The following is a 72,089-nucleotide window of genomic DNA, read 5'->3' as shown; positions in this document are numbered from 1 at the left end:
AGTAGTCTTATGGGAGAAAGCATATGCTATAGTTATGGCAGCACGAGTCACTTTTGGGGGAAATATGAAGTGTTTTTGTGGTTGAAGTGCATTTTGCACCAAAGGTTAACTGATGTGCTCAGATGCGTGTTTCAAAAGCACACTGTGTGAAGTGTTTTGAAGAAGTGGACATGGTATCGAGACAAGTGTGAAAATGATGAAACTGTAATTGTCTACTTCAGTTCAGTAAGTTTCCTTTTCTCAGTAAGTTTCCTTTTCTCAGTAAGTTTCCTTTTCTCAGTAAGTTTCCTTTTCTCAGTAAGTTTCCTTTTCTCAATACACCCCGCCCAGCTGTGCGTGTATGTATGTGTGTGTGTGTGTGCGTGCGTGTGTGCGTGTGCGTGCGTGTGTGTCTGTGTTTTTGACTTAGTTGTCCTTAGTGCCACTGTCACATACAGTACCAGTCAAAAGTTTGGACACACCTTGCCTTTTTCTGGATTTTTTGATCAATGTTTTATTTCCACTGTTTGTAATCAAGCAATTCCTATGTGTCAAAGTGCAGATTCTCATATTTCAACATCAGATGAGCCTCAAACCATCCTGCTGCTGCCAGATATGCTGTAGATACTACAAGGGACATTTCTCCTGACTCATTTTCCTGTTGTTCAGGAGAGACAACCCCTGACGTATCTACTGTGTATCTAGTAGCAGCAGGGTTGTTTGAGGCTGGTTTGATACCTCAGACCCTTGATGACTTAAAGCCATTTAGCCAACAAATGTGTTCTATACTGTATCAGCATAATTTACAGCCAAATCTAGTCCCACCTCCCAATTCCCATAGAGATCCATTCAAATGCAAAGAGTTATAGTATTGCTTATAGGACAACCTGAGAACAAGATATCCAGACTCTGGTGATGTTGATAGGTCACAGACATCAGGAAGTCATGCTATGCAATGGATATATGCAACTAAATACTATTTTATTTGACATTATGTGAAAGTGTCTCAAACATTGAAATGGGGGGCTAAGTATAAAAAGTTCTGTAATTACTACATGGTGCAACCAAAATGTATAAAAACATGGTTTAATAAAATGTGAGAATCTGCACTTTGACCGTGGAAATAAAACATTAATTAAAGGGCAAGGTGTGTCCAAACTTTTGACTGGTACTATAGTTTGGCCAGTTTACAAGCACCCCCTCCCCAGTCTCATCTGCAACTAGTGACACATTGGACAATAGTGTATCTGGGAGCATGAACTCTAGGATTCATGCAAACATGCACAAACATATTTCAATACACTGAAGAGCAAAGTTTAAAAAAGGTATCCTTGTGTAATCATACCACGCTATTCTACTGACAATATCTCATTGAAGACATTTATTATCCATTCAAGAAGAAAAAAACTCAACCAGGAAGTGGTGGTAGGTATTATATCAGCCACGTGTCATAACCAACTTGTACTAAAAGCCACTTCAATACCTTTCAATCCACTCTGTTTTGATTTCATCCAGCAGAGGACAGTATAAGCTGTCCAACGGTGTATGGCATAGGTGATTTTAGGTCAGTTAGGATCACTAAGACAACCGTATAACAAGGACTGAGATCCCTCCCACAAAGCTTTATGCTGCCAACTGTAACGTATGCAGTATCATATTCAGTCCAGTCCATAAGTATTTGGACAGTGACACATTTTTATTGTTTTTGCTCTGTACTTCTAATTTTAACTTTAATTTGCAAACAGTTGAAATAAAACAATCACATGTCAACAGCAGAATATTCTTGAAATTATGTATCAAGTGAACAAAATAACTTAGAGTTTGACTGAAAGCAAGAGAGCATTTCAGCAGTGTGTCATTGAGCATACTCTGCGGTCAGCACTCCAGCAGAGTTTCTCATCATCTTTGCCATTTAATTTCTCAAAACAAAAATGCAAATAAAGAACCAGGTACTGTATGAACAGCCTCAGAGCAGTGAGGGATACACATCCCAGGTTATACACATGACCAGTTACTGACCACCAGTTACTGAGACCACAATGATTTCCTCATACAGCATGAAGCCAGTACAACAACATGCAATAGATATATAAAGTGTGATAATTATATAGGCGGTAAATCTTTGACCATTGAGGGACTCACCAGTCTTTCAATGAAGAGCCAGGCTCATCTGATCTTCACCTGTTTTTCAAGCCTCCCAACAAGTTTTTCTCTTTAATAGTCTGCTTCAGTTCAGTAAGTTTCCTTTTCTCAATACATCCCGCCCAGCTGTGCGTGTATGTGTGTCTGCGTGCGGGTTTGTGTCTGTGTGCTTGCGTGTGTGTCTGTGTGCTTGTGTGTGTGTTTGTGTGTGTTTGTTTGTGTTTGTGTGTGTGTCTATGTGTGTGTGTGTGTGTGTTTGTGTGTGCAAGTGTCTGTGTGTGTGTTTGTGTGTTTTTTTGTGTTTGTGTGTGTGTGTGTGTGTGTTTCTGTGAGTGTCTGTGTGTGTGTTTGTGTGTTTGTTGTGTGTGTGTGTGTGTGCATCACCTCCATCACTCCTCCCCTGATCCGTTCCACATATTTTGTTCAGCAAAAGCAGCATCTGAGGCAGTGCACAGAAGTGTGTTTGTGACAGAGAGAGAGATGCCAGTATACCGTTGTCTCTCTTCACTGAATCAAAGATTTAATAAGGCAGTCCTCACTATTATCTCAGGTTTAACCTGTAATTGAGCTTTAATCCCTGAACCTGTAGGCTTGGATGAGGCATGCATGAAGATGCTTTGCAGATGCTTTGTTGTCTAATCTCTTGCAAGTGTTTTATATAATTTTTTTTACATATGTAAGTGTGAAATATGCACTGTAGAAAGAGAAATCGATTTGAAGTTACTATAAAAACCATTCTTCCAGTGGTACCAAAATAAAACAAAATTAGTCATTTTAAAGTGTACGATGAAGTAAGGAGTAGTTCTGAAAAAAATCCACCTGAGGCAACATCCTCGTATCGAAATACCAGCAAGACCACCAAACCCCGGCAAAACAAATGATGACTCATAACAACACTATGAGTTATTTCAATAACTGCACATTATCTGGCAATGAGCAGATAAACATCTACAGCAGGATGTAGGTAGAGGAAGAAGACGTGGAAGAGCAAGAACAGTTGTGTCTGATGAAATCAGAGCCACAGTCATTGATCATGTGATAAATCATGGTCTGTCCCTGAGGGAAGCAGGTTGAGGGTTCAACCAAACTTGCCTAGAACTTGCCTGTGATTTGAGTAGTCTCCAGAAAAAGCAGATGTATCAGTGCACATTTGTGTTTGACTCACTGCAGGACCCAGCAGTTACCTCACACAGTCACACAGGGGGAAGGTGAATAATGTTTACGTCTCAACAGGAGGATACAATAATTGGGATGGTCATTGTCAACAACAGCATCAGGCTAAGAGAAATACGCAACAACATAATCGCAGACAACAACATATTTCCAAACATTGACAGTGTAAGCACTACAACCATTTCAAGAGTGCTACAGAAACATCAGATCAGGATGAAACAGTTGTAAACTGTCCCCTTTGACAGGAACTCTGAGGGTGTCAAGGAACTCAGGTACCAATATGAAGTTTATGAAGGTATATGTGAAGGTTAAGGACCACCTCCTACATGAAGAAATGTCACTTCTAGATGCAATGGCTGCTGGGTGTATGGACATAACAGTGGAACACATCCAGGGCTGGATAAGGCACGCAAAGAGATGTTTTCCTCAGTGTATAGCAAGAGATAACATTAGGAGTGATGTTGATGAAAATCTATGGCCAAAGGACAGGATGGATGAGCCAGGCCAAAAGTAGACTTCTGATACTGATAGACAGACAATATATGTGCAAATTACTGTATATAGTGAAAACATTGCTTTTTGGTATGTATTTTTTATTGATTGTAATGTATTTTGAGTAATTGATTGTATTGTATTTTTCTTTTCTGAATTACAGTATATTGCACTGTGAGAACAAACATCAAAATACTGTAAACCCTCTGAAGAATACTGTTGCTTTTGTGATTTGTTTCTTTATCATATATTGTTTTACATTACACAATAAAAAATGTTATTCTAGGTTTCCAATATAGTAAAACATTCATTCATTTACAGTTTACTGTAAATTTACCACACTCAGTCATGACATCTATTGTGAGAGGCAAACCAACAGATCAAAAGTTTATTTAGCTGCTTGGCTTGAAATATTTGTGGATGCAAAAATAGAGGAAAGGGAAACACATAATATATGTATTTAGCAATGCTCCAAGTTGTTTGTGTTTTGTAGTTCATTGAACATTGAGTGACAAAGTAGTCTTATGGGAGGAAGCATATGCTATAGTTATGGCAGCATGAGTCACTTTTGGGTGAAATATGAAGTGTTTTGGTGGTTGAAGTGCATTTTGCACCAAAGGTTAACTGATGTGCTCAGGTCTGTGTTTCAAAAGCACACTGTGTGAAGAGTTTTGAAAAAGTGGACATGGTATTGAGACAATAATAATAATAATAATAATAATACATTTTATTTGTATTGCACTTTATATTTTTAGAAAAAAGTGCTACAGATTAAAAAGCAGAAGTGCTAAATTACACTGTAGCTGTACTGTATCACAGTACGACACAATATAGTCTTAGAATATTAGGTTTATGCTCCACAGTGAACAAAAATAAATAGTGCTGTGAAGTAAATGTAATGCAGTTTTGATGTTACTTCCTGCTTTTTGTGGATGATGTGGTTCTGCTGGCTTCATCGGACCGTGACCTTCAGCACGCACTGGAGCGGTTTGCATCCGAGTGTGAAGCGGCCGGGATGAGAGTCAGCACCTCCAAGTCCGAGGCCATGGTTCTCTGCCGGAAAACGGTGGATTGCTCCCTCCGGGTTGGGAACGAGTCTTTGCCCCAAGTGAAGGAGTTCAAGTATCTCGGGGTCTTGTTCACGAGTGAGGGTAGAAGGGAGCGTGAGATCGACAGGCGGATCGGTGCAGCGTCAGCAGTAATGCGGGCGTTGCACCGGACCGTTGTGGTGAAGAGGGAGCTGAGCCGGAAGGCGAAGCTCTCGATTTACTGGTCGATCTGCGTCCCAACCCTCACCTATGGTCACGAGCTTTGGGTAGTGACCGAAAGAACGAGATCGTGTATACAAGCGGCCGAAATGAGCTTCCTCCATAGGGTGGCCGGGCTCAGCCTTAGAGATAGGGTGAGGAGCTCGGACATCCGGATGGAGCTCGGAGTAGAGCCGCTGCTCCTTCGCGTCGAAAGGAGCCAATTGAGGTGGTTCGGGCATCTGATCAGGATGCCTCCCGGGCGCCTCCCTTTGGAGGTTTTCCGGGCTCGTCCAACTGGGCGGAGACCCCGAGGGAGACCCAGAGCCCGCTGGAGAGATTATATATCTCTCCTGGCCAGGGAACGCCTCGGGATCCCCCAGGAGGAGCTAGAATGCGCTGCTGGGGAGAGGGACGCCTGGAATACCCGGCTTTGCCTACTGCCCCCGCGACCCAACTCCGGATAAGCGGGTGATGATGGATGGATGGATGGATGTTACTTCTATTTGATGTTACTTCTAATTATATTTTTCTTTGTGTTTTTTTGTTGTTGTAAAAACCTGAAATAGCAGAAAAATTGGCTGTATATATTTTTCTCTGAAGCCTTTCTATTTATGTGTTCATTGAAAGGTGAGTAGCTGTACTGTCCTGGAAAGATCTTTCACAGAAGTCTGTATGAGAAAATGTAAAGGGTATACAAAGCACTAAAGACCGCAGTGTTTTGTATAAAGTCCATCCGTGTGTTGTTGCTGCTTTGAAAGAGTAATTCAGATGGTGCCTGTGTGTATCATTTTGTTGCAAAAGTGCCATTTTGAAAAAGGATTGTTGCAAAGTTTCATTTTGCCTTAGTAGTGAGATGATTATCTCCAAGTGTTGTGTCTTATGTGGCTTGTGTGTAGAGTTTTGACGCAATAAGCCAAATTCTGTGTACGCAATCATCAAGAACTGTAGTAGTCTACTTCAGTTCAGTAAGTTTCCTTTTCTCAATACACCCCGCCCAGCTGTGCATGTGTGTGCGTGTGTGTGAGTGTGTGTGTGTGTGTCTGTTTGTTTGCGTGTTTGTTTGTGTGTGTGTTTGTGTGTGTGTTTGTTTATGTGTTTGTTTATGCTTGTGTGTGTGTGTGTGTGTGTATGTGTGTGTGAGTGAGTGAGTGTTTGTGTGTGTGTGTGTGTGTGTGTGTGAGTGAGTGAGTGTGTGTGTGTGTGTGTGTGTACTGTATGTGTGTGGGTGTGTGTGTAGGGGTGTTTGAGTGTGTGTGTGTGTGTGTGTGAGTGAGTGAGTGAGTGTGTGTGAGTGAGTGAGTGTGTGTGTGTGTGTGTACTGTATGTGTGTGGGTGTGTGTGTGTAGGGGTGTGTGTGTGTGTGAGTGTGTGGGTGTGTGTAGGGGTGTGTGTGTGTGAGTGAGTGAGTGTGTGTGTGTGTGTGTGTGTGTGTGTGTGTGTGTAGGGGTGTGTGTGAGTGTGTGTGTGTGTGTGCTCATTCACTAAAATCCCCACACTAGCTTTAGAAACGATGGTGGTCAGAAGTGAGCTCAGAAAGCCAACATGACAGGTCAACCACCAAGGAACATCTGGAACAGTATTTATGTAAACAACCTGGGCCACAATATTCCTAAGGCACAGTTTCATTTTTACGCTGTCGATACTGTCATTTACTGCTATGGTGCCACTCTTGCTCAATCGTTTCACTACTTGCAGTCTGCTTTTTGTATTGTACAGTTAAGATTGTTTAATCTGAAACTAGTGTTGAAAAACCAAATTGATGATGTTTTCTAATGCCAGGAAAATATTATCTCCTCCTTTTAATATGGTAACCTTGCAGGGCAGTCAGATCTAATTTTTAATTGCGGTTGCAGGTCGCTGCAGTTGTACACTGAGGACCGGGGTTTGATTCCCGGTCCTACCAAAAGCCAAGTTCACGGTCACAAGCATGAGACGAGACGGCTTGAAGAAGGCGTGTCGCTCTCCTTCGGGCCGCCGAGGGATGGGGTGTGGGCGGTGTATCTAACAATCTAATTGGATTAGATGGGGTACAAAGAGCAACCAAATTTGGAGAAAAAGGGAAAAAATCTGAAATAAATGTATGTATAAAAAAGATTTTAAGCTGAAACTCAAGCTAGGTTTTTATATTAGAAACAAATCCTGCTTCCTCTTTGCTGCCAGGCTACGTTTCGTCCCTTGCCTGACGATGGTGATCTGTTGTATGTGCACGCCTTTGCCCGACGCTCCCACTGGCTGGATACTGGGCACCACAGTGCTCTGAGGTTTGTTGTGTGTCTATGCCTCTGCCCGACGCTCCCACTGGCTGGATACTGGGCACCACAGTGCTCTGAGGTTTGTTGTGTGTCTATGCCTCTGCCCGACGCTCCCACTGGCTGGATACTGGGCACCACAGTGCTCTGAGGTTTGTTGTGTGTGCACGCCTCTGCCCGACGCTCCCACTGGCTGGATACTGGGCACCACAGTGCTCTGAGGTTTGCCTCAGGCTGCAAAGCTCTCACTCACCATTGCACCCTATACGCCAGAGCTGGGTGGCCTATATATAGTACTGTGCACCTGTATAACATTCTGTACAGATAAGATTCTTAAAAAAAATAATTCAGTGAAAGGTCCTGAATATAAACGTATTGTAGATTTTACATTACATTTTACTAATTTGGCTGAATCAACTGAATCAAATCAATATTTTTGCTTTGCCGTTAAAACTGCATCTCTTCTCTGAGATAGCCACCGCTGTCCTGCATTTCTATGAGACAATCAGCAGGGAGGTTCAAAGCATGTTGGAGAACTCACCACAGTTCTTCTGCAGACTTTCGTTGGCTCCTTGCTTCTGATCTCAGACAGCCTTGATCAAGTTTTTATGTAAAAAGTAGTCAATTGTTTACAGTAATATGTTACTTTTAAAAATTAAATCCAAAAATGTTTCTGTAAAATAAAATCTTTTGGAAATCCAAATGTGTTCTTCTTTACTAACACACACAAAAAAATGAACATGTATATAATAAAGCCTAGGGTGCCTAAGACTTCTGCACAGTACTGTATGTATACATATGCTTTGTTAGTAACATTTTAACTTTATTACACCTACTTATTCATGCGATTATCTAATCAGTCAATTGTGTGGCAGCTGTGCAATGCATACAATCATGCATGCGTTGCTTCAGCTAATGTTCAACCATCAGAATTGGGAAAAAATGTGATCTACGTGACTTTGACCGTGGAATAATTGTTGGTGGCAGACAGGGTGGTTTGAGTATCTCAGAAACTGCTGATCTCCTGCAATTTTCACGCACACTAGTCTTGCAAAGAATGGTGAAGAAAAAAATCCAGTGAGCAAGAGTTCTGCAGACAGAAACACCTTGTTAATGAGAGACATGAGAGGAGAATAGCCAGACTGGACAAAGCTGACAGGAAGATGACAGCAACATAAATAACATTACAACAGTGGTGTGCAGAAGAACATCTCTGAACACACAACGCCTCATAACTCTAAGTGGATAGGCTATACAGCAGTATAAGTCTGAAAAATACCTAATAATGGGCTCGGTGAGTGTATATTTACTAGAGAAGCAGTGCTAGAGACTCAGAGGAAGTGGCTTTTACACCTCTCCAGTAACAGGCCTCTCTATCACACGAGTTTCCGCTCTACAGACGCCTTCGTCAGATGTTTCATTAGCTTAATAATGTCACAGACACAAGGCCTGCTGGCCCATTAAATTAATTTCTAGAGCGCTTTTTACACAAGAAACACTTCCCTGCTGAAAAAACCCCCCCAGCTCAAGCTATTTTTTGAAAGTCATACCCAGCTAGACCTGTAAGGCCTGTTCAGGTCCTTCTCCTAGGACTGTTACCTGCTCAGGTAACAGTGAGTGTGTTTTATTGAATGTTCCTTGTAGTGTAGGTTTCAACATAGTAGAATGTGAGTGTGTGGGTGTGTGTGTGTGCGTGAGTAAACATTTGCAAGATTGCAGTTTTAAAAGGAATATCTATTTTAATCAATATTCTGAGAACATAATTCCTTGGTATGAGTGAAGACTAACTTTGGGTCTATCAGTTCATGAGCTTGTAAGCACATCCCTGTTTGTATATGAGATTGTGTGTGTGATTGTGTGTGTGATTGTGCGTGAGATTGAGTGTGAGATTGAGTGTGAGATTGTGTGTGAGACTGAGTGTGAGATTGAGTGTGAGACTGAGTGTGAGATTGTGTGTGAGATTGTGTGTGAGACTGAGTGTGAGAGTGTGTGTGAGATTGTGTGTGAGACTGAGTGTGAGAGTGTGTGTGAGATTGTGTGTGAGTGTGTCTGAGATTGAGTGTGAGATTGTGTGAGACTGAGTGTGAGATTGAGTGTGAGATTGTGTGTGAGTCTGAGTGTGAGATTGAGTGTGAGACTGAGTGTGAGATTGAGTGTGAGACTGAGTGTGAGATTGTGTGTGAGATTGTGTGTGAGACTGAGTGTGAGAGTGTGTGTGAGATTGTGTGTGAGTGTGTCTGAGATTGAGTGTGAGATTGTGTGAGACTGAGTGTGAGATTGTGTGAGACTGAGTGTGAGATTGTGTGTGAGATTGTGTGTGAGATTGAGTGTGAGATTGTGTGTGAGATTGAGTGTGAAATTTTGTGTGAGATTGAGAGAGATTGAGTGTGAGAGTGTATGAGATTGAGTGTGAGATTGTGTGTGAGATTGAGTGTGAGAGTGTGTGTGAGATTGAGTGTGAGATTGTGTGTGAGATTGAGTGTGAGAGTGTGTATGAGATTGAGTGTGAGAGTGTGTGTGAGATTGTGTGTGAGTGTGTCTGAGATTGAGTGTGAGATTGTGTGAGACTGAGTGTGAGATTGAGTGTGAGATTGTGTGTGAGTCTGAGTGTGAGATTGAGTGTGAGACTGAGTGTGAGATTGAGTGTGAGACTGAGTGTGAGATTGTGTGTGAGATTGTGTGTGAGACTGAGTGTGAGAGTGTGTGTGAGATTGTGTGTGAGTGTGTCTGAGATTGAGTGTGAGATTGTGTGAGACTGAGTGTGAGATTGAGTGTGAGATTGTGTGTGAGTCTGAGTGTGAGATTGAGTGTGAGACTGAGTGTGAGATTGAGTGTGAGACTGAGTGTGAGATTGTGTGTGAGATTGTGTGTGAGACTGAGTGTGAGAGTGTGTGTGAGATTGTGTGTGAGTGTGTCTGAGATTGAGTGTGAGATTGTGTGAGACTGAGTGTGAGATTGTGTGAGACTGAGTGTGAGATTGTGTGTGAGATTGTGTGTGAGATTGAGTGTGAGATTGTGTGTGAGATTGAGTGTGAAATTTTGTGTGAGATTGAGAGAGATTGAGTGTGAGAGTGTATGAGATTGAGTGTGAGATTGTGTGTGAGATTGAGTGTGAGAGTGTGTGTGAGATTGAGTGTGAGATTGTGTGTGAGATTGAGTGTGAGAGTGTGTATGAGATTGAGTGTGAGAGTGTGTGTGAGATTGTGTGTGAGTGTGTCTGAGATTGAGTGTGAGATTGTGTGAGACTGAGTGTGAGATTGAGTGTGAGATTGTGTGTGAGTCTGAGTGTGAGATTGAGTGTGAGACTGAGTGTGAGATTGAGTGTGAGACTGAGTGTGAGATTGTGTGTGAGATTGTGTGTGAGACTGAGTGTGAGAGTGTGTGTGAGATTGTGTGTGAGTGTGTCTGAGATTGAGTGTGAGATTGTGTGAGACTGAGTGTGAGATTGTGTGAGACTGAGTGTGAGATTGTGTGTGAGATTGTGTGTGAGATTGAGTGTGAGATTGTGTGTGAGATTGAGTGTGAAATTTTGTGTGAGATTGAGAGAGATTGAGTGTGAGAGTGTATGAGATTGTGTGTGAGATTGAGTGTGAGATTGTGTGTGAGATTGAGTGTGAGAGTGTGTATGAGATTGTGTGTGAGATTGAGTGTGAGATTGTGTGTGAGATTGAGTGTGAGATTGAGTGTGAGATTGAGTGTGAGAGTGTGTATGAGATTGAGTGTGAGAGTGTGTATGAGATTGTGTGTGAGATTGAGTGTGAGAGTGTATGAGATTGTGTGTGAGATTGAGTGTGAGATTGTGTGTGAGATTGAGTGTGAGAGTGTGTGAGATTGAGTGTGAGATTGTGTGTGAGATTTTAGTGTGAGAGTGTGTGCGAGATTGAGTGCGAGATTGAGCGTATATATACACACACACACTCACACACACATATACACACACACACTGTATATACACACTCTCACACACAAACACACTCACACACACACACATACACACTCACTCACACACACTCACCCAAACACACACAGAAACACACATATACACACACTGTATATACACACACACTCACACACGGTCTGCCCTCACTCAAGTGTTTCTGCACCCTCGTTGTGAGTATGTGCATGTATGTGTGTTTACCAGCTAATTTTTATATTTTGTGTGTGTGTGTGTGTGTGTGTGTGTGTGTGTGTGCGTGCGTGCGTGCGTGAGAGAGAGCGAGTGGCATCCTGTCAGGTTGTCTAATTTTATTTCTGTTCTCATTGCTGAGAATAAGCGTGTCTGTTGCATTCAGAGAGCTTTAAGACTGAGTTTCGCAAAGGAAACATCTTCTGAAGGTGTTGTTTTATTTTATTTTTCCATTCAACAACCACATCCTCACTTTGTTTTGTTGATCTCTTTCTGCCACAAGGACTCAGGGAGGGTTTGTGAGAGAGAGAGAGAGAGAGAGAGAGAGAGAGAGAGAGAGAGAGAGAGAGAGAGAGAGAGAGAGAGAGAGAGAATGTGTGTGTGCGTGCATGTTTCCAAGTTTAACTATTTCCTTGTAGAATTGTCCCCTAATCATGTTTGTTGTGTCATTAGATCTCCAGCTCCATTTCACTATGGATAGGAAATCCTTTCTGCCATCATTCTACTTAATAGTTACCTCAAATACAATTAAGGTATTTGGCTCTGTCCCCCACTGTTCACTCTGAACAATATGGGATATGCAATTTGTTTTAAGTACATTGTTTTTAATGGCTGTTATTGTAACTCTGTAAATGTTTTAATTTTTTAATTTTATTGTTTCAAATTGTTAAAATTAGGGATACGTTACGGCCCCCTGCTCTGTGCTACTTATTCTGGCGTTACTTCACAGGTGCCTTGTTGGCGGAGCACCAGGTCATTTGCGCAATTGGAAGCACCTGTGACCAGATGTTAAAATGTACCTGACTCTTGTCTGAAGGAGGGAACTCTCTTCCCACGTACCTGTTGGTTCTTTTTGGGTTTGCATCAGACAACATTGCTTCAGCATACTTTTCACACATCCACTCACTCACACTACTGATGCAACTGACTTTCACACTACACATTTTTGTTAACTGGTTATTTCAAATAAATTTGACCTTGTTTTTTAAATGCGTCAGTGTGCGTCTCCCTCTTTGTCACGGCCAATGAGCCAGGTCGTGACAGATAATGAAGTACCGTACATAATTTAATATCTTCTAATCCTGACAAACTTTACATTCAAATTAATAATATCAAGCAGGAAATAAAATGAAAGGCAGGCAGCTGGTTGGATTGGGTAAAAGTTTTTATGGCAACTGAAGGAGAACAATATTTACAACTTGTCTACTATCCATGCACACAGATAGACAATTGCCAAAATATCCACTCACTGAGAACTTTATTAGGAACACCTGTACACCTACTTAGTCATGCGATGACCTAATCGTGGCAGCAGTGCAATGCATAAAATCATGCAGATATGGGTCAGGAGCTCCAGTTCATGTTCATATCCACCAATAGTGATTTTGACTGTGGCATGATTGTTGGTGCAAGGTACGAGTATTCCTGTAACTGCTGATCTCCTGGGATTTTCATCCACAACAGTCTCTTGAGTTTACTCAGAATGGTGCGAAAAACAAACAAACATTCAGTGATCGGCAGTTCTGCAGACGGAAATGGCTTGAGGATGAGTGAGGTAATGGAGAAGGGCCAGACTGGTCTAAGCTGACAGGAAGGTGACAGTAATGCAAATAACTGCACATAACATCAGTGAACAGATCTCTGAACACACAATGCGTCAAACCTCTAAGTGGATAGACTACAGCAGCAGAAGACCTAATACGTCTAATAAATACCCAATAAAGTGAGTGTATATTTTCAAATAAAACATGCAAAATATGTAACTGAGGTGAAGGGTATAGCTTATTAAAGTACAGAACCGTATAAACATATTTACACTTACACAATGAGGCAACATAAAAGTAGTACAGTAGTATGTATGTGAAAATAGCAGTGTATAACAATATGTGGAAAGTTCTACATTAGATGTAGAACTGACATTACATCACTACTGACATTAGATCAATGATTGCAATTTATTACATACACAAAAAAAGATTACAATGTTATATACAGTGCCATCTGTAATGTTTAGGACAAAGACATTTTTTTATTTGGCTCTGTTCTCCACAATTTTAGATTTGTAATCAAAAATGCATATTCTCAGCAAATATTGAAGGGCATGTTTACAGACTTTGGTTTCACCATATTGAAATTACAGTGTGTTTTATATATAGTAACAATAAACATCATATTTGTCTCGGCTTTTTCTTGCCTTTGGTTTGTATTATTGTTGGCATTAAACATGAGGGCCAGAATGTCCAAATTCCAATGAATGTCAAGGAAGCCATTATGAGACTGAAAAATTAAAATTAAAAGTCTGTAATGTCTGCTTTGTTATGCCAAACCTGTAACAAAATCAACTGTTTGGAACAGCATTAAGGAGAGAGAACATGTAATGGGGCATAGGGCATGGCAAGCCAAGTAAGACCTCTACAGCTGATAGCTGAAGAATTCTCATCATAATGAAGAAAAATCCCAAACATGTGTCCAACCGATCAGAAACACCCTTCAGGAGGCAGGCGTGGATGTGTCAGAGACTACTGTCCACAAAAGACCACAGTCATGTCTCAGTGGGTCACAGACTTCAACCAGTCATGCATACAGAAAATATGCAGTAAACATGACTGTAATTTACATCACATAAATATGTCCCAAACATTATGGTGCCCTGAAATGGGGGATTATGTATAAAAAGTGCTGTCATGTCTACATGGTGAAACCAGAATGCATAAAAATACCCTTTAATAAAATATGAGAACTTGCACTTTGAATCGTTTGTTTATGAATATAAAATTGTGGTGTACTGAGCTAAATTAATGTTTTTATCCCAAGCATTACGGAGGGCATTGCATATTACAATTCTTATGAACATATAAACACAACAACAGCAACAAAAATATCAATGAATAACTATATATTGTTGTTTGTAACAATATTAGCATGGTGGATATGCATAGGTATTAAAGAAGACTGGGCTTGGGACTGGGGCAGTTGGAATAGCCAGGGCAGGAGGGAAGGTGAAGGCTGGGTCTCCTGAAGTACTGGTATTGTTCCGATTTTGCCAAGGACTTCACAGACCTCTTCGGAAGTACATCTGCGCCTACCTGGGAGAAAATATAGACACCTCCACATGCTGATCACCTGGAGATATCAAAGTAACATTAGTTATCAAATGTATGAAAGTAACCAAGAGACCTGTACTAATTATACTGTGTGCCTAATTATACTGCAATGCCTGGCATTACAGTCATTGTTGTACTAAACAAAGAAAAAACAGAACAAAAAGTATATGTATTTACTGTACATTCATATAATTTAAGGTAACATGGGTGTAAATATTGTATAATATAATAAATGCTCTATTATTTAAGTACTTAGCTGGGCAACTACATAATATGGGCAAGTTAACAACAACAACAACAACAACAATAATAATATATTAATGGAAAATAAAGGAACATATACCAAGATGTCTGAATGACAGTAAGTTAGGCCTATGTCAATAAACAATTGGCAGTGAAATAAGAGCAACAATAATACATTTTATGTCTAAACCTTCACGAATCAAACGTGTATACAAATTGTCAATACTATTAATGACGGTGATATTTTAAAACCGTAAAGTGATCGCATGTTAATGTAGCTGGCTACGACGTTGAGAAACAGACATGCAGAGACATTATCCCGTTTACCTGTAATTTTCCCACATAAAAAACGAACAATTGGAACATTCAAAATAACAATAATACATCGGGAATACCTCAACAACATAAATATCATTCGAGGACCCGTTAATAGTAAAATAATTATCTAGATAGACTTACCAAAAGGAGCCCAGGGAAATGATTCGCGCCAGGCGATTTCGAATAGTTAAGGAATCCGCACTGTAAGGACGTCATTCGTTTTTCTCGGAACAGCGCCGCAATATCAACGTGCGGCCAAGAATATATCGCATCCGAAGTGATAAGAACTTCCGTTGAAAATGAATGGGAAAAGTTAAGGAATCCGCACTGTAAGGACGTCGTTCGTTTTTCTCGGAACAGCGCCGCGATATCAACGTGCGGCCAAGAATATATCGCATCCGAAGTGATAAGAACTTCCGTTGAGAATGAATGGGAAAAGTTAAGGAAAGTTAAGCTTAACTATCCGCGGCTGCCGCGCGGCAAGGTCGGTGGTTCTAATCCCGGTGTAGCTACAATAAGATCCTCACAGCCGCTGGGCCCTTCAGCAAGGCCCTTAACTCTGCATTGCTCCAGGGGATTGTCTCCTGCTTAGTCTAATCAACTGTACGTCGCTCTGGATAAGAGCGTCAGCCAAATGCCTGTAATGTAAAGGGTGCCTCAACTTTCGAAGTAGCACACCACAGTTGGCAGTTAGAATACCCCGAATACTAAAATAAGTGTAATTATTACCTATAGCATACACGTAGCTAAGATGGCTAATTATAGCAGAACAGCACTTACACTGTGACAGGGCCACACTGTAGCACTAGCGGTGTACATTCCCCTGGAGGCCAGAGGAACAGAGAATCTGCCATTAAAAGAGCATCTGTCATTTCCCATAGCAGGATTACCGAGTTAGCTGGATAACAAAGATTATTTACAAAATGGCCGCCTTCCCATCCCCGCGGGCACGGACAGGGCATGAACTTGGCATAAACATTCCATACCACTGTTTCTCAGCCCTGGCCCTGGAGAGCCACAGCGTATGCCAGGGTTAGGAAAACAAACTCTGTATAGTAATGAGCTGCCAATTACTCTTAATCAGACTTTTTACATTACTTTACAGTTTAGCTGATGCTTTTATCCAAAACTAATTTATTAGGTTAGGCAGGGAGCAATGTGGGGCTAACGGCCTTGCCCAAGGGCCCGACAGCTGTGTGGATCTTATTGTGGCCACACTGGGGCTTGAACCCCCAACTGTCCAGGTCCCAGTCAAGGATATGAAAGAGGCAGGGCGGCCTCTAGCCTAGTGGCAGGTACACGACTGGGACCCAGAAGGTTGTTGGTTCAAGCTCCGGTGTAGCCACGATAAGATACACACAGCTGTTGGGCCCTTGATCAAGGCCCCCAACTCCACAATGGGGGGGGACTGTCCTCTGCTTAGTCAAATCAACAGTAGGTCACTTTGGATAAAAGTGTCAGCTAAATAATGAATTGCAATTGTTATAGGTTAAATTTTGAATTAATTAAATCCAGGTGAAATCAGTTGGGAGCCGAATGCTGAGAATGTGTGGAACCCTGAAACCTGTTTGAGTAACTGAATTTCCTGAGTTTACTGAATTTCCTGAGTTTACTGAATTTACTGAGTTTACTGAATTTACTGAATTTACTCAGTTTACTGAATTTACTCAGTTTACTGAATTTACTGAATTTACTTACGCCCAATAGCAACCGGACAAACCTCCGTCCTGCTGAAGTAATTCTTACCACAAAATCACGGTGGGTCACTTTTTCAACAACCTGGAAGAAGAAAGAGAAACCAGCACACACAGCGGGACCTCCGGGCCATGCCTGGGAATCACCGATCACCGCACCGATTAAGCAATCCTTAATCACTCCCTACTCCCCAGCTAGACCACTCCGGTCTGCCAGCACTGGCCGCCTTATGGTTCCCTCACTACGGGCACCTGGCGGTCGAGCTGCACGTTCACGCCTGTTTTCCATTCTGGTTCTTCAGTGGTGGAATGACTTGCCTACCACTGTCAGGACAGCAGAATCCCTCCCCCTATTTCGACGCAGACTAAAAACACAGCATTTCAAACTCTACCTTAGTCCTACCTCCTGATTCCCCCCCCCCCTTTCCGATATCCCTATCCCTCTTGTCTAACCCAAAAAAATAAAAAAAAATAAAAAAATAGAATTGCACTTATATTGACTGTATGTTTAGAACAGCACCTAATGTGTATTTTACTAGTTATGGATGTGTTGCTTTAACTTTAACTTTAACTTAGCCTATGCACTTGTAAATCGCTTTTGATTAAAAGCGTCTGCCAAATGACTAAAATGTAAATCTACAGCCAGAACTGTCACTGGGCCACACAAGTCAAGCTCTTTTTGTGATTCAGAGACTCATGTTGGGGCCCCGCAACACCTTTCTGGCTTCAGGCCACCTGTGCCCTGGGGCCGGCTCTGGGCGGGGGGGCCGGAGACGCCGGTCTGTAGATTTGGGAGAGAGCGGCTCTGGGCGGGGGGGCCGGAGACGCCGGTCTGTAGATTTGGGAGAGAGCGGCTCTGGGCGGGGGGGCCGGAGACGCCGGTCTGTAGATTTGGGAGAGAGCGGCTCTGGGCGGGGGGGCCGGAGACGCCGGTCTGTAGATTTGGGAGAGAGCGGCTCTGGGCGGGGGGGCCGGAGACGCCGGTCTGTAGATTTGGGAGAGAGCGGCTCTGGGCGGGAGACGCCGGTCTGTAGATTTGGGAGAGAGCGGCTCTGGGCAGGGGGGGGCGGAGACGCCGGTCTGTAGATTTGGGAGAGAGCGGCTCTGGGCAGGGGGGGGCGGAGACGCCGGTCTGTAGATTTGGGAGAGAGCGGCTCTGGGCGGGAGACGCGGGTCTGTAGATTTGGGAGAGAGTGGCTCTCGGCGGGAGACACGGGTCTGTAGATTTGGGAGAGAGCGGTTCTGGGCGGGAGATGCCGGTCTGTAGATTTGGGAGAGAGCTGAAGGGGTGCGTACGTGCAGGGCCTATGGCTTTCTCCACCCCTGCAAACCCCCCCGCCGTCCGAACACGGAATTATTATTATTTTTCTATGAATGGCCTTTTTCCAAAAGACTTGCATCACTAATCGCAAATACACCTACGGTCCATGTACGCTTCATTACATTATTGCCATTTTGGTCAGACGTACATACAGCTGATTAGACTAAGCAGGAGACTAAGCTGGAGCAATGCAGGGCGGATCTTATTCTGGCTACACAGGGATTAGAACCACCGACCTTGCGTGTCCCAGTCATTTACCTTAACCACTACGCTACCGGCCACTTCCTGCATGCAGTAAATAATGATCGACACATAATGGTCATCATTACACGGTGAAATGTTCCTTGTTGAATCAACTCTTACACAGTACAGATGGGCCTACTCAGATGAGAGTTGAATTACATTACAATACATGTCATTTACAGTTGATTAGACTAAGCAGGAGACATGGCTGTGTGGATCTTGCAGGTTTGAGTCAGGTACCTTAACCGCTACGCTACAGGCCGGCCTGACCTACAGGCTGCCCGGACAGGTAAACCTGACCAAAAAGAAAGAAAGAAATTGCATTTATGATGACTGTCTTTTTGTTTTACTTGATGCTTTTAACCTCTGGAAGAACCTATGCGCTTGTAAATTGCCTTGGATTAAAAGCGTCTGCCAAATGACTACAATGTAAAATGTAAATGTAAATATTGGGAATGCCCCAGCTACAACTACCTGCCCGCCCCAACAGGACAATAAAGAGGGGCCCAGGAGCTAAACAGGATAACTGCAATAAGCCCGGGAGTTAAACAGGATAACTGCAATAAGCCTGGGAGCTAAACAGGATAACTGCACTCTCCACAATCACCAGATACTCACATACAGTGCATCCGGAAAGTATTCACAGCGCTTCACTTTTTCCACATTTTGTTATGTTACAGCCTTATTCCAAAATTGATTAAATTCATTTTTTCCTCCAAATTCTACACACAATACCCCATAATGACAATGAGAAAAAAGACAGGATTGTCTCGAGGCACAAATCTGGGGAAGGGTACAGAAAATTTCTGCTGCTTTGAAGGTCCCAATGAGCACAGTGGCTTCCATCATCCGTAAATGGAAGAAGTTCGGAACCACCAGGACTCTTCCTAGAGCTGGCCGCCCGTCTAAACTGAGCAATCGGGGGAGAAGGGCCTTAGTCAGGGAGGTGACCAAGAACCCGATGGTCACTCTGTCAGAGCTCCAGCGTTCCTCTGTGGCAGAGGAGAGGAGAACCTTCCAGAAGGACAACCATCTCTGCAGCAATCCACCAATCAGGCCTGTATGGTAGAGTGGCCAGATGGAAGCCACTCCTTAGTAAAAGGCACATGGCAGCCCGCCTGGAGTTTGCCAAAAAGCACCTGAAGGACTCTCAGACCATGAGAAACAAAATTCTCTGGTCTGATGAGACAAAGATTGAACTCTTTGGCGTGAATGCCAGGCGTCATGTTTGGAGGAAACCAGGCACCGCTCATCACCTGGCCAATACCATTGTAAAACCCCACGCTAACCCAACGACGGAATTTAGCGAGGGCTGAAGGTATCAGCGTGCTTGTTCTTCTGGTGTTGCTGAAAGAATACTAATAGGGTTAAAAATTAGTGGCCCCTATGCGGAGATTCTAGATCAGCCAATAAATAACCGACGATACAAAGGCAGTAGTACCACTCTGCCTTCCACTCTTTACTGGTCCGGGCTGACCAAGAATCTCCACAATAGGGCCAATATATTCACCTTCGTTTATATGACTCCATTTGAATAATAATTTAGATTAGTTGTCCACATTTAGTGGATGTCTTATTTATAATTTTGACTTGATTGCTATAGGAATCCTGTACTGAGAAGAACTCGCTGAACAATCCTCTGCTGGTACCACCGCATGTCACATCGCGCGTTATGTGCACGTCTCACGAACTGACTAGCTATCTGTAGTCATCACAGAGGTTGCAGGAATAGCTACTCTTGGGTATATCTGTTTACAGCCTAGGGACCCAAGCAGACCAACCTAGCTACGGCTGTGCTCGACATGAATGAACTACCACGCGGAGGCGAGGGATTTACCGTCATAGGTCTACGGGTGCTATACGCTGTGATACATTAAGCGTAAATATTCATCCTCCCTAGACCAGTTCGACGGGGCAAACCAAGCATTCACTGTATAACTTTGAGTGTCAGTAAGCGAAACCCAAACAGATCAAGTTTTAACAATTTTATTTTACCAGGCAGGTTACATACACGTAATTACATACTAGTTCCAAATCAAAAAACATTACAATGGAAACCAAATGACGGAGTCTTAAAAGTCATACCTGGTAATAAAAGCTACAAACGGGAGTCTGGCTACAGACACCCTGTACGTAGAAATTACGTGCACCGTGTGCACGGGAGGCTGATTGCATTCTCCCAGATTGCTTAGTTTACTGTCCTTAAATCCAAAATCTGGCCTTTGATGTTAACCCTAAAAATGGGTCACCCATCTGTAATTTGGAGCCACGCCTCCCCAGGAAGCGCAGGGGGGTTGAGGCACATGGCTTTCACTGGGGCAGAGCTCCACACAGTTTTTCCCTGGCTCCTGGTTGGTTATGATGTCCAGGGTTTGCTGTTTCAGAAATAAAACCATTGCACCAGTCACACTGAAACAATCAGAATAATACCAAACATGAATATTACCTAAACTGACTTTGTCATGAAACATCCAATGCTGTACACATCATTTAGTGACTGAGTGAAGAGGGAGAGAGCAATAAAGGGGGGTTCGAAGGGAATAATGGGCCCAACAGGCCGTGCCCTCTGAAACCTTCCCGTGCCGTAAAGGATGCTGCCCTGTCGTAACGAGTTTTACGGCTGGAGGCCTGAGTCCTCCCTCCACAGGCTCCTGCCCGTATGGGTGCGGAGATAGTGGGGGTTAATGGTGCATGCTCCTGGGTTAAATTACTTTACAGCCACATATTCCACAATACCAGAGGAAGCCAGCAAGCTGACCAGCCCTGAGTGATAATGCCAGATATTAATCATTTCTGTCTTACACCATCCCTACAGTGAAGCAGGGTGGTGGCAGCATCATGCTGTGGGGATGTTTTTCAGCGGCAGGAACTGGGAGACTAGTCAGGATTGAGGGAAAGATGAATGCAGCAATGTACAGAGACATCCTGGATGAAAACCTGCTCTTGGTGCACACCTCATTCAGCAGCTAGAGCAGGGCTTCCCAACCAAGTTCCTGGAGATCTACTATGCTGTAGGTTTTCACTCCAACCCTAAGAAAGCACACCTCATTCAACAGCCAGAACAAGGCTGTGCAACCTAGACCCACTCCTTGATCTCCAGAACAGGGTTAGGAACTGCTGCTCTATCATATCCCACAATGCACCATGTCCACATAAATTCAGGCTCACTGGAGAGTGTCAACGGAGCCTTCTGTCCAGTTTCAGTTCCGCACAGAAAGCAAAGTACGAAAGGGGAATTGGTTTGTCTTTTTTTAGTCAATTGTGTAATTTACCAGTAAAATCCATTGTGCATACAACGCAACGACTTGGACGTTGCAGAAGTGTTCTGATCGCAGTAGGAAGATGGGCAGGGTTTCTGCTGTTCCTGACCGCAGTGGGGAGATGGGCAGGGTTTCTGCTATTCCTGACCACAGTGGAGAGATGGGCAGGGTTTCTGCTGTTCCTGACCGCAGTGGGGAGATGGGCAGGGTTTCTGCTGTTCTGACCACAGTGGGGAGATGGGCAGGGTTTCTGCTGTTCCTGACCGCAGTGGGGAGATGGGCAGGGTTTCTGCTGTTCTGACCACAGTGGGGAGATGGGCAGGGTTTCTGCTGTTCCTGACCGCAGTGGGGAGATGGGCAGGGTTTCTGCTGTTCCTGACCACAGTGGGGAGATGGGCAGGGTTTCTGCTGTTCCTGACCAGAGTGGGGAGATGGGCAGGGTTTCTGCTATTCCTGACCACAGTGGGGAGATGGGCAGGGTTTCTGCTGTTCCTGACCGCAGTGGGGAGATGGGCAGGGTTTCTGCTGTTCTGACCACAGTGGGGAGATGGGCAGGGTTTCTGCTGTTCCTGACCGCAGTGGGGAGATGGGCAGGGTTTCTGCTGTTCTGACCACAGTGGGGAGATGGGCAGGGTTTCTGCTGTTCCTGACCGCAGTGGGGAGATGGGCAGGGTTTCTGCTGTTCTGACTGCAGTGGGGAGATGGGCAGGGTTTCTGCTATTCCTGACCACAGTGGGGAGATGGGCAGGGTTTCTGCTGTTCCTGACCACAGTGGGGAGATGGGCAGGGTTTCTGCTGTTCCTGACCACAGTGGGGAGATGGGCAGGGTTTCTGCTGTTCTGACCACAGTGGGGAGATGGGCAGGGTTTCTGCTGTTCCTGACCGCAGTGGGGAAATGGGCAGGGTTTCTGCTGTTCTGACTGCAGTGGGGAGATGGGCAGGGTTTCTGCTGTTCTGACTGCAGTGGGGAGATGGGCAGGGTTTCTGCTGTTGTGACTGCAGTAGGAAGATGGGCAGGGTTTCTGCTGTTGTGACTGCAGTAGGAAGATGGGCAGGGTTTCTGCTATTCCTGACCACAGTGGGGAGATGGAAATAGTCCAAAATAGTGCCAGGTAGTTTAGTACCATTATAATCTGAGGCCCTACTCTTCCTGTCATTGCCCCACATACAGGAAGTGTCATCACGTGAAACCAATGGCTAATGCAATGAATAAATTAAACATGAACTACGGCCTGCAGGGTTGGAGTTAATGTAAAGCCAAGAGCCATCTGCTGTGACATCACGTGATGTGACCAATGGGAAGGAGAGAGTGATGAAAAGTGAAGGACCCAGCACCGAACCTTGGGTGACGCCTCAAGTGACAGGAGCAGAAACAGATTTGACATTCTTTGGGGAAATCCGGTGTTACCAGTTGGACAGATAGGCCTTTAGCCAGCAGAGTAAATTAGCATGGAGTCCAGTGACAGCAAGGCTAGCAAATGTTTTAAAGAGGATGTGGCGGGAGACTGTGTCGAAGGCAGCACTCAGGTCAAGTAAGATTGTGATGTCTATCAGGCCAGAGCCACCTGCATGGAGGAGATTGTTTGTGACATTAAGACTTTCTCTGTGCTGTGGTTAGGATGGAAACTGCACAGAAAGGCTTCAGAAAGGTTATTGCAGGTAACGTAGTCACTCACAATTACCTTTTCTAGAGAAAATTATGTTGGTGTAGTGAGATGATCTGGTAACCAAGAAGGCAGGTTTGAAGTTCAAACATCAAAGACACAATGAGCAAAACAGAGACCTACAAGCTGGTAAAAAAAAAATCTAGTGAGTGGGAAAAAATAACGTTTATAGAGAATAACAGTCACAATCAAGCACCCTTGTTCACAGGAGTCAGGATTGCATTATGGGTAAAAACACCACAAATCTGGTGAGAAAAAAAACATGAAAAAGCACACCTTCCACACAGTGTTTTTGTCAGCGGGTACGCTGTGTGGATTGGGTGGGGGTGCGAGTGTGGTGGGGGCGGGGGAGGGGGGGTGTCTTAATGTGGCATTTTCAGCAGCTGTACCTCGCCCCCACCCAATCCCGCCCCCCCTCCCTCCACCTTCCCCCTCCCCACACAATGAATGAAACCAACACAAGAAACAGGAAGTGCATCTCAATAAAAAAGACACCAATCAAAGCCATCATTATTCTACGTTTGTTCATGTTTGTGTGTGTGTGTGTTTGTTTGTGTTTGTGTGTTTGTATGTGTGTGTGTGTGTGTGTGTGCCCTCGGTGATGACACGTACATTCATTGATTATGGGTTTTAAAGATAAAGGTGGTAGCCGTATAAAAGCGTTAATGAACTTGAACTCGCATCGTGCCTCGCCAATAGAGTTTAAATTACGTATCGAACAAACAAAAGAACTGCCAGGAGAAAGTTCTCTCACCACAGCTGAGTGTGACTGAAAGCAAGAGAGCATTTCAACAGTGTGCCGTTCAGCATACTGTGTGGTCAGCACTCCAGCAGAGTTTCTCATCATCTCTGCTATTTCATTTCTCAAAGAAATATTCTTACTTGAGCCGCCAGAAGTGCAAATAAAGAACCAGGTACTGTATGAACAGCCTCAGAGCAGTGAGGGATACACATCCCAGGTTATCCACATGACCAGTTACTGACCACCAGTTACTGATACCACAATGATTTCCTCATACGACATGTAGCCACTACAACAACATGTAATAGATATATAAAGTGTGATAATTATATAGGCGGTAAATCTTTGACCATTGAGGGACTCGCCAGTCTTTCAATGAAGAGCCAGGCTCATCTGATCTTCACTTGTCTTTCAAGCCTCCCAATGAGTTTCTTTCTTTAATAGTCGACTTCAGTTCAGTAAGTTTCTTTTTCTCAATACACCCCCCGACCAGCTGTGCATGCATGTGTGTGTGTGCGTGTGTGTGTGTGCGTGCATCACCTCCATCACTCCTCCCCTGATCAGCTCCACACATTTTGTTCAGCAAAAGCAGCAAAAGTGTGTTTGTGACAGAGAGAGAGATGCCAGTATACCGTTGTCTCTCTTCACTGAATCAAAGATTTAATAAGGCAGTCCTCACTATTATCTCTGGTTTAACCTGTAATTGAGCTTTAAACCCTGAACATGTAGGCTTGGATGAGGCGTGCATGAAGATGCTTTGCAGGTTGCTTTGCTCGAGAGAATAGCTGATGCTACATGAATGTGAATCTGTGGTCAGATGCACAGGAGAGACAGGATATCCTGTGAAGTATGAGATGGGTGCGTGGGGGGTTGGACCCAAAATGCACGACTCAGAAACAGGGGTGTCATTATTTAAGGGAATATCCAGAGAGCGTGGTCAAAAAACAAGCAATGTTCATACACATAAAATCCAGCCAAAACCAAAGTGCAGTACCGAGGAAGAAGGCAGTCTTGTAATCGGTACACCATACAAAAAGTCCAGTAGCCAGGGAAGCTGTCAGCGGGGCAGAAGTACAGGCGGATGGTAGGCAGCCTCAGGGTCGATGGCGGCGCAAGAGTCAAGACCGAAGTCTGCTCCGCGGGGCAAAAGCACAAAGACAGCAGGTAAAGTCGTGGTACAGGCAGGCAATGGTCAACAAAACAGAAGTCAATAATCTTTGGTCAATAAACAGGCTTGGATCGTAACGGGTAGACAATGGCTTGACAAAACCGCTAAAGGGATGCACTGATGAACAGGAGGCAACAATTTCACAAAGACATGACATGGAACTGAGCTTTATATGCAGATGTAGACAGGTGCAGAAAATTAGATTGAGAGCAGCATGCGAATGGAAATCAAGTGTGGAGGATGGACAAGTTCACGAGGTAATTAGTCATCGTTAGTAATAAACCTATCCTAAATTGAAACAATAAGGGTGTGAGTGACAGAAAGGGAGAGAGAGAAAGCAGGAATGCAAGATTTGCAGAAAGACATGAAAAAGTGTTTGCTAATCAATGAACAGTACAACATAACATGAAACATAAATTGTGACATAACAAGTTTGCAACACAATGACAATAAACTATATTACGTGACATGACAAGACTAACATAACACATGACATGACAATAACGTCACTAAGACAATGACGAAACATGAAACATGACGTGACAGACATGAAACATGACAAAGTAGACGACATGCAAATCCACATTAGAGCACTGTATCTTTACTTTCGCCTCATAGTGTCAGGGTGGGGAGGTAGTGACCGGTTGTGGCCACCAGGGGGCAGGGGTTCATTATTTTCACCTGGCCCTCATTAGTGCCAGGGGAGCCCACCTCCTGAGGGTATTTAAAGCACTCGCTGGCAGTCTGTCGGCGCTTTGGTGTCAACCGTTCACCCTTCCACCAAGTTGGTAAAGCATGCGGTAGGTTTTTTGAGTCAGGTTTCTGTCTCCCGTAAAACAAAGAGGTAAGGAAGGTGGTCAGATTGTTAGTGCGGTGTGCACTTCTGACGCCTTTAATTCTAGCTTGTGCGAGCTTTGAGTGAGGGACGTTGTCCCCGGGAATTAGGTTAGTGTTTTTCATGAGCTGCGTCTCAAGGTTCTTTTCTTTTGCGTGTTTTGTACTAGGTTGTACTTTTATTTTGGTCCCCAGTCTGGGGTTTCAGTGCTCGTCACCTAGCACTTATTTTGGTTGGGTTGTTCGCCCTGTTTTTCAAGGGTCGCTTTTATTTTAGCCTCTGATTTTGTCTCCGGGTTGGTTTCTGTTCCCCTTCCTGTTCCGGGAGAAGTCTCCCTCTGTATTGCTTTCTCCCTGTTCCCTTATCTCCCGGGATTTTGTGGCGAACATGTTAGCGTCTCCGCTTATAAGGTAACCGTAAGGTTTCTACTGACTGTGGTCGCATTACGTCATTATGTCATTAATTTAACATTAAACACATTTTTTGTTTTAAAAGTCAAATTCTGAATGTGCGTGAGGATGGAAGCCTCAGCAAGAACACACGGGTGCAGCCTTTCTAGGCCCAAGAAATGTTATTCTACTATCAGCGAGTCCGTTATGTATTTGTTTAAATGCTCAAGTATTTATAGCTAATAGAGGCAATTCATGTTCATGGGCGGATCTGGGTGGTGGTCAGGGGTTGCCGTGGCTACTCCAGTTAAATACCTGGCCAGCCCTGTTGCCATCCCACCCAAAGTAAAAAAATCTCATTTATAGGTTTTTCTGTGCAGTGTAGGCTAATTAAGGAAGGTCAATGAAAACAGGTTCAATGATCAGTTTAAAGGAAAGTTTCTCAGTGGGACCGGGATCAAGGGGGCCTTAGAGTGAAGTGACACTGGTGTCAAAATAGTAGCACTGCCACAAGCTTAATGCTTGGCTAGCGTTAAGTAAAATAGGTGCTGAACACAGCCTATACCAACCAAGTACCTAATGTTATTTGAATAATCCTCACCTGTCAGACAGGCAAGGCAAAGGCGGGAGGTGGCATGGCTCTACACCATCGGTCTTCAACCGGGGGGCCGCGGAGGTACTGCAGGGGGTCCGGCAAATTATTTCACCTGAAGCATTTTTTTCCTCTTCCAAAAATTAAAAATGTCATAGGCTAACAGAATATAGAAAATAAAAACGCTTCCTATTCGTTTATAATAACACATAGTAGGCTATCCATGAATCATGCATGCGATCATGTGATCCCCATGTGCAACATTTAGCTATCCTGTGCCAAAACACGTTAGCGATAACCATAAAATGTGAAATGATGGATCGTTTTGTAATTTCTCGGAACAAAAGCTCCACGTCAGACACGACTGATGGCGGTTCGGGTGACCCACCTTCAATGAATAGCCATAAACGCAAACGAGAGAAGACTATATTCAGAAAATGATCTACAGTTTGGCTTCACCTGCAAGGAGACCGATGGTGTTGAATTACCAATGTGTGTGGTTTGCTCTGCCGTGCTATCAAACGAAAGTATGAAGCCATCAAAGCTGCAACGACACTTAGAGACACACCATGCTCACTTGAAGGAAAAAAACATTGAATATTTCCAGTCCCATTTCCAATATTTCCATTTCCAGTCCTGTTTAAAAGCTTTTGCGGGCCAACAGACCTTGATGAGACAATCAGCGAAAGTTGGCGAGTTAGCTTTAAAAGCATCTTATCAAGTTGCATTACGTGTCGCTCAGACAAAAAAGCCCTACACAATAGCGGGAAGTTTAATATGGCCTGCAGCTAGTGATATGTGCAAAACAATGTTTGGGAATGATGAGTACATTAAAAAACTGAAAAGCATCCCATTGTCAGACACAACCATCGCCCGCCGGATTGATGAAATGGCAGCTGATGTGAGGGCGCAACTAGTAGAGAAACTCCGTAAGGCAGATTCTTTTGCACTGCAATTAGATGAATCCACCGATGTGTCAAACGACGCTCAGCTTTTGGCGTTTGTGCGGTTTGTCGACCAAGATGCAGGAGGAATTTATTTTTTGTAAGCAGCTGCCTGGGCGTACAACTAGTTCTGAGATTTTCAAAGTGATCGATGATTTTTTCTGTAAACACGATATACCCTGGCTAAAATGTGTCGCGATGTGCACAGACGGAGCAAGAGCTATGGTTGGCTTAAAAAGATGTGGCTCCCCATATTATATGGACGCACTGCATGCTTCATAGGGAGAATCTCGTTGCCAAAGACATGAGTGATGAATTGTCAGACGTCATGGACACTGTCGTGAAAGCTGTCAATTTTGTCAAGAAGAGTGCTCTACGAACGCGCCTATTTTCCTCGCTCTGCGATGCTGCAGGAGAAGAACACACTGCGCTCCTCTAACATTCCGGGGTTAGATGGCTTTCACGTGTGTTCGAGTTACGTGCGTCTCTTGGAGAGTTTTTAGCATCCCACAACTCTGCAGAGCTGGCCAAACATTTTAGTGACAATACCTGGCTTACCAAGCTTGCATATCTTTCAGACCTTTACTCTGAACTGAACAGACTGAACAGTTCTATGCAAGGACGCAATACACACGTCATCCAATTGTATGACAGGATAGAGGGCTTTCTGAAGAAAGAGTCAGGGAGGACACTTTTTCCATGTTTCCATCTGTGGAAGAGTTAGGTGAATCTGCAGTGCTGTCTCCTCGCCTAACACACACAATTATTGCACATTTGGAGGCACTTGATGGTGAGTTTGGGAAATACTTCTCTGAGGCTGAGTTGTGGCACAAAGACAAGACATGGATACAGTTCCCATTCAAAGACAGTGCAGCAGATGGCTCAAACTTAACTGACAGAGGAAGATCAGCTCATTGAACTATCCACTGACAGCACATACAGGAATACATATGACACAAGAACACTCATCCAATTCTGGATCTCTTGCCAGAAAGACTTCCCGCAATTGACAGAAAAAGCATGTGAAAGATATGAAGCCTCTCTTGCCTACCTGAAGAACAAATACAGGTCAAGACTGCAGCCTGAGACTGATATGGCACTCTGCCTCACAACTTCCATCTGTCCTAGAATTGAGAAGCTCTGTGCCACTCACTAGGGTCAATCCTCTCACTAGGTAGCCTATGAGATATTCCATCCATACTCAATTAGCTTAATTCTTTGTCCCTCCATAATTAAAATGTGACCCTTTTTGTGTATCTACCGATGGTCCGTGCTCAGTGTCTCTCTCAGCCAAGGGGTCCTTGGGCTGAAAAAGGTTGAAGACCCCTGCACTACGCTATCAGACGTCACGAAACGCTGAGTAAAACGACACAAGAATCCGCCGCTGTCAGAATGCATGCTGCACTGTACTGTATATTCAGCAGGGAGATTTATGAGCGAACAAAAAGGCAACATCACCATCTAGTGGTGAAGCAAGAGTATTGGCTGTAGGCCTGCGCTGTGTTATTAAAACGAGTGGGACTTGTCAACTCGGTAATGTAGCATAGAGGCTACCCGTGAAAAGCATATCAAACACATTTAATAACTAGTCTACGTCGTTTACCTGTCCCATCATACTATAAATCATACTATTGTTAGGCCTGCAGATTGAAATAGCCTTACTGTTGGGGACATGGCGCTTTGAATAATTTTCTAATGGGCCTATCCCTCTCTGTTGTTGACACCATCCAGCACAAACTCGGTTTCACACCAAAACCCGTTTTTTAATCGGTTGCGTGGCATTACTCTGCTTCCTCAAAGTTAAGTTTTGTGGGAAACTGTAAGGTTTCCACTGGCTATGGTTGCATTATGTCGCTATGTCATTACTTTTACATTTTAATTGGTCAATTACTTTTGGACAAATATTAATAATTATGTATAGGCTCATAGACGTACATACTGTAGGCTATACAGGTGAAGCTCGAAATTTTTTTATGTCGTGTAAAAGTTTTTTTTCTTCTGTAATTTAATTCAAAAAGTGGAACTTTCATATATTGCAGATTCATTACACATACAGTGAAATATTTCGAGCCAGCATCTCAAAATATTAGAATATTACATAAGGATTTATAATACAGAAATGTCGACCTTCTGGAAAGTATGTTTATTTATCCGTCTGGATGTTGGCATCAGATCCAGTGTTGCGAGATTGGGTTGAATTCTGAATCTGCATTCTGCATGTGGGAGTCTGGGCAACCCAACGAACAAACCTAGCGGTCGATTTTCAAAAGTCAACCTGTGTATAAAGCAGCCTATCGTTGCCTAACGTTATTTTTGAGTTTCTGGGGTGCCACACCAGCCGCTATTATGAATTATAGATAACACTGGGGATAACCTTAGTCAAAGGAGGGAAAGGCTTTTAGCTTTATTTGTAAATGGTTTACCAAAGGATATCCAAGGAAATTATGGCAGGTTTGTTTTAGCTAGCTAGCAAGGATAGCTAAATGTTCAAGGGGCTGGCGAACGTTAGGTAGCTAACGTGCAGGTTGCTGGCTAGCGATATAGCTAATCCGTTTAAACCGAACGTTAACCAGCGAATTTAGATGAAACAAATGCGAGACAGTAAGCTAACAACTTCCACGAGCGTCATGGCAGAAGAAATGTATAAACCCTGTTGAAGGTAGGTTCACTTTAGTGATTCTAGCTTTGGTTGGGCGTTAGCTAATCCATAGCCTATATTATTTGGCAAAATACGTTTATTCATTTTAGTAAGAAAAAGTGACGCCCCTCTGGAATACTTGCGTAGCCAACATAGCTCAGCTATGTTAACGTTACCGCCTCCCTTCATTCATTCTTCGCTTGGCCTGCAAATTTTGGACACGGTTTTTTTTATAAAGTGACCTTAATTTAACTTCAGAGTAAGTACGTAATGTTAATGAAAATACAGAGCAAGTTTACGTTGAACAGCAGTTGTGTTCAGCAGGTCTTGGGAATCCTGATTATAACGTTACAGCTGATGACGTCGTAACGTAAAGTAGGGGTTTACACAGTTTATTATTTTATAATTAGATCACTTAATGTTATAGCTGTACCTATTTGTAATAAGTCTGCTGTTTGTCTTTAAATTACACTTGGTCATCAACCATTTTTCACGCAGTTTAGGATTTTTAGACAGGTGCACAAGTCCATATACTGTCGACAACTCCAGATAGTTATGTGTTAGGCTATAACCTGGAATGGACTTAGGCTATATATCCATGACTTGATAAATATTTTTGAACGAGAACAGTGAATAGACATCCAAAAACCCAGACAGGTGGCAAACAGAAGAGTGGACTACATCAAATGGAGGAGTCTGATGAAGTTCCTCTCGGCTTAAAGGGTCATTTATATTTTGGTGTGAATAAATGTATAGCACAGTGTGCTGACTTCCTTATTTAGTATTTTTGAATAGAAATCATGCATTATCATGATATTTTTGCAAACTTATCTGCTTGTAAATGTAAACTCGCCTGGATTTACATAAAAACAAAATGTTTTTTCGTGAGTGAGTGCTTGGTGCTGTGGGGTGTATCCAGATGTGACTTGTGTTGGCTCAGGATCACAGATGAATTATATTCCCCATTAGGAGAGGTCAGGTCTCCACGTCTCAGGCTTTGTGCTGGAGGACTTTGCACAGGCCCCTGCTTTGTGCAGGCAGGAGCAGGTGCCAAAGGCAGAGGTTGGTTGTGGTGTATTGGGCCAAATGGGAGGAAATAATGAGCAATATTTTTTTTACTGTCAGTCCCAGGAGAGTGTCTCCCCTACTGTCAGTCCCAGGAGAGTGTCTCCCCTACTGTCAGTCCCAGGATAGTGTCCCCCCTACTGTCAGTTGCAGGACAGCGCGTTTTCTTGGGACATTCAGTCTGCCCTAGCTTTCCCACATTAGAAATGAATCAGACTGAAGTTCAAGTAACTTCTCAACTATTCAACAACTATTCAAATAACAAATCACACACACACACACTCAGTACAGAATTCCCCTTTTATTCTGGGCACATTCTACGTCATGGATGATTATCGATATGATTATACACTCAGTGAGCTCTTTATTAGGTATTTATTAAACTTATTTTTTTGACTTATAGGGAGGTAAAGTGGATGTTTCGATACTTCCAGTATATTGCTCCCTAATAAATAGCACGGTGGAAGCTAAATATAAACAACTACATAGCGTTGAAGTCTGGACTCAAAGTATGTGTTTCATGGTTTAAATACATAGCTATATGCTGAATACGATGGGATTTCAATGAGAATTTAGATCGACAAGGCTAAAACTCCATCCTAATGCCACCGGCAGTGGTGTCTGTATTCATTTGTCGCCCCAACTCATGTGATTTAAAAATCATAGAATACATTTGTGTAATCAGTAGGCTATCGATGGCAGCCTGCAACCAATGTCAAGCACAGTTGGAGAAAAAAACCCCAGGGGCCCGAATGTTTTAGTGCCTCTCATGAGAGTGGCCAGCCAGGGATAAACTTAATCTTTGTTGTTGTGTTTGGTACACAAATCTGACCGTGTGCTTGTAACCAAGATATTTTAAAAAAGTAATGAAGAGCTGCATGTCAATCATTTGCTGACGATACGGAGCCGTGTGATTTTGTGGTTGCAGAGCGATTTAATGCTTTGTTTGCTTAAATTAAGTTGTTGCTGCTGCCATCTATGATGAAATGCAGTAGCATAGCATTTAGCAATGCAGTTCAGTGGGACATTCGCTTTTCCTCCCTTTTGTTCTTCTGCTGCTATAGCCGATCCACTTAGAGGCTGTTGTAATGTCTGCTTATTTGCGTTACTGTCACCTTCCTGTCAAATTTGACCAGTCTGGCCCTTCTCCTCTGACCACTTTCATGAACAATGCATTTTGATTGGCTGATTAAATATTTGCATTAACAAGCTGGTGTACAGGTCTACCTAATAAAGTGGCCACTGAGTGTATATTGCAAGTAAGTAATTGAATTGAAGAAGTAAACACACATGGCTATATCCCTACAAACCTGATTTCCCACTATAAATCCCACACAAAGAAATAAGATTAATGCGAGTATAGGCGGATAAGAGCAGTTCTGATATGGAGGTGGTTCTAAAAATATTAAGTATGTAAATGTTATTTTTAAAAAGCAATTTTTTAAAATATGTCTACAAGCAGATGTGAACCAGTGATATGCAGTTATATTCCCTAAACTTCCTTGCAGCTGTATAACATGAAAGCCCTGATTCAAACAAATGAAAAAGAAAACTACAATTCTCCAAATAAATTGAAGTCCAGACCAAACTGAGGAAAGGCACACATGTCTCCCCCCCCCCCCCCCCCTCAATAGGCCCTCGCTTTTCCAAATTAGAAGTGATGCAGACTGAAGTTCAACAATTTAGCTGTTTTAACAATTCAAAGTATTCAACTGGCAAAGAACAAATCCCACAGTACAGGAAAAGTCCTTTCTTATACCGGGCACATTCTACTTTAAGGATGATTATTGATATGATTATATGTTGCATAAAGTAACTGAATTGAAGAGGTGAACAAACATGATATGATTGCTGTATTCCTACCACCCTGAGTTCCCACTATAAATCCCACACAAGACATCACACCCTGACATATGATGATTAGCCTATATTGTAATCCACCAAACTAAACAGATTATTAATTTTCATCAAGCCTCCACTGAAAAATAAAAAAAGTATGAAACAAAAGTTTTCTGTTTAAAGATTCTAAAAAGAGTGACAGCAGAAGTATAGTATCACACAGTTTAACATACATTATCCCTTTACTGAACTGATAAGTTGACTAGTTATTAAAAGCAAACATTGATCCTGCAAGTGTATTTGAGACCACCTTTCCACCAACACTCATAGATGTTAATCTGTGGCCTTGTGCAGTTAAGCAGTAAGTATTAAGTATTACATAGTCAGTGAAATAATAAGAAAAATGGTTATCAATAGAATGCATATTTGACAGCACCCACAGACAGGTTACCATGGTGATCTCAAATCAGTTTGATAATTCTGGTGCTTCTGGATCCATCATCCTCTTTCGGTTCTTAAAACACCTGGAGGCCCAAAGACTCACAGCATCGTTCCATCATCACAGTCTCTTCTGAAACGTCTAGAATGAAGAATTAATCACATTGTTTGAGATGGACACATGCAGGCAGGTATGCCGTACTGAACAAACCAGGACACAAACAGCAGCTGCTGTACCGTAGATCATGACATGACCAGAGATTGACATGCACGTAAAAGGCTGAAGAGGAGGGGGGGTTATTGACCATGTAGACACAGCAATATACCTGTGAACCTGTTTCTGTTTTGTGGTCATTTTCCCAGCTTTGGATTTAAATTCAGCTAACAACAGCCACTGTTCAAGTGGTTTCAGGTTATTCCTTCAGTCAAGACAGTTTTGGGAAACGCCTTGAATATAAAGGAATATTCTCATGAGGAAAACCTTTGATGATCTCAGTGTGTAGATCATTTCAGTAAAACGGCCCTGGTCGGAAACACTCAGTTTGAAGATTTGGATCAGTACAGAGTGCCCTGTCACATCCTCACACAGTCCTAAAGTGGCTTCCACTGGTTACCTGGGAGGCCAGTCAGGTCCTCAGGGATCTGGTTTAAACCCAGCGTCAAGGCGGTTGTCATCTGTGTCTTAATTTGATCCACAAGGTATTTCTGTGAGAGGTTTGAAGAACAAAAATGTGATTGTTTTCTGTAAAGTGATCTTTATTGAGGTGGTATATCTGAGCTGATGTATTTTTATTTTTTTCTGTTGTGTGTAACAACAATCTACATTTACATGCAAACTGCGGCACATTTGAAACTGAAGAGCATGCAACCTTTACTATATTACTGGGTGATTTCATCAAAGTAATAAAATGTGTATGTAGAAATATGGGGCACGTAGCTTATACAAACTAACTAATGAAAAGTGGTACTGCCTTGCATGCATTATTATACCATGAACATTGCATAAACCACCCCCTGGATAATTAGGTGTTCCATGAAAGCAAGCTGAAAACGAACCTGCAGATCACTGAACTCTTCCAGCATCTTCGTCATGGCATCTTGGAACATTTTGGATTTTTTTAAATCCTCAATTGCACTTTTAAGTTTCCCTTGAATCTTTCTGAAAGAGTCTTTTCCTGTGATGCCAGAGCATTCTGAAAATACATTTCACACATTTCTATTGACAATAGAATTTAACATGTTAATATCGACACAATTGACATGACTTGCCCAAGTGCCGACCTTGATATGTTTGCTTCATGGTGTCACGGATTGAATCACTGAGGGAATTGTAGATCAGCTTCTTTCTCTGTAGGATTTCCTTCTCCAGTTTCTTGAGCACTTTTCTTTGCTTGATGATATGAAAGGGAAGATGTTTCAGTTGAGTAAACTGTGTTGAAAAACTATTGAGGTCATTGTTGTACTGGAGCAATCAGTTTCTAATATTTGCATCAGTATGACATGTGTAAGACTGCAAGAAAGGAGATATCGACTGTAGAAGAGGCATTGAAATGGGTTCTTACCTCTGTTCTAATGTACACCAGACGCAGGTATTTCTCTTTATTGTTCATCCTGACTTTCAGATAGTCATTTGTGATGAAGTTCTCTTGGAAACTTTCAAATTGCGCTTGGATTGAGGTCATTCTGGTCTTTCTGAAAGAGGTTCCTGAAGATCCAGTGCTTGAAAGACAGTTTAGAATGATTTGTTGTTGTTAATCTGAGTCTCTTGTTATCTTAGACAGCAAAACGCAGAAATATGGGGCTGTTGTGTAATTTTCCAGGCAAAATTCTAATGAAAATATATCTTCATTTTCATTGGTCATACAACTGCGATGGAAAGATAGTATCGAAATATGTATTTTTTGAGTTGTATTCTGACGTGTAAAACAGGATTGGCAGTTTAGTGATGCATAAAACACGTGCAAATTGTGTTCTGCGGATCACAAAACAAATGTGAATTGTGTTTTGAAGTTCACAAAACACACAAATAATATTGGCCCTGAATTTGGCCATAATACATGTAAATCCCATGATTTGTAGCTTTGCAGTTACAGTGACAAATCTTTGTAAAATTGGTATTGTAGTCCTATAAAAAATAACAAAACTCTTGCAAAAGGGAGACAAGACCTGTTTTAAAACATTCAAGAAAACATTGTTCTGAGTTTCAACCTCGTGAATATGATGTTGATTTAACATCCTAACAGCTTATACTTCAGAGTGCATCATTGTCTGTGCCCAATTTTTAGAAGATTAAATATTACTGAAATATAATTGGTCACTCTGAATCATTAGATATTGGTGTGATATTGGTTGCACAAAGGAAAATACATTATTCATGAAGGCAAAAGTCACTCACCCAAATATTTTCTGGAAGTGGTTGCCTTCATTCAGCGTTTTGTACATGGGTTCTGACAGAGCGTAGTTCAGATCAACTAACACTCCTTTGCGAGATCGGTAATATCCATCATTTTTACACAAGGCTTTGAGTGTCTTGTGGTGGCCTCTGTTATCAGACCCTCTCTGTACAAAAACAGAAATACAAGTGAAATATCACAATGTAGCCTATGGAGAGCAAAATGTGCACCAGGCATCCCCTTTTAACTGTACAAGCTGCTCTGAAGTGACATGAGGTTTACATGAGACTTTATTTGAGTAAAAGAGTAGGCCTACTCGCCAGCACATTCATGAAGGAAAACTGACATTGTCAGTGAACATGTACCAGCAATGTGAAATTCATTCCCAGGTTATTATCTGATATTTGTAATATAATATAAATATAAATTGTGTCTTGGATGACAAAAACATCTTGCAATGAAATTCTATATATTATAAAATATATTTTTTATTTCATTTTAATGAATGAATGTCCCTTTTGTGAAGAGAGATATTGTATGGAGCTCAGGGAAGCCAAAATTTAATGTCCTCGTTTGAGGACACAGGGTCTCAGGAGGTTAAATTACTAATATGCAAATTCTGAAAATGTCAAAATGATTTACACTGAATCAGCTAAAGATGAAGATGAATAAAAAAGTTTGGGAAAAGGTAAAAGCAATTTCCACTATTCACCTCAGCAAATAGGCCTATTTGAGTAATAGAGAGTGCAGTAATAGCTTTAGCCTGCAGGTCAGAATGCATTTGACAAAATACAATACAATGATCGTATCAAGCTCATCATTACGCTTATTAAAGTTAATTCAGTGAAAATCTGTTTATAACAAGGCAACATGCGGCAATATTCAAACCTGTTTACAACAAGGCAACAAGCAGCAATATTTAAACCTGTTTATAACAATATTTAAACCTGTTTATAACAAGGCAACATACTGCATTATTTTGTCATGGAAATAGGCAGCTGCTGAGCTGAAATTCAAAATTCAGTTGATTATTGCATCTTGAGATGCCAGTATTTCTTGACTGATTGATTGATTGTTCGGAAAGGCATTCAAATTTTTCCAGCCAAAAACTGGCAGTTGCCAGCTAAATACTTTACTGTTATTAAATACTTTTCTACTACCTTTTATTTGTAATATAACACGCATGTATCCTTTTTCTTTGTATCATTGTGATATGTGTGTTTGAATTTTAGGGTTGCAACTAACAACTATTTTGATTGTTGAATAATCAATAGTCGATTAATTGATTAATCGAGCAATCGGATTACAAACCAGACAATTACTCAATGGCGCTTACATTTAGCTTGAGTTTTTGCATGTTAGCATGTTTTAGGCATGTGCTAACTAACAATAAAGACAATAAAGATGAATACTTTCTTCAGAAATACTTCTTTTAATGAACTTTCCTGCTGATACAAAAGATTCCCATGTATTCCAATATCCATTTTTCAAAATTTTAAACCAAAGATAAGCAAAGTGGCAGCAATAAAATATAACAAATAAAATAATAAAAAATAAACAAAAAAAGAAAAGTGCATTCTGTGCTTTGTGCATTCCGTGGTCTTCACTCTTGCAACTATCACAGTATTGAAATGGAGGAAAGTCAGCTTCTCTATATGGTCTTGTGAGAGGCTGGCTCTCTTCTGAGAGCAGATATTCCCTCCTGCAGAGAAGATGTGCACTGACGGGGTGGATGTTGCAGGAATGCACAGAAAAGATCTTGCCAGATTTGATAATGTGGGAAAATGCCTCTTATTTTCCCTCCTCCATCCGAGAGGGTCTTCCTTTTTGGGTATTGCTGGCTCTGCAAAGTACATCTGAACTTCATTTCTCACCATTTGGTCCTCCTGGGATTCCTCTTTCGCACTGAGACTGTCTGTGTCAGACTGAAGGAGGTTATCCAGTGCTGATTGTCTCCCTCTGCTGTTTTTGACCCTCTGCTGTTGCTCACACCCATGTATCCCAGTCTCCTTTGCTTCTTTGATAGCAAGGACTTCACCTGTCCCTTGCACCCTTGTGCCTTCTTCAGCCGCAATAAACTTCAGCTTTCTGAATCTTGGGTCAAGGGCAGCTGAAAGAACAATTGGGTTGTGCCTCTCTGCTGAGATGGTGTTCAGACTCCCCCATCTCTCGGTTATTCCTTTTTCTGCACTGGCCAGAAATGCTTTTCCTGCGCTCGTCTCCAAACTAAGGGTTTGCTGTATGGACCGATGCAGCCCTTTGACCAGCTGTGGAAGACATAAAACGGTTGCATATTCCGCTAAGGTAAAGGGTAGCATATTCAAAAGGCTTGCAACCCTTGTGTTAGCTGTTCAAGCAGCATCCATTTTTCTGGCTGCAAGTTAAAGCACTGTTTGCCCCTTTGAGTTGCCTCAGGATCGGACAGAGTGGCAGTAACTGGCCAGCGCTGTTCCAGCAGTCTCTCTGTCATATTCTATGTACCGTTCCATCTTGTACTGACATCCTGGATCAGCTTATGTTGTGGTGTACTCATTTGCTGCTGTTTCACCTTCAATTTTGTATTGGCCAGCTCGCTTCTCCTGACGTTTCTTGCAGCCCCTACTGCTCTGTTGATGCTGGGCTCTTTGAGGGCATTGTTAACTATGAGCTGGATTGTGTGCCCAGTGCAGCAGACATGTTTTTCTTCCAGCATTCGCCTTGCTGCCACTATATTGGACCCATTATCATGAACTACTGCTTTTATTTTAGGTAGGCAAGATGTCAAATTTTGCTACCACCTCCTCCAGCCACATCATTATGTTTGTACCAGAAAGCCTCTCCTCAGGAGACATGGTGGCAAGACTAAAAGTCTTCATTTGCATCATCTTCACTGATGAAATGGCAGGACACACCACGGTATGCCTCTGTTGCACGACTAGTCCAGACATCAGCTGTCAGTGTGAGGGAGCTTTTAACTTCTTTAATGGTCTCCTGTACCTTTAAATACAGCACAGGTGATTTTAGATAACAATTTGAAGCGCAAGACCCATACAGTGTATACAGTAAAGCGTAAACATTTACATTATGGCGGCCGTTTTATGCTTTAATCAAGATTTAAAATATTGATCAGCGATCTTAATATTATTTCGTCATGAATTCTGTCATTATATCAAACACAAATTTCTATTTTGTGTGTATGTGCGTGCGTGCACGTGCACGTGTGAGTGTGTGAATGTGTGTGAGAGAATATAACACTTGTACCTTCAGAAAGGTTCTTTCATATTTCTTTACCATCAAGTGCATGAAATGCGCTCTGGATGGAAGGGTGTATTCAGTGTTGAAATGCCTAATCATTTCTTGAAACCCATCGCCATCAACCCTGGACAGTGGTAGTCGCTTGCTGAGGAGTACAAGTCTGCTTCCTTTGAAGAAAGCCATCCATGGTAGCATTATTGGCACAGCTCCTCTTCGGACTGCATTTGATATAGAAATATATACTCCAGTATTTCCAAAAAGTACATTCAAGCCATATTCATTCTTGATTCTAGAATCGTGTGTAGATATTAAAATGCATTGTAAATAAATGTTTGCCATCTATATGTCCAGTTTCATGATAAATGGAGATGCAAATTATTAGGGCTGTCACATTTTTCCAAAAGTTCAGTTCAAACGAGATCAAAGAAACGCGTAAATTCAAATTAATTTGAATGGAACTCACATTGGGCATGCACGTATGGACAGGAGTTGAAGATCTTTTTGCGATTTAGAAAGGATGAAATACTCAGGTGTTCTCTAAATGTGTGCACTTGGCAGCAACATATTCTCCAGCTACGACTGTATAGCCTAATGTTTTCCCTTAAAGAAATTCTCCCCCACCACAACGAGAACAAAAATTTAAATGGGCGGTCTCCTGTATCCCTTGTTTAACATGCCTTTTCCAATCAGTTTTTTTTCCATATAGCTATAGAAACTGTGCATTTTCAACAAATGAAAACGATGTGGTCAAGTCATAGTTTCCACATATGTAGGCTTCATTAAAGACGATGGACAGTGTTGCTAACATTGACATTAACATGAAGTGAATTAACATTAACTAAGATGGACACTGCTTGTTTAACATCAGCTAAACTCTGGTTCATAATAGGGGGCTTAGTTGTGGCAGTGTTGTGGCAGCGTAAGTGGATGTGTATAGTTAACGTTACACCGCTACGTTTCTTTCAAACTAATGGGCAACATTTTAATGATTTATCGAGACTGTGCAGATCATGATTGCTAAACACATTGCTAATTGCTATTAGCTAAATTCCATTTAGTTGGCAAAGGTCTAGCTAGGATGTGCACATATATTCTGCGGATATGCACATATATAACTAATACTCTTTTCTAAAAAATAATAAAATAGGAATTTAAAATAAGTGCAGAATTATTTATTTGGTGAGTAGCTGTGATATAAGCACAAAATATTTCTATATTTCTATTTAGAAAACGTTACAGCTCATAACGTGAAGTAACATGGCTTTTAACATTAATATTAGCTAGCTAGCTAACTAGAAAACCAAAACAAATCTTCATCATCCAGAGAGCCAACGTGCCTCCTCTTCAGACGCTCCAGCATCATCGATGTGCTCCCATGCCAGGCAAGTTCGGCTCTCCAAATGTTGCACTTCACAACATTTTCCGCCGATTTGAGTGTGAAATGCTCCCACACTTTGGCGGTATTTGGTCGTGTTGCCATCGCACTATTCCTCACTTCACTCAAGTAAGCGGTAATACCTACTTGTTAGAGCATTAAAACACTTGTGCGAAAAACACTAACTAATTTGGTCATCGATTTTAGTCGAATATGTTGGATTAATCGTTGCACCCCTAATGTATTCAGCATCTATTAAATGTTTGTATTTTAAGTGTGTATATTTTTAACATCATAAATGGTTGGTAAATGGTTGGCATTTATATAGCGCCTTTATCCAAAGCGCTGTACAATTGATGCTTCTCATTCACCCATTCATACACACACTCACACACCGACGGCGATTGGCTGCCATGCAAGGCGCCGACCAGCTCGTCAGGAGCATTTAGGGGTTAGGTGTCTTGCTCAGGGACACTTCGACACAGCCCGGGCGGGGGATCGAACCGGCAACCCTCCGACTGCCAGACGACTGCTCTTACTGCCTGAGCCATGTCGCCCCATCATCCATTTAACACTTAGTCTTATTTTTAATCTTTTTCTGTTCATAAAAAAGCCTAACTAGAGACGGGAGTTGAAAACTAGCAATTGCTATAATCTCTGTATGCAGAACATCATTAACCTGCTGTAACAGGGACGGACTGTAGCGTAGGGGTTAAGGTAAATGACTGGGACACGCAAGGTCGGTGGTTCTAATCCTGTGTGGCCACAATAAGATCTGCACAGGCCTTGGGCCCTTGAGTAAGGCCCTTAACCCTGCATTGCTCCCGGGGGGAATTGTCTCCTGCTTAGTCTAATCAACTGTACTCTGGATAAGGGCATCTGCCAAATGCCAATAATGTAAAACACAAACTCACTGATTCCAGCACTCTGTCTGTGGCATTTTTCAGGCATGTTGTCTCTGCTGTCTTTGCTCCCATCTCCAGTTCTTTCTTGAGTTTTTGGTGAACTTGGCTCAGATTTTCATTCAATGTTTCGCATATTTTACCCAGAACCTTTTCAAGTCGGTCAAACTCCTTGTCATTTGAAGACTGTTTCTGAAAAAAAGACAATGTTTACTTGCATTTCTGTCGATAGCTAGATTAAACATTTGCTGTTGACATCAGTTCCATTTCAAATTTTGTGAGACAATGAAACAAGTCAGTAAATAACAAACTAATGTTTCTTACATGCTACCTAGTTATCTGGAAGCTAGGTTGCTGAACACCAGAATTCCGGCAGATTGTTTTGAAAGTGTAATTGCCTACTGCACTCACTAATTCAGCCTGGCTCCACCTACTGCACTCACTAATTCAGCCTGGCTCCACCTACTGCACTCACTAATTCAGCCTGGCTCCACCTACTGCACTCACTAATTCAGCCTGGCTCCACCTCCTGCACTCACTAATTCAGCCTGGCTCCACCTACTGCACTCACTAATTCAGCCTGGCTCCACCTACTGCACTCACTAATTCAGCCTGGCTCCACCTACTGCTCTCACTAATTCAGCCTGGCTCCACCTACTGCACTCACTAATTCAGCCTGGCTCCACCTACTGCTCTCACTAATTCAGCCTGGCTCCACCTACTGCACTCACTAATTCAGCCTGGCTCCACCTACTGCTCTCACTAATTCAGCCTGGCTCCACCTACTGCACTCACTAATTCAGCCTGGCTCCACCTACTACACTCACTACAAGTTTTTCTCTTTGGGAAATCACTTCCTAGGTCCAGTACATTTTTTTGTGGTTGGCGGGACTTTAACACTCTATACGACTTATAAGAATATGTGGTTAAAAATGTTAAAATCAACAATTTTCCAACTATATGTCTTGATTGACATCTTGAGGTGCCTGCAAAGAGGTACTTTGATATCACGATTGGGGCGTGGCCAGAATAAAATGCAGAAATAATTTTTCTGCATCAGTTTTCTTTCGAAATTATATTTCGGAAATGTCAGAAAAAAATGTTTCATTATAAAGTAGGCGTACAAGCACATTTACAGTTCACAAAAACATGGACAAAAATGGACAATATCTCCTGGAGAGCGCAATTACCCTTTAATATTACATTTCAGACAGAGCACCTGAAGTTTGCAATAAGTCAGCAATAAAATTGTGTGTTCTTTGTCATAGGATTATACTTTTTAAAAACACATTAACATTTACATATTGATGGAGTCAAAACATACCTTTGAACTGAGAGCATCCTTTGAAAAGTGAAGATATGAAATGATTCCAGAAACCTCAGATACATAATCTTTCACTTCCTTCTTGAAATGGGAGACGTACAGTTTCTTAATGTGCTCCATCAGCGCTGGCAATTCTTTGTAAATAGTGGAAAAAACAGCTAGTTCACACTTAAACCATGCGCCTAGCCTTCACCTGGTGCTTATGTACTGTATATACACTCAGTGAGCACTTTATTAGGTATTTATTAGACTTCTACTGCTGTAGGCTATCCACTTCACAGTTATGATGCATTGTGTGTTCAGAGATGCTCTTCTGCATACCACTGTTGTAATGTGTGGTTATTTGCGTGACTGTCACCTTCCTGTCAGCTTTGACCAGTTTGGCCATTTTCCTCTGACTTCTCTCATTAACACGGCATTTCTGTCTGCAGAACTGCTGCTCACTGCATTTCCTTTTTGTTTTTTGCACCATTCTTTGCAAACTAGAGACTAATATGCGTTAAAATCCCAAGAGATCAGCAGTTTCTGAGATACTCAAACCACCCTGCCACGAACAATTATTCCATGGTCAAAGTCACTTTGATCAAATTTTTCCCCCATTCTGATGGTTGATGTGAACATTAACTGAAGCTCCTGACCCGTATCTACATGATTGTATGCATTGCACTGCTGCCACACAATTGGCTGATTAGATAATTGAATGAATAAGTTGGTGTAAGCAAGCAAAAATGTTCTGAATAAAGTACTCGGTAAGTCTATATAGTCAGTGAGCATTTTATTAGACAGACCTGTACACCAGCTTGTTAATGGAAATATTTAATCAGCCAATTATGTGGCAGCAACTAAATGCGTAAAAGCATGTAGACATGGTCAAAAGGTTCAGCTGTTTTTCAGACCCAATGTCAGAATGGGGAAGAAATGCGATCTTAGTGACTTTGACCTTGGATTGATTGTTGGTGCCAGACAGGTTGGTTTGAGTATCTCAGAAACTGCTGATCTACTGGGATTTTCATGTCGAGAGTGTGCAGAGGATGGTGCAAAAAACCAAAAACATCCAGTGAGCAGCAGTTCTGCAGGTAGAAATGCCTTGTTAATGACAGAGGTCAAAGGAGAATTGCCAGACTGGTCAAACCTCTAAGTGGATAGGCTACAGCAGCAGAAGAGCCAATAAGTAAAGAAAAGCCTAATACATACCTAATAAAGTGCTCAGTGAGTATATAGTGCTGCAAAGGTATTTGCCCCATTGCTGATTCTCTATATTTGTATTATTCACACAGAATGGTTTCATATCTTTAGATAAAATGTAATATTAGAAAAAGGGAACCTGAGTAAACACAAAACACATTTGTTTTCAAATCATTGTTTCATTGTATAATTTAATAACTGGTTTCACAACCATTAGGAGCAATAATTGTGACCAAACACTTTCATTTGATATCAGTCTTTCACATCACTGTGGAGGACTTTTAACTGTATACATATAAACTTTTTACCAGTTTCATTGCGATCCAGAACAGTTGACTTCTCTTGTGCAATTTTCTTGAATTCTTCAGAACTCACAGTGTACACATCAAAGAACTCATTTGAATAGTCTTCATCACCAAGCAGAAATTTCTGAAATCAAATATCGAAAACATGATTGTTAAAGAAGGTTTTGGTCTGTAATAGTGGGGAAGTTACTGTGCAAATGTTATAGGAAGTATTTCAGCTACAGCACAGCCACCAATAAGATAAAATTAGTTGATTAAACTAAAGATACTTTGAAAAAAGTTTACTTGAAGTTGCTTAATGAAAAACATGAATTAGGTCACCTATGGGTCGGCTAATGCTCCTTTCAAATAACATAAATATTCCTTCAGTTCCCAGTTAATTTAGCGACATGCTTTTTCAAGTGAATTTCATCAAGTCGATGGAGAAAGTAAGCTGGTATATAGAGAATTAACTTTTTTTAATGCATTTATCCTATTATTTTATATTTATTCCTGTATTTGTCTGTGTGTAAGAGCAAGTTTCAGGTAATGCTACTACGCTACAACTCACCTTTGTTTTAGCTTTGAAGAGTTTATTGATTTCTTCTTTAAATGTGTCATTACGGTACAGTATACACGCCTGTTTTTCTTTCTTTTCATATTCCGGGGTACCCTGAAAATATATGTATTAATAATAAATGTGAAATATGTCCTATTAAATATTTCATATTTATTTAACCTGTCCTTACTTTGTCCTTACTTTGTCCTTACCTTGTAACTTTCTATTTCAAGGTCCTTATCTGTGATATCATAATTTCTGGTAAAATCAGAAAAGTCATTCAGAATTAAAAACATGAAAGGTCCGTACACAATATTCAATATTTCTGAAGATATTAATAATGTAACAGCTAACTCTTTGATCTCCTCTGGGTTGATGACATCTGTTTTGGTGGTGATGAAGGTGACATTGTGACACTCTCCTCCTCCAGCAATGGTTCTCAATGATGTATCAAAGATCTCATCGGCTACTTTCTCAGACAGGGCACGGTTCATCTCATTGACAATCCAGACAGAGGAGCACTGGCTGAGACACTGTGGGAGTTTAATGAAAATCTTTCAGCATTGTCAGTTTCAAAATTGTCCATGGAACCCACCATCGTAATAAACAGAATTCAGTAAACGATTACAGCTTAAAGCACTGACATCACCTCTTTCCACATGTCGCTTCTGTATTTACTGACGTCTCCAGCTCCAGGCAGGTCCACCAGCACAATCCCCTCCAGCAGAGCTGGAGACTTCGGCAGGGAGATGGTGACTCGCTTCACCAGAGGCCAGAACTGCTTCCCTTCATCTGATGCATTGTCTGATTTTTTGTCTGATTCTTCGACTGATTTTTTGACATGTTTTTTGTCACTCCGAATGTAGCATCCAATGCTTTTAGACAGTTTATCAGCCTGTAGATAAGTTTTAGGAGTAAATTGTTCATGTTTTAAGAGAAACCAAAATCAAACATTTATGTCAACCTGTCATAAAGATGTCCTCTTAAAAAATATTATTTTAGCACTCACAGTGTCAAAAGTCAGAGTCTTCGTGCCTGTGTCTGGAATCTCAGGAAACTCTCTGGGTCCCACCAATTGAGTGTAATCTTTCTTCAGTCCCTCTTCTCCATAAATGGCTGTAATCTTTTCTCTTGCCATTTCTGCAATTGCATCATCTTTTTCTGCCATGGTGTTTTGTTGGTCATTTTCATTTTTGAGTGAGTCTTGGTCATTTTCATTTTTGAGAGAGTCTAGCAGAAATCGTAGATCTGATTTCCAGTCCTGTAGTAGAAATTCCTTAATCATCAACATGTATTATCATTCTGTCTGCATTTAAGAGTACATGGAACATGGTGGGGTTGATTTGTTTACAGGAACCAGTCACGGTGTGTTTATATTAACTGAAAGATACACATGTACCCCCGATTGCACATTTGGATTCGCTCTATCTGACATGGATGATGTAAGGCAGCCTGAATTTATAGAACCTTAGTTACATGCACAGCTTCTGTTCTATTTCAATCTTTCTTAATGTCAGATGACGGTGCTTTAAAGCACATTTGGATGACTCATACCAACATAGTCACAAGGAAACGTATCTGTCTCATCACTGCATGGTGAGCAGCTATGTTGACCCGATAGAAACGCTCATGACTGCATGGTGAGCAGCTATGTTGACCCTATAGAAACGCTCATGACTGCATGGTGAGCAGCTATGTTGACCCTATAGAAACGCTCATGACTGCATGGTAAGCAGCTATGTTGACCCTATAGAAACGCTCATGACTGCATGTTGAGCAGCTATGTTGACCCTATAGAAACGCTCATGACTGCATGGTAAGCAGCTATGTTGACCCTATAGAAACGCTCATGACTGCATGTTGAGCAGCTATGTTGACCCGATAGAAATGCTCATGACTGCATGGTGAGCAGCTATGTTGACCCTATAGAAACGCTCATGACTGCATGGTGAGCAGCTATGTTGACCCTATAGAAACGCTCATGACTGCATGTTGAGCAGCTATGTTGACCCTATAGAAACGCTCATGACTGCATGTTGAGCAGCTATGTTGACCCTATAGAAACGCTCATGACTGCATGGTAAGCAGCTATGTTGACCCTATAGAAACGCTCATGACTGCATGTTGAGCAGCTATGTTGACCCGATAGAAATGCTCATGACTGCATGGTGAGCAGCTATGTTGACCCTATAGAAATGCTCATGACTGCATGGTGAGCAGCTATGTTGACCCTATAGAAACGCTCATGACTGCATGTTGAGCAGCTATGTTGACCCCATAGAAACGCTCATGACTGCATGGTGAGCAGCTATGTTGACCCTATAGAAATGCTCATGACTGCATGGTGAGCAGCTATGTTGACCCTATAGAAACGCTCATGACTGCATGGTGAGCAGCTATGTGGACCCTATAGAAACAGGAAAAGAACATGGTGAAGGCCAGGTAGCTGCAGTGCATTATGTCATTCAGTGGCCCGCCATTCAAGGAGGTAGATATACTCCTGATGGAATGGTGTCTAATTCCCTTAGGAACGCCTTTTGACATGTTGGCATGTGCAAGGACCTCGATAATCCTCTTGGGAAGCCTCTGCTTTGACAGGGCTCTGCTCTTGCTGTGACCATCATGGCAGACAAAAGGTATTCAGACCGAAGGCTGGCAGTTGCCCCAACATATGCCTTTGGGACTGCGGGAGCATGGCCGCGCCTCTACTCTACTCGGCTGCTTGTCGTCTCCGCTAGTTGCCATGTCTGTTTGTCCTGTCTCTTCTTGTCAATATGTTTGCAGAGCGTACAATCAATCATTACTTATGATGGCCAAACACTGCTTGAGATTGGTGCCTCGGTAGTGGATTCATGCACTTTTCACCCCAAGGAAAGGATTTCGCATTCTGATAGATAGGCTTAGTGAGTGGGTGGGTGTCTCTGGGAGCGCTCTAGATTGGTTCTCATCTTATCTCTCTCATAAGAGTTTTTCCGTGGCTATTGGCCCCTACAAATCTGAGTCTGCTGCCTTATCCTGTGGTGTCCCCCAGGGTTCTGTTCTGGTCCGATTTTGTTTGCTCTGTACATGAAAGTGCCACCAGTGAGGAAAGTTGACCTGCTTACGACTCTCTGCAATTTGTGAGAAGATGTTTTGGAACAGACAGGTGGATGATGTGAAAGATGGAGACAAAATCTTCTGGCGCGGATTAGAACCGTGGGATCCTACGCATGGAAATGCGCCTTATGAGCAATAGCCCACAGCTCCTGACATGCAGCAACATAAAACTATTTCCCCTAAGCAGGCTTAATCCAGTCTTCAACCAAACCCAATCTCTTTTGCATTTCTTCCCTCTCCCACATCAATTAGGGGGCCAACTTAAACCACCTGTGGAATGGAGGCGTGTCCCACTGCCTGACGTCACAGCAGCATATGCCAAATCAAACGAAATAAAGGGAAAAACTAAGAAAACAAGGAATGTCCGTGTGTGTGATTCCTAGTCGTAAGAACAGGTACTGATGGGGGCTGCCTTACATCATTCACGTCACAGGTGACTGTTATTGTAAGGTCTCGACCTGCGCATGCGAAAGACGGAAGATAATTTGAACGTGCTCTAAAGCACCATCGTCTGACGTGAAGAAGGAATGAAATTTAATTAACAACATTCGCATGAAATTATATTTCTGTCTGTCTTGTAACTGTCAGAACCGTATTTGGATTGCTGTGTTATAGTCAATTTTCTGTGTTGTGTTAACCGGCATACCTCTGCACTGATGAATTTAATTTCAGCTTTGTATTCGCTGGGTTCAGTATTAGCTTGTACATGCACAAAAACAGAAGTGCAGGCATGCAAGCTTCCTGATGGTAGAAGTTTTTCTTCGACAATTGCGTTGATCAATGAGCTCTTTCCTGCTCCCGTCTTCCCAAAGAATCCAATGTAAATTTTCTCTTTGTGGTTATAATGTTTTAGACTTGAGATCTTCTTTCTGCATTGGATAGAAACAATAACTATGGGCTCAATGAATGTTACTTATGTTCACTAAAAGTACTGAAGAATTGTTGAAACAATTACATCATTTTCACAACTGCATATAATCTAACTTCATCTCAAAATTCAAAAATTAATTTAATATAATTTGAGAGACAGGTTTAGAGACCTTTTGACAAAAAAGAATTACAGACAGGTTAACCCCAATATGGCTCAGGTTTTTACCCAGTGTAGCCTGGCTACTTACATTCAGTGACAACTTCATTAGGTGTTTATTAGACTTTTTTAAAATGGATCTTCGGCTGCTGTAGCCCATTCACTGTTCTACAACGGTGACAGTTGCTATACCAACGCTGCCTGCTAGCTACAATATGTAAAGATGATTGATCCTTGAAAAATTAACATTCTAAAACAGCTGATAGAGTGTCTGTTGCTAAAATCAGATCAAATTTGTGGACCGAAGTAAGGATGAGGTCTAGCAGGCAACATCGTTATAGCAACGGTCGCCGTTGTAGAACAGTAACTAGGCCAGTACAACTGTTTAGAATGTTAGACACGTCACTCGGATAATTTTTGCAGCCCGGATCAAATTGGATGTGACAGCTCCACCCAAATCCCAAGGGATTTTGGATGTGGTTGAGAAAATTGAGAAAGTTAAGAACATTTAGCATGGTTTTAATATGGGCTCAATACAATAGTATAGTACATTTTGATTGATTGAAAATGTATAAGGTTTTTTATTTTTCGCACCATTCTCTGTAAACTCTCGATCATGTCTGCATGCTTTTATGCATTGAGTTGCTGTCACATGATTGACCAATTATATATTTGCATTAATAAGCTGGTGTAGGTCTACCTTAAGTGGTCACTGAGTGTACAGTCCATCCGGAAAGTATTCATAGCGCTTCACTTTTCCCACATTTTGTTATGTTACAGCCTTATTCCAAAATGGAATACATTTTTTCCTCAAAATTCTACACACAACACCCCATAATGACAACATGAAAGAAGTTTTTTTTAGATTTTTGCAAATTTATTAAAAATAAAAAACTAAGAAATCACATGGTAAATGGCAGGCATTTATATAGCGCCTTTATCCAAAGCGCTGTACAATTGATGCTTCTCCATTCACCCATTCATACACACACTCACACACCGACCGCGATTGGCTGCCATGCAAGGCCCCGACCAGCTCGTCAGGAGCATTTGGGGGTTAGGTGTCTTGCTCAGGGACACTTCGACAGAGCCCAGCGGGGGATCGAACCGGCAACCCTCCGACTGCCAGACGACTGCTCTTACTGCCTGAGCCATGTCGACCCCACATGTACATAAGTATTCACAGCCTTTGCCATGAAGCTCAAAATTGAGCTCAGGTGCATCCTGTTTCCACTGATCAACCTTGAGATGTTTCTACAGCTTAATTGGAGTCCACCTGTGGTAAATTCAGTTGATGACATGATTGGAAAGGCACACACCTGTCTATATAAGGTCCCACAGTTGACAGTGCATGTCGGAGCACAAACCAAGCATGAAGTCAAAGGAATTGTCTGTAGACCTCCAAGACAGGATTGCCTCGAAGCACAAATCTGGGGAAGGGTACAGAAAACCTTCTGCTGCTTTGAAGGTCCCAATGAGCACAGTGGCCTCCATCATCCGTAAATGGAAGAAGTTTGGAACCACCAGGACTCTTCCTGGAGCTCTTTCTTTGCCCGTCTAAACTGAGCAATCGGGGGAGAAGGGCCCAAGTCAGGGAGGTGACCAAGAACCCGATGGTCACTCTGTCAGAGCTCCAGCGTTCCTCTGTGGAGAGAGGAGAACCTTCCAGAAGGACAACCATCTCTGCAGCAATCCACCAATCAGGCCTGTATGGTGCCAAAAGGCACCTGAAGGACTCTCAGACCATGAGAAACAAAATACTCTGGTCTGATGAGACAAAGATTGAACTCTTTGGCGTGAATGCTAGGCGTCATGTTTGGAGGAAACCAGGCACCACTCATCACCTGGCCAATACCATCCCTACAGTGAAGCATGGTGGTGACAGCATCATGCTGTGGGGATGTTTCCCAGCGGCAGGAACTGGGAGACTAGTCAGGATTGAGGGAAAGATGAATGCAGCAATGTACAGAGACATCCTGGATGAAAACCTGCTCCAGAGCGCTCTTGACCTCAGACTGGGGTGACGGTTCATCTTTCAGCAGGACAACGACCCTAAGCACACAGTCAAAATATCAAAGGAGTGGCTTCAGGACAACTCTGTGAATGTCCTTGAGTGGCCAAGCCAGAGCCCAGACTTGAATCCGATTAAACATCTCTGGAGAGATCTGAAAATGGCTGTGCACCGACGCTCCCCATCCAACCTGATGGAGCTTGAGAGGTGCTGCAAAGAGGAATGGGCGAAACTGCCCAAAGATAGGTGTGCCAAGCTTGTGGCATCATATTCAAAAAGACTTGAGGCTGTAATTGCTGCCAAAGGTGCATCAACAAAGTATTGAGCAAAGGCTGTGAATACTTATGTACATGTGATTTCTTGGGTTTTTTTTATTTATAAATTTGCAAAAACCTCAAAAAAACTTATTTCATGTGGTGTGTAGAATTTAGAGGAAAAAAATGAATTTATTCCATTTTGGAATAAGGCTGTAACATAACAAAATGTGGGAAAAATGAAGCACTGTCATTACTTTCCGGATGCACTGTACATCCTAGTCAGCTAGACAACTTGAACTTTTGAACCAAAGGCAAAGGTTTTCACCTGAAGGCCTACATGGAATTTCACCTACTTTTGACAACAAAATGTTCATTGGGAGTGATTGGCAGCTGAACAACTTTCACTTGTCACTGATTCTTTAACATTCTAATGCTAAAGGTAAATTATTATTCTTGTTTCGAAAAACATAATACTGCACAAGGAGTAATAACAACCTATCACTATTAAACAAGTGTTGTTCATTGTTCCTGGGTTTACATTGACATCACATTGAGTTCCACATTATAAATTATGAAAGAAAAACTTTGTACTTTAAGTTTTCCAGAAATGAGTTTTCTCTGCAGGAAACCCCTTTGAGTTTGTCATAAACCTCAGATATGGCATCTTTTCCATCCTGGAATGCATCTTCACCTGTTAAAAGACAGTTGTGACAAAATACATGAAACTGTTGGCTTTTACATGTAATGGGCCCTATTTTCCAGAAATCCATATCGCATGAGTTCGCAATGGGTGTGGATGCTGACTGTTGGTATTTTCCAGACAAGCGGCGAGAAGCACATAGCTCAAAATTACCGTCACAAGTGGCCAATGGGCTGGATTATGCTGAATAAAATATCAGTGTGTGTTGAAGCTGATTCCCTTCAGGAGGGCAACATTAGCTCAGGAGATAAGAGCAGTTGGAGAGTTGCCAAAACGTGTGTCGAAGTGTCCCTAAGACCTCTAATGTATGAATTTTCTTCTGTCAGAATTTAAATAAATCATTACCTAAACGTTTAGGCAAGATTTAGTTTCCCATTAAACCTGTAGCTGATCAGGTTAGAATTGCTAAGAAATCCTGACAACAGTATCGTGAAGTTAAATATAAAGGGAATATCATGGGCCAATGATGCCGTTTGCAACAGGATTTCATTACATTGTTGCACAAAAGGAAAAATATATAACGTATGATTCCGTCATTAATTTACAAGGATGACTTGGCTTTTTCTAAAATGTAGGTAAGAATCTTTGAGAAATTAGCACAAGCTAGTAAAAAAGAAATGATTGAGACATGAAAATGCTTTTTAAATCCAGTTTAAGTTCATGGTCATTTATTTTTTGAGCATTGTTCCCTTCAATCTTATAGAATTAGTACTGTACTAATATCACATGTAAAGGCTGTCAATGATTGAGTTCACTCTGAGGTACTGTAGATTATAAGGAAGAGGGTAAGACACTTACAGGTTGAGAGAAGTTCTTCTGTCTCATGTGAAAACACATTTTTCATCTTCCTCTTCTTTGATTTCACATCTTCATTCCCACGGAGCTTTCTTTTACCTTTCTGAGGACCTGGAAAAGTGTGTGTGAGACCTTGAGGTATTAAAATGACTTACATCATGTTCCAGACACCTAACTCATATATTCACATAAACTATACACTTACTGAGCACTTTATTAGGAACAATACTGGGTAGAGCCTCCCTCTGCTCTCAATACAGCCTCAATTCTTCATGGCATGGATTCCACAAGATGTTCCTTTGAGATTCTTTTCAATGTTGACATGATTGCATCACACGATTTCTGCAAATCTGTCAGCTGCACATTCCAAATGTTTTCTATTGGATTCAGATCCTGCGACTGGGAAGGCCACTGAAGAACAATGAACTCATTGTCATGTTCATGAAACCAGTTTGAGATGACTTTGTGCCATTAGAAGATGGGTACATTGTGGCCATGAAGGGCAGCACATGGTCAGCAACAATACTCAAATAGGCTGTGGCATTCAAGCGATGATTCTTGGCAGACCGAATTGGAACCCGATGGGGTCTTCTGCTGTTGTAGCCCATCCATGGCAAGGTTTTACATGTTGTGCATTCTGCGGTGCTTTTCTGCTTTTCGGCTCAGAAAGAGCCCAGTGTCTGTATGTTCACAAGCATAATATATTTGAAGGCCCCCAAACACTCACACTCACCTTCCACTTGTCCCTCAGTTGGTTCCACTGGTCTTTTGTCTCCATCATCTTGGCTCTGCGGTCTTACTTTAAGAGAACATTGACATGTTCTATATTAGGGCCTTGCATTTACATCATATCAATAGAAGTATATCAACACCACGACTGTGCTTGTTGTTTTCATGCTCATGCTGAGCTTCTAACTGGTAAAATATATTTTTTTAAACATATTTAAAATATATATTATTTATGTTACAAGAAATTAGATCAGTGTTCAGTGTACACAGTCCCCCATTTTTCTGGTGTGGTGCCTTGCTAGTTTACTCCAGTATGTCTGCATGGTGGTATTATAAACGTTTTATAATTCATCATTTGTCTTGCCCCATTTTTGTTCTTTTTTTAAATACTGCATAAATGCCAGCATTTAATTGACCAACGCATGCACTGTAATCAAATTATAAATAATAAAGGATTGGGGAACTAAATCACCGTTGATTTTGATTTCAAAGTAAATCTTACACTGGAATGGCCCTTTAACAACACATATATTTGTGAAGGTACCCCTCTTTATTGAATATACCAGTTGTTAGAATAACACCTTCATGGAATAATTATATTCTCACTGCAAATATGGTTCACACTGGAATCGCAGAATGGTCTATACATGACTATTGTCATGTTTATATATGACAAATAACTGTTGTTTGTACCTACTTCTTCAAAGTTTTACAGAGTAAAGCATAATTTTTGTAAACAATGAAATGTGTATCTACATTCAATTTGCTGGACAACCAAATAATTTTAGCCCTCCTCCACTTAAAGGAGCACTCCGTCTGTCCGTCATATCACTCAGGCTAGCCAAGGTTGGTTCCGTGATATCTGTATGCTAACGCTAGCGTATTTTTGTTGGAGTGTCATGCGATCGCCTGGATGGGTGGTCGTCCACAAAACAAGTCTCTGTGTGAGGGTGTGAGGGTGGAGTTTGAGCACCTGTTACCTTCTGGGTAACACAGGCTGGAGATTCAAGCCAAACGTGTCCAGTGACGTCACTGGACTTATCGGTTTTGAGACGTTTTGCCCCATATTTAGGAAACGGCTACACTGACGGTGATTTAAAAGATTTTGTGACAAAAAGGGTGACAGTGCTCCTTTAAGCATATGGATACAGTATATTTTCTCACATAGCAGGGCTCCAGACAACTGGTGGTGCTGGTGCCACTAACGTTCTGGTGGCACAATCAAAAACTTTAGTGGCACAACATTTTTCTGTTGCATTGCACATTAAGCTATTTTACATCAAGGCACTAGAAGCATAAATAATGTGCAACATTTTATATTCATACACTTTTGAGAATACATTAAGTGCATAACAGCAAATCAAAGTGCCTTAAAAGAAATTGCCCTGGGCACAAGGTTCCTCAGATGGCCAGCTCTGATGGATTGTCCTGGCTAAGCCAGCTTGAACACATTCCTTCACATCTTCATGTCAATTCTCAATGCTGATTCTAATATGGTTGGTACATTGAATGGCAGCCAATCGTCATTGGTGTGTGAATGTGTGTATGAATGAGTGAATGAGAAGCCCCAGCTTACATCCAAAAAATCATCAGACCCTACACCCCTGCCAGACCTCTTCGTTCGGCCTCCACAGGCCGCCTGGCGCCTCCCCCTCTCCGAACTTAGACCTCCTGCTCACGACTACTGTCTGTTCTGGCTCCACGGTGGTGGAACAAACTCCCCGTGGAGGTCAGAACAGTAGAATCTCTTTCCATCTTCAAGCGCAAACTGAAGACGCACCTCTTCAAGCAGCACCTCTCCCCATCCCTCCCTACCTCCCTGTGAACCTTAATTGTTGTCTTTCTGTGATTTACTTTTTTGTGTATCAGTATTTTTAGTTTGGCTAGGTAAGCAGTGTTTGGCTAGGTAAGCGGTTTGTTCATACATTTGCGTGTTGCGGTATTACAATTTAAAAATGAATAAATATAAAAATGTGACGATCAAATAGGCCCTGGTCCTTATCTTTGTTGTGCAGGTAGCCGTTGAAATTTCAGCGCACTTATCCCTGGTTATGGGTATGCACTTTGTTGTTTGTTGTGCTTTGAATAAGAGTGTCTGCCAAATGCCATTAATGTAATGTAATATAAAAAAATGAATAAAGTGCAATAAAGGACATTATAAAACATTAAAATTAAAGCATATTATAAAATCAAACATTAAAATACGCATTGTGAAACTTACCACATTTATATGGCCCCAGATTTAGTCCATTTTCAACTGTGTCAAGCTCTCTGATCCAGTGCAGTTCCCTCTCACTTAATTTTTTGGAACCAGTGACCTCCTCAATTGGATAGATAATCAGATCATCAAGACAATGACCATTCTTGGTGAAATGATCAGGGATTGGCCGCTTTTCACGTTTTCTGATGGAACCTCTGTGGCCTGTGAATCTTTTGTGCAGTGCGATTGAGGTCTTCCCAACATATTGCTCCTTGCATTTTTTACACTGGATGACGTAGATGACACTTGGTGTCTTACAGGTCAGGTATTGTGTGATTTCATATTGATTTCCTGTAGCTGCGCTCTTAAATTGATGAGATCCCTTTAATATATGCTTGCAGCAGATGCATCGCTGGAAGTTACACTCGTGAACGCCCCTGCGAGTGTCTGCTGTGCTGGGACCTTCCTGAGCCATGGGGGCCGTCTCTGGAACAGTCTTCTCTGAGGGGAAAATGGGGTGTAATTAGGTTCAAGTGGCCTGAGGAATGGATGGAAGTGCATATCATAATTCCACATGTAGCTAGTTATTACGTGACTCACCTTTATTTGTCTTTCAAGTCTTAACTGAGAGATATGAATTAAACTTTTTTGTTGAAGGAGTTTATAGTGTCAGTCAGTCTCCTTGATGTAATACATAAGATTCAGTGAAACCACCCTTATTGTAAGTTTATACATTTCTGGCAAATACTCATATGGTCTGAAATGTAAGAAATGTTAAAAGGTATGGCCTGAATATTGTGGTGAATACAATAGGGGATGGGGTCAATGTTTTAGTTTTTTACAATCATTTTCACACTTGTCTCAATACCATGTCCACTTTTTCAAACACTTAACACTTTCACCGTATCAATAGTGAACTAAACTGTGAATACTTTTGCATTGCTTTGATACAAAAGGCATTCAATCACCACTTCTTCCAAAATTCATGAATACCTCTCTCAGTCAGTGTTCACTACCAGCACGAGTCTGTGCAAATACAGCGAATTTCGCAGACATTTAGATGTTCAAAACAGTTAACTTTCCGTTCAAAACCCCACAAAATTCTGATCACTGTGGATGGAAATATGCTGCATTTTGACAGACAAATGAAACCATATGCTGGAAATACATAAGACAGATCATTCTGATTTTTGCAGAAAGTTTTAATTTTTTTTTTTTGCAGACTTGTTATCATCCATACATCATACTTGCATTGACATGTGTATGTATATATGGAAAATATAGATGTAGTTGTCACTGAAGAGATTTTTTCACTATTACATTACATTACATTAATGGCATTTGGCAGACACTCTTATCCAGAGCGACATACAACAAAATGCATGTCCATAACCAGGGATAAGTGCGCTGAAAGACCCTAGAGGGAAGTACAATTTCAACTGCTACCTGCACAACAAAGATAAGTTTTTTTTTTCTTCAAACCGCAACACGCAAATGTATGAACAACCCGTTAACTAGCCAAACACTGCTTACCTAGCCAAACTAAAAATACTGATACCCAGAAAGTAAATCACAGACAGTGATTACTATTACTATTACTGCCGCATATGTACTTTTTCCTCGATATGAAAATCTATGGCCAAATGCAGAGGACAGGATGGATGGGCCAGGCCAACAGTAGACTTATGATACTGATAGGCAGTGCGAATGCTGTATATAGTGAAAATATTGCTATTTGGTATGTATTTGTTATTGATTGTAATGTATTTTGAGTAATTGATTGCATTACTACGTTAACTACGTGCACCTGGTGGTCGAGCTGCACGTTCACGTCTGTTTTCCGTTCTGGTTCCTCAGTGGTGGAATGACTTGCCTACCACTGTCAGAACAGCAGAATCCCTCCCCCTATTTCGACGCAGACTCAAAACCCACCTTTTCAAACTCTACCTTAGTCCTCCCTCCTGATTTCCCCTGCCCCTCCTTTCTGATATCCCTATCCTTGTCTAACCCCCCAAAAATCTGATGACAACTATGTTTAGAACAGCATTTCCTGTGTATTTTGCTAGTTTCTGGATGTGATGCTCTGACTTATGGTAGAACCTATGCACTTGTAAGTCGCTTTGGATTAAAAGCGTCTGCAAAATGACTAAAATGTAAATGTAAATGTATTGTATTTTTCTTTTCTGAACTACAGTATATCATAGTTATTGTATATAATGTTATTCTGGGTTTCTGATACAGTAAAACATTCATACATTAACCACACTCAGTCATGACATCTATTGTGAGAGGCAAACCAACAGATCAAAAGTTGCTTTAGCTGCTTGGCTTGAAGTATTTGCATATATGCAAAAATCGAGGAAAGGGACACACATAATATATGTATTTAGCACTGTTCCAAGTTGTTTGTGTTTTGTAGTTCATTGTACATTGAGTGACAAAGTAGTGTTATGGGAGAAAGCATATGCTATAGTTACGGCAGCATGAGTCACTTTTGGGTGAAATATGAAGTGTTTTTGTGGTTGAAGTGCATTTTGCAGCAAAGGTTAACTGATGTGCTCAGGTGCGTGTTTCAAAAGCACACTGTGTGAAGTGGACATGGTATTGAGACACTTTCACCCCTTCGCACTAGCCCCCTAACTACTAACAAACTATATTCCGGATTCATTGGTAAGTGAGACAGAAATTCTATATTCTATATTTGTTTTTCACTGTACCAGTCAAAAGTTTGGACACACCTTGCCTTTTTCTGGATTTTTTGATCAATGTTTTATTTCCACTGTTTGTAATCAAGCAATTCATATGTGGTCAAAGTGCAGATTCTCATATTTCAACATCAGATGAGCCTCAAACCATCCTGCTGCTGCCAGATATGCTGTAGATACTACAAGGGACATTTTCTGCTGACTCATTTTCCTGTTGAGCTCAGTGGAAGAATTGTTCAGGAGAAACAACCCTTGACGTATCTACTGTGTATCTAGTAGCAGCAGGGTTGTTTGAGGCTGGTTTGATACCTCAGACCCTTGATGACTTAAAGCCATTTAGCCAATAAATGTGTTCTATACTGTATCAGCATAATTTACAGCCAAATCTAGTCCCACCTCCCAATTCCCATAGAGATCCATTAAAATGCAAAGAGTTACAGTATCGCTTGTAGGACAACCTGAGAACAAGATATCCAGACTCTGGTGATGTTGATAGGTCACAGACATCAGGAAGTCATGCTATGCAATGGATATATGCAACTACATACTATTTTATTTGACATTATGTTAAAGTGTCTCAAACATTGAAATGGGGGGGGGGGGGGGGCTATGTATAAAAGGTTATGTAATTACTACATGGTGCAACCAAAATGTATAAAAACATGGTTTAATAAAATATGAGAATCTGCACTTTGACCACATATGAATTGCTTTAATTTGCAAACAGTTGAAATAAAACAATCATATGTCAACAGCAGAATATTCTTGAAATTATGTATCAAGCAAACAAAACAACTTTCAGAACATAGAGTTTGGCTGAAAGAAAGAGAGCATTTCAGCAGTGTGTCGTTCAGCATACTCTGTGGTCAGCACTCCAGGCAAAATTTTCTCATCATCTCTGCCATTTCATTTCTCAAAAAAAAATATTTCTTGAGCCACCAGAAGTGCAAATAAAGAACCAGGTACTGTATGAACAGCCTCAGAGCAGTGAGGGATACACATTCCAGGTTATACACATGACCAGTTACTGACCACCAGTTACTGAGACCACAATGATTTCCTCATACGACATGTAGCCACTACAACAGCAATAGATATATAAAGTGTGATAATTATATAGGCAGTAAATCTTTGACCATTGAGGGACTCACCAGTCTTTCAATGAAGAGCCAGGCTCATCTGATCTTCACTTGTTTTTCAAGCCTTCCGGGTTTCTCTCTTTAATAGTCTACTTCAGTTCAGTAAGTTTCCTTTTCTCAATACACCACGCCCAGCTGTGTGTGTATGTGTGTCTGCGTGCGGGTTTGTGTGTGTGCGCTTGTGTGAGTCTGTGTCTGTGTGTGTGTGTGAGTGTCTGTGTGTGTGTTTGTAAATGGTAAATGGCAGGCATTTATATAGCGCCTTTATCCAAAGCGCTGTACAATTGATGCTTCTCCTTTCACCCATTCATACACACACTCACACACTGATGGCGATTGGCTGCCATGCAAGGCCCCGACCAGCTCGTCAGGAGCATTTAGGGGTTAGGTGTCTTGCTCAGTGACACTTCGACACAGCCCGGGCGGGGGATCGAACCAGCAACCATCCGACTGCCAGACGACTGCTCTTACTGCCTGAGCCATGTTGCCCCAGAATCTGAATCTGAATCTGTGGCCAGATGCACAGGAGAGACAGGATATCCTGTGAAGTGGACAACAATATGTCTAACCATTTCGACTGTCTTGATTTCAATCAGCAATGTTGACGAAACGAACACCTCAGGGAACCTTACCCCCATTTCATCGGGCGTTCCTAATGTGAGGGGTTCTGAAGTAACCACCGGAGGTTGTGACCCACCAAACTTTTGAGATCCAGCCAAATAATTTCTGAATAGTAACACAACACCATCAACAGGTAACTCAGGGTAGATACCAAGCATCACATTACCTCACACCCACTCAGACTCCAGGCTGACTATATGCAAAGGCACAGTTATATAACACTCTGCACAGACTTCGCGGAAGACAAAAAAGCCCGGATTCACGTGAGCGTGTTGTTCTCAAAATACCCCAGCTAACCTCTCCCTCTCTAACTGTAGATGGACTGACTGGCTAGGTGGAGAAGGAGGACTTCCAAGGCCAGGGAAACTCGAGGAGTGGACGGCCCCGCCAACGACCAAGACGGACCAACGCAACCGCGTGGATTCCGGCTCTTTTTGGTTTTTGCTGTTCCTAATTTTTCTTAGTAATTTTTCTGTTTTTTGAGAAAGGAATCAATTTTTTGTACTGGACTACTGAGACGTGCCCTGAAGGCGCTAATAGAAAAAAAATAAATATAATTTTTTGTTCACCATTTTTCTCTCTCTCAACCATCGGGTTACCACAACACACACAGACTCACACACCCAGACACGCTCACACACACATTCACACTCACACATACTCACACATGCACACACACACAGACACACAAACACAAACATACACTCACAAACACATTCTCACACATGCTCACTCACAGACACACTCACTAACACACGCTCAAACACAAACACACACTCACACACATATACACACGAACACACAGACACACACAGATACACACTCACAAACACATGCTCACAGACACACACACACACACACACACACGCTCACACACCCAGACACGGAATCAAGAAAAGTTTTTTTGTAACCTCAGCAGTCTTATTTCACTTGCTCTAGTTTTTCTTTCTCTCTCTCTCTCTCTCTCTCTTTCTCTCTCTGAGTGCGTGTCATTCTCGATTTCGTCCTTTGTTTTGAACGCCTACATTTGCGCCACAGGGTTAGAATCCCAGTTGAATGCGAGACTGGGATAGGAGGTGGAGGTCCTGGGAACACGGAGGTGGGTGCAGGAGCCCAGGTGTGGTCAGAGTCGAGTGCAGAGCCGGGGAACGCTCTGGGGGCAGGGCGGAATCATCATCGAACGTCACCCACTGCTGGAGTGGCGGGGCGGGCCCTGGCGGGGTGGCCAATGAGGACGGACCCTGGCCGAACGCTACCCGGGTGGGCTGGAGGAGGGGCGCGGGGGGCAGGGCCTGCTGCTGCAAGGCGAAGTCGGGCGTGAGCGAGCGTTGCTTGGCGACCGTGGGCTGACCGGTGAAAGGGTTGGTGCTGATTGGGGTGTAGAGTCGTGTGTTTCACTCTTTTAAACATCACTTATGTATCCAGGTCAATCTCAGGGCCACCGGCCTATATGTTTTTTGGTAACACTTTACAATAAGGTCCCATGAATTGGCATGAACTAATGTAGTTGTAACCCAACTACTACTAGAAGTGAATCTGTACAGCTCTGTTAATATAGTTGTCCATCATTCATTCATGTTAACAACTACATTAGTTATTGCCAATTCAATAATAATCATATTTGTTATTGTTCCACGTTTGTAGATCACCGTTAACAAAACAAAACAAAATTTTTACGTTTCCTTTGACTTAACGTAGCATTGTCATCATCTCGCCACTAGTACCCTACCAAAGTAAAACACAATGAGTCCTTTTAAAGTTTCCTTTGACTTTCTCTGGGATTTGGAAAGGAGTAGGAACGAAAAAAACACCAAAGGCAACATCCTCGTATCAAAATACCAGCAAGACCACCAAACCCCGGCAAAACAAATGATGACTCATAACGACACTATGAGTTATTTCAATAACTGCCCGTTATCTGGCAATGAGCAGATAAACATCTACAGCAAAGCTAACGTGAGTTGGTTTGTCCAATCTCTGGAGAGTTTAGTTCCACTAAAATTGAGACGGGTGAGTGGGAGGTTGGACCCAAAATGCACAACTCAGACAAAAGGGGTGAAAATAAAGTCCGGTCAGGGCTTTATTCAGGGATTGTCCAGTGAGCGTAGTCAAAAAACAATCAAAGTACAGTACCGAGGGAGAAGACAGTCTTGTAATCGGTACACGATGCAAAAAGTCCAATAGCCAGGAAAGCTGTCAGCGGGGCAGAAGTACAGGCGGACGGTAGGCAGAAATGTTGATGGTTACATTATTGGCATTTGGCAGACGCTCTTATCCAGAGCGACGTACAACAAAGTGCATACCCATAACCAGGGATAAGTGCGTTGAAAGACCCTAGAGGGAAGTGCAATTTCAAGTACTACCTGCACAACAAAGATAAGGACCAGGGCCTATTTTAAATTTTTTTTTTTTGGTTCTTCTTATTCAAGCCTCTTCAAATATTATTCAAAAGATTCAAGCCTGGATATGTCATAGTCCTATTGTGTAGACATAACACCTTTATAAATAAATGTCCACACACACACACACTCACACACAGCATGCACACACATACACAGTAGCTTAATGTGTTAGATAAAATGAGCCAGTAATTTCAGTTAAAATGGGCTACCTTCTGCATTGACTTTCAGCAGATATTTTGATGGTTCCTCTTATTGAAACCTATTCAAATATTATTCAAAATATTTAAGCTTGGAAATGTCATAGTCCTATTGTATAGACGTAACACCTTTATAAATAAATGTACACACACTCACACACAGCATGCACACACACACACACACACAGTCACATGCATATGGCCACAAACATGCATATACACACACAAACACACTCATGCACAAATAGGCTACATGCAGGCACACATGTGTAGATGTACACACAAATTCACTCTCCTCTCACACACAGGCACACACACATGTTCAGACAATGAGTTTAGTTTTTGAATGTAATTGATGCGTTTTCATGTAATTGCTGTTGTCTTTCAATATTTTCCATTGTTAAACACCCACAGATCCAATTCTATGATGCCTTGTTCAACTAAAAATGAAAGAAAGAACATTCTCTGAATGATTTTTTAGCTGAATAGGTGGCCCATTATATCTGATCACAGTACCCTTGTCTTGGGGGGGGACATCTGATACTTAAATCTAGCCCTAGGACTGAAGCATTTGTTTTTTATTACATAATTCCAACACAGAATGATAGCGGAGACCTGACTTAATAGATAAGAAACGTATTTGAGAGCATTGTGTCCATAGCTATTTTCATAGTGTGAAAGATGACTAGCCAAAAGATGACTTACCTGACTTCACCCGACACTTTATTTTAATGAATCACACTAGTTTAACAATTGTATGCTATTTTGGATGAAATACTATTTTATTTCACCGTGTCCCTCGTCGGGGAAAGATCTATAACCGTGGGTAAGGGGCTCTGGCGAATGAACACGAGCCATCTCCAAGACCCCCAGGTGCAACTATCCTTCTCAAGAAGATACCTGGAGTGGGTGAGTCTGAAACATCTCTTTGCCTCCCGGTGGAGTGGTTGGAGATGGTGAAGGAGCAAGTGCTGGGCTACTTTCAGGTAGTTGGGCGGAGGCAGGCAAGGGAGGAGGGAGTACCAGCTGGGAGGGAGCCCTTCACCACGACCAAAACAAAATCTGGAGCTGGAGTGGTGTGGCCCTTGTCCTACCCATTCTGCTCTATGTGGGGAGGGTGTTTCCCCCAGAGCAAATTACCCGGTTGGCTTTCCGCTTTGTCTGGGGGAGTAAATGGTAAATGGTTGGCATTTATATAGCGCCTTTATCAAAGCGCTGTACAATTTATGCTTCTCATTCACCCATTTATACACACGCAAGGCACCGACCAGCTCGTCAGGAGCATTTGGGGGTTCGGTGTCTTTCTCAGGGACACTTCGACACAGCCCGGGCGGGGGATCGAACCGGTAACCCTACGATTGCCAGACGACTGCTCTTACTGCCTGAGCCATGTCGACATCAGTGCTTTCCTGGGCTGTTTATGACCGATATGCTGCAGTAATGACATCGGCCTCCATATGCCTAGCCATTCCAAAATGTAAGAAAATAAGGGTAAAAAAGCGGGTATATATTGGTTCCAAAAAAATAATAATAATAATAAAAACAACATTTATACAGACGTACAGTAGATCTTTAGGGTCTTGGTTCCTATGTGAATACATTACATTACATTAATGGCATTTCGCAGACGCTCTTATCCAGAGCGACATACAACAACGTAAATTACACATCAACAGTAGTGAGTAAACCACTAGACAAAAGTTAAGTCAATTAAAAGAAACTCATTTGAAATTGTGTCATTAATGCCTTAATAACTTGCATGAAATCTGGATTTTACATAGGGAAACAAAAAGGACCTTCAGTGTGTCAATAACCAGTGTCACAAATGCATGTCATCAACCATTTATAATTAACCAAGAAAACAGGATTCCGCTTTCTGAATGGATGCGGAGATTGTGTGCAAATTTCATGGTTATAGTTATACGTAGAGATACATCCTATAACTTCACATAGAAAATAAAAATCTATCTTTCCGTCAACTCCTTTGAGGAGAAGCGGAAGCTCAGTGGTCCCAGGGGTTTCCAGAGTTGGCCCTGGCTGGGATAGGAGGTGGAGGTCCTGGGAACACGGAGGTGGGTGCAGGAGCCCAGGTGTGGTCAGAGTCGAGTGCAGAGCCGGGGAACACTCTGGGGGCAGGGCGGAATCATCATCGAACGTCACCCACTGCTGGAGTGGCGGGGCGGGCCCTGGCGGGGTGGCCAATGAGGACGGACCCTGGCCGAACGCTACTCGGGTGGGCTGGAGGAGGGGCGCGGGGGGCAGGGCCTGCTGCTGTGCAGCGAAGTCGGGCGTGAGCGAGCGTTGCTTGGGAACCGTGGGCTGGCCGGTGAAAGGGTTGGTGCTGATTGGCTGGCTGCTGGGCAGGAAGGGGTTGGGCGAGGAGCGCAGGGCCTCCTGGGACCGGCTGCGGGGGGCGGGGGGGGCTCCAGCTGGGAGAGCCAGGCGGGCTCCGGGACCGCAGGGAGCCCCTGGAGGGCGGAGAGGGGGGTGGAGTTCAGCGACCGGGAGCGGGAATGGCAGGGTGTACGTGGGGTGACTGCGAGCGGGGAGGGTCAGCGAGGTCTGGGCGAAGGCAGGGGGAAGAGACGCTGCCAGGGGGGTGGGTGCCGACTGGGCCACAAAGGGAACCAAAGGCACTTGAAGGATTGGGTCTGGGAGGGACCTGGGTGCGGGTTGCAGTATAGGATCTTGGAGAGGTCTGGGTGGTGGGGGTTGGAGTATGGGATCTGGGAGGGGTCTTGTTGGGGGTTGGAGTATGGGATCTTGGAGTGGTCTGGATGGCGGTTGGAGTAGAGGATCCTGGAGAGGTCTGGGTGGGGGCAGGAGTACAGGATCTTGGAGAGGTCTGGGTGGGGGCAGGAGTACAGGATCTTGGAGAGGTCTGGGTGGGGGCAGGAGTACAGGATCTTGGAGAGGTCTGGGTGGTGGTGGTTGGAGTATGGGATCTTGGAGGGACTGAGGAGATGGTCTTTGAGGCTTCAATGGCTCAGGAAGCAGGGGCAGCTCCTGTGGAGTCCCTGCTCGGGTGGTTTGGGGTTCTGCAAGGATATATGGGGCCCCAGGATGAACCTGAGGGATGGCTTTCAGGGCCCCAGGGATAGATCTTGGGGCCCCCGGGTGGACTGATGCCTGGGGCGTCGTGACTCCAAGCCATGGGGGAAGGGTTGATCTCGAGTAGTATGTAATATGGAAAAGCTAAAATGGGTCACCCTCAAGGAGGAGCGGAATAGGGGGCAGTGGGGGTGTAAAACCCCACGCTAACCCAACAACGGAATTTAGCAAGGGCCGAAGGTATCAGCATGCTTGTCCTTCTGATGTTGCTGAAAGAATATTAGTAGGCTTAAATATTAGTGGCCCCTATGCAGAGAATCTAGATCAGCCGATAAATAAACCACGATACAAAGACAGTAGTGCCTTCCATTCTTTACTGGTCCGGGCTGACCAGGAATCTCCACAATGGGGCCAATACATTCACCTTCATTTGAATAATAATTTAGATTAGTTATCTACCTTTGGCGTTATGTGCATGTCTCACAAGCTGGCTAGATATCTGCAGTCATTACAGAGGTTGCAGGAATAGCTACTTTTGGGTATATCTGTTAACAGCCTAGGGATCCAAGAAGACCAACAAGATACGGCTGTTCTCGACATGAATGAACTACCACGCAGAGGCGAGTGATTTACCATCAGAGGTCTACGGGTGCTATACGCCGTGATACATTAAGCGTGAATGACCAGGTGGTGGGTCACGGCCCAGGGCTGAATGACCTGCTATGACCTAAAAGCCCCCAGAACACACCCAATCATGATCCATCTTCCCTTTATCTCAGTCTTTCCAGATTCTTGGGAGCCAATGGTCTGAATTTCCCAAAGGAAGTCCGAATCATAGTTTACTGGAGATACCTGGAGAGAGATGTATTTGAGAGTTTTATGTAACAAAACTGTATTATGCAATAAATATGTGTTGTGCCTCTCATGGTAATATACCTTTTGGATAAACCTGATTTGGGTGAATTAAAGGAAAGGAGACAAAACCCCAGATTGCTGGGTTTCTTCTCCATATCTCCAAAATCCAGGCTTTCGTTCTTGACCCTAAAAATGGATCAACCATCAGGAATTTAGAGCCAAACCCCCACCAGGCAGTGAGACCTTGGTCAGGGAGCTAAAACAAATGGCTTCTACAGAGACAGCTTTTGCCCAGTTTCCCCTCGGCTCCTGGACGGTTATGATATCTAAGGTAGACTGTTACAAAAACTAGACCATTACACCAGCCGCACTGAACCAATCAGAATAACACCAAACATTACTATATTCTGACCTGGGATTATCAGGAAACATCTTTATGCCGTCTCCAGTATTCCTGTGCTCTAACCCTGTAAGGAATGTGAGAGAAGGGGGGCTCCCCAGAGGGCCCAGGAAGACTCCTCCAGGAACCCCACCCCCACAGGCCTGGGTGCCAAAAGGTGGGGGCTAACGATGTATGCTCCGGGGTTAAATTACTTTACAGCCACATATTGCCAGAGGAAGCCAGCAAGCTGACCAGCACACTGAGTGACAATGCCAGATGTTAATCATTTCCGCCTTACCCCTAGAGGGAAGTACAATTTCAACTGCTACCTGCACAACAAAGACATATCAAATATTATTCAAAAGATTCAAGCCTGGATATGTGTGAGTGTGTGTATGAATGGGTGAATGGAGAAGCATCAATTGTACAGCGCTTTGGATAAAGGGGCTATATAAATGCTTGCCATTTACCATTTTAAACAAGTTGTTATCAAACAATAAATGCAGATATAAAATATATTATAAAGTGGTTTGTTTTCACTTGCTATTGTTTCTGCACTGAAGCATCGATCTCTGATAATGATATATTTGAAAATCAAGCGTTGCCCGCACCATCAGTTTTTCAGGTTGGATAGCAAAGTGGGGAAAATACAAAAGGTTTTATAGGAAGGAGTGGGAGTCAGATACTGATTGACAATACATGGATTGCACCCGTTCCACAAGATCCCTCAAAGGCCCGTTGCAAGTACAGTGAAAGCGAGATCCACGCTATTAGGCTATGTTGCTTGCCAAGATGAATTTGGCGAATAAAAAATGCACAGAACTAAATGTACTGCTATCATTAAGTATGTCCTGCCACAGCTCTTCAGAGAGGAGTTAAGGTAAGATATCGGTGAATCTCCTTAGCCTACCCTGTTTACCTGGATGAAACCACCAATGTTTTTTTAATGCAAAGCCTATTATTAATGTAAAGGGGTCCAAGGGTTCTGAATTTCTGTATGTTTACACTAGGACTCGGAACTGTACTGTCCTCTCAGGTCCTCTTTGCACTTTGTTGTACGTCGCTCTGGATAAGAGTGTCTGCTAAATGCCATGTAATGTAATGTAATGTGTTATTCCAATACACAATAATGTATTATTCCAATACATAATAATATATTCAGTGTATTCTCAGATACATTATAAGTTTAAAACAATGTTGCAACTGCAATCTTCATAAATTAAGTGGTTTCCTATTAGCCAAATCATTATTGGGTGTTTTTTTTGTTGAAATGGGCGGGTTTTCAAACGTTATTGGGCGGAAACCTGCCAGTCAAATCTGTTAACGCTGATCAGCTCGTTTTTTTTTTTTGCTTCTGCATTTTCTTTTCTATTTTTATTGAATACATAACATATACAAGTGACATTCATCAATCATTTTCTATTACAATGATGAACAAATGCAAAAAAAATAAAGTGCCAGGGGACAGAATATACATATTAAGCCAGAATACATTAATGATTCATACAAATATATCAAAGGAGGTGCACAAAAAGGCTGCTATCAATCCACCCAGAATCACCCAGACGCCGCTAATGGCTAACTAACCATTTTAAAAAACTAGAACTAAAGGGGCAAAATGCCCCAGAGATGTTTTGCCCCAACGGAGGGGGCAAAACCCCAAATACAGTCTCATAAAAAGAAATTCTCTTTTAAAAAACAAATTTTTTTTTTTCTCTGAACAAGTGGATTATTTCTCCTAAGCCTTTCCTAATGACATACCAAAAATAAATGAAGAACTCTAATTTCATTACACCGTGTTTACAACTTTTTCGGGATGACTAAAACTAACATCAACTTACCTCAAAATCGTTTTGGTGCAGTAACTTGACCTTGAAGCGATGTTGCGTTGAGCAAGAGTCGTGGTAGCCAGGAAATGTGTTGAAATAATTTGGCGACATCTGGTGGTCTTGTGGAGAAATGCGTTTTGCCCCAAACTACCTATGCGTTATAACCTGGAATGGACTTAGCTATATATATTACATTACATTACATTACATTATTGGCATTTGGCAGACGCTCTTATCCAGAGCGACGTACAACAAAGTGCATACCCATAACCAGGGATAAGTTCGCTGAAAGACCCTAGAGGTAAGTACAATTTCAACTGCTACCTGTACAACAAAGATAAGGACAAGGGCCATTTTTTTTTTTTTTTTTTTTTTTTTGAACAAACAAACAAACAGAGCAAAAGTCACCAAAGTTAACTATCCAAACACTGCTTACCTAGCCAACTAAAATACCGATACACAAGTCACAGAGACAACAATTAAGGTTCACAGGGAGGTAGGGAGGGATGGGGAGAGGTGCTGTTTGAAGAGGTGTGTCTTCAGCTTGCGCTTGAAGGTGGGGAGAGATTCTATAGTTCTGACCTCAACGGGGAGTTCGTTCCACCACCGTGGAGCCAGAACAGACAGTAGTCGTGAGCGTGAGGTGGAGGTTCTGAGAGGGGGAGGTGCCAAGCGGCCTGTGGAGGCTGAACGAAGAGGTCTGGCAGGGGTGTAGGGTCTGATGATTTTTTGCAGATAAGCTGGGGAAGACCCCTTAACTGCTTGGAAGGCTAGCACCAATGTTTTGAATTTGATGCGAGCCATGACAGGCAGCCAGTGGAGGGAAGTAAGCAGGGGGGTGACATGTGAGTATTTGGGAAGGTTGAAGACCAGACGAGCTGCTGCATTCTGGATGAGTTGGAGGGGTCTGATGGCGGACGCTGGGAGGCCAGCCAAGAGGGAATTGCAGTAGTCCAGGCGGGACAGAACCATCGCTTGGACCAGGAGCTGGGTCGAGTAGGGGGTGAGAAAGGGGCGGATTCTCCATATGTTGTATAGGAAGAACCTGCAAGACCGGGTCACCGCCGCAATGTTCTCGGAAAGGGACAGTCTGCTGTCCATCACCACGCCGAGGTTCCTTGCACTGGGTGACGGCGTGAGTGTGGTATCCCCGAGGGAAATGGAGAGATCCAGATGGGGAGAGGTATTAGCAGGGATGAATATCATTTCAGTTTTACCTGGGTTGAGCTTTAGATGGTGGTTGTCCATCCAGCTCTGGATGTCCCTCAGGCAAGCAGAGATACGGGCTGAAACCTGCGTATCAGACGGCGGGAACGAGATGAAGAGTTGGGTATCGTCCGCATAGCAGTGGTAGGATAGCCCATGTGCAGTGATCACAGGGCCAAGGGAGCGAGTGTAGAGAGAAAAAAGAAGCGGGCCAAGGACTGAGCCCTGGGGAACTCCTGTGGCGAGGGGCCGAGGTGTCGATACCGAACCAGCCCAGGCAACCTGGAAGGAGCGACCAGAGAGGTAGGACTCAATCCAGTCCAGGGCTGTGCCACAGATGCCCGTTGCTGACAGGGCAGACAGGAGGATGGAGTGATCCACAGTGTCGAAGGCAGCAGAGAGATCTAGAAGAATGAGGACAGAGGAGAGGGAGGCTGCTCGTGCGGCATGAAGTGACTCACTGACGGAGAGGAGCGCAGTCTCTGTCGAGTGGCCCGATCTGAAGCCAGACTGATGGGGGTCTAGCAGGTTGTTGTTAGAAAAGAAGGAAGAAAGTTGAGTAGAAGCGGCTCGTTCTATAGTTTTAGAAAGGAAAGGAAGAAGAGATACCGGGCGGTAGTTCTGGATGATGGAGGGATCCAGGGTAGGCTTTTTTAGCAGCGGAGTGATGTGGGCCCTCTTGGAGGATGCCGGAAAACAGCCGGAAGACAGGGAGGAGTTGACAAGGGAGGTGACAAATGGGAGAATGTCAGGTGTGATAGTTTGGAGAAGAGAAGAGTCTGTAAGGGGGGAGAAAGTGGAAAAGGAAGGGATGGGCCTAGAGGGGGGGAAGGGCACAGTGAGGGGGGCGGCGGTTGTAAAGGATCTGCGGATGACTGCGACCTTCTCATCGAAGAAATCAGCAAAGTCATCAGCAGCGAAGGAGGACTGAGGAGGAGGAGGCGGTGCGTTGAGGAGAGAGGAGAAAATGGAGAAAAGTTTCCGGGGGTTAGAAGCAGAGTTCTGCGTTTGATAGTATTTTGCTTTATATCCATGACATGATAAGTATTTTTTAACGATAACAATGAATAGACATCCAAAAACCCAGACAGCTGGCCTACATAAAATGGAGGAGTCTGATGAAGTTCCACGAGGCTCAAAGGGTCATTTATATTTTGGGGTGAACAAATGTAAAGCACAGTGAGCAGATTCATTATTATTTAGTATTATCATGATATTTTTTCAGACTTATCCGCTTGGAAATTCACCTGACTCGTCTGGATTTACATAAAAACATAAAATGTTTTCTCAGTGAATGAGTGCTTGGTGCTGTGGGGTGTATCCAGATGTGACTTGTGTTGGCTCAGGATCACAGATGAATTATATTCCCCATTAGGAGAGGTCAGGTCTCCATGTCTCAGGCTTTGTGCTGGAGGACTTTGCACTGGCCCCTGATTTGTGCAGGCAGGAGCAGGTACCAAAGGCAGAGGTTGGATGTGGTGTATTGGGCCAGATGGGAGGAAATAATGAGCAATATTTTTTCAGTAAAAATGCCCCGCCCCCTCCTACTGTCAGTCCCAGGAGAGTGTCTCTCCTACTGTCAGTCCCAGGAGAGTGTCTCCCCTACTGTCAGTCCCAGGAGAGTGTCTCCTCTACTGTCAGTCCCAGGAGAGTGTCTCCCCTACTGTCAGTCCCAGGAGAGTGTCTCCCCTACTGTCAGTCCCAGAAGAGTGTCTCCCCCCTA

General features: G+C 42.6%; 1 protein-coding gene across 1 annotated transcript; it reads right to left on the bottom strand.

Moving 5' to 3' along the window:
• Nucleotides 1-17,464: 17,464 nt before the first annotated feature.
• LOC133106211 (nuclear GTPase SLIP-GC-like) lies at nt 17,465-53,831 on the bottom strand. Its single transcript, XM_061216018.1, has 15 exons — nt 53,784-53,831; nt 53,054-53,153; nt 52,147-52,246; nt 48,907-49,129; nt 45,814-46,059; nt 45,519-45,697; nt 45,377-45,422; nt 44,630-44,750; nt 43,137-43,270; nt 41,825-42,004; nt 36,304-36,467; nt 35,471-35,627; nt 35,190-35,298; nt 34,965-35,101; nt 17,465-18,031 (listed from the first exon to the last, which is right to left on the bottom strand). The coding sequence occupies exons 1-15, from the start codon at nt 53,829-53,831 to the stop codon at nt 17,465-17,467; spliced, it is 2,511 nt and encodes an 836-aa protein (XP_061072002.1).
• Nucleotides 53,832-72,089: the final 18,258 nt, after the last annotated feature.

This window comes from Conger conger, chromosome 1, assembly GCF_963514075.1.
Source record: "Conger conger chromosome 1, fConCon1.1, whole genome shotgun sequence".
NCBI lineage: Eukaryota > Metazoa > Chordata > Actinopteri > Anguilliformes > Congridae > Conger > Conger conger.
The sequence above is the reverse complement of the archived record's forward strand: the minus strand, read 5'-3'. Positions and strand labels throughout refer to the sequence as shown.

Coding starts and splice junctions, on each gene's coding strand:
- LOC133106211 (XM_061216018.1), bottom strand. CDS start 53,831: ATGATGGAGACAAAAGACCAGTGGAACCAACTGAGGGACAAGTGGAAG. Junction 45,423..45,518: donor AACCCAGAGGAGATCAAAGA/GTTAGCTGTTAC, acceptor TGATTTTACCAG/AAATTATGATATCACAGATA. Junction 42,005..43,136: donor AGGATGCTCTCAGTTCAAAG/GTATGTTTTGAC, acceptor TCTTTTTTTCAG/AAACAGTCTTCAAATGACAA.